The sequence below is a fragment of the Amblyomma mixtum genome, chromosome 9, assembly GCF_055824585.1.
Source record: "Amblyomma mixtum isolate Tamu chromosome 9, ASM5582458v1, whole genome shotgun sequence".
NCBI classification, from domain to species: domain Eukaryota; kingdom Metazoa; phylum Arthropoda; class Arachnida; order Ixodida; family Ixodidae; genus Amblyomma; species Amblyomma mixtum.
Window position 1 is genome coordinate 39,272,891 of NC_143020.1, and position 72,089 is coordinate 39,344,979.

Genomic DNA, 72,089 nt, shown 5'->3' on the forward strand with positions numbered 1-72,089 from the left:
CGTCTAAACAAGACCATCGCAGACATGATCTCCATGTACATCGACGCCGAACACAAGACGTGGGACTACATTCTGCCCTCCGTGATCGTCGCCTATAAAACTGCCGTCCAGGAGACAACCAGGTTTACCCCATTCCAGCTGGTATACGGCAGGAAGTACACGACAACACTCGACGCTCTGCTCCCGCATGTTTCCGACGAAGACAACCTCGACGTCGCCGCCTACATTCATCGCGCCGAGGAAGCCCGAAGACTTGCACGGCTTCGCATTCAAGACCTGCTGCACACCGACGCCCGACGCTACAATCTGCGCCGACGAGACACGCATTACAAGCCAAGTGATCGTGTTTGGATATGGACGCCAGTTCGCCGCCGTGGATTGAGTTAAAAGTTGCTGCAACGCTGCTTTGGCCCGTACAGGATTTTCCCTCACATCGGTGACCTCGACTATGAAGTCATCCCCGACGGCACGACAGCATCTCAGCGACGCCGCACACGCCCGGAAGTCGTACATGCCGTACGCCTGAAGCCATATTATGAACACTAGAGGACTCAAAGTTTGCATTCTCCACGTTTATTTTCATTTTAAAGCATCGAGACGATGCTTATTTGGGAGGGGGGTAATGCCATGTATCATTCTAGTGTCCGTTCGATCGCGCAAAGCCGCAGGAAAGGGGTGTTATCATTTTTGATTCGTGACGCGACAAGCGACCGGGCTAATCTCGGTTGATCACAGCCACGAAGAGCTGCATCTACGTGTTTCCAGATTAGTCTAGATGATCTCGACCTGTTATCTCGAAGCTTCCTTTCCGGCTTTAAATTGAATGACGCTGCGAGCAGCAAGCATTCGTAGTTCCACGACTGACGAGCACGTTTGTTGCTTACGCCGGCGCCGAGAAATTCAGTTCTTTTGCGGGCGCAAGTAAGCGCAAATGAAGAGCTTCGTTTCCAAGACTGGCTGATGTCTTCCTGACCGCTGAACTGCCGTCACTACAACGTGACATTAGTGACCTTGGTAATTTTAAACTTGATTATTGTCAGATGTCTTCACATTATTCATGTTGGCATTTGCCCCCGGGGTTGCTCAGCGGGTATGGCGCTACGTTGCTGACCTGAAAAAGGAGGGTTCGATCCCCGCCGGGCGGTCGACTTTCTATGAAGGCGAAATTCTAGTTGTTAAATCCCCATAAACCGCTGCTGGAATTTCAAATCTTTTGTATTTTGTTATCGACAGCGATAAATTTTAGCAGCCATCCTTGCCCCTAAGAAGCACCACAACGTCCAGTACCAATGATGGTTGTGTGCTTACGCACTGTCTGACAAGCTGTCCTCCACTTTGAAAGATTATTTTTTATAGAGTTGCATGATCACCCCGATGTTAGGAAAACAAGCCCAGCCGTTCCTCCGCCCGTTTTTAGCATATGATTGAAAGTTGCAAATTGAAGGTGTATCCCACCTTTCATTTTCAGATGGCAGCTCAAGGGGAGGACGATGGGAGCGGGAAGGCAATGAGTGGATGGGAGAATTTGGGTGGCGTCTTCTTCATAAAATTGAGTCCATGCACCCTGGATGGAGTGATTTCCGAGCTCAGACTATAGCAAAAATGTAAGATATAGCTACCTGGTGCCCAGACAAGACTGGCAAACATAACACTAGCAAAAGTGAACAAGAGCATTATATCTGACCCTTTGAAAGCGAAAGCCAGGAACAAACCAAATAATACGTAGGTGTACAGCAGATTAGTTTACAGATTTAAAAAAATTTGCAGGATTGCACTTAGGTCTGGTTAAGAGCGGAAAGGCGAAAGACTTAACCTCTCCTCTCGTTCTGCATACATTTTTATTTTTTATTATTTTCGTTTTTTCGCTGTTTAGTGATTTTTTTCTATTTTTTTCTTTGATTTCTACGTTTCTTTTTTGATTTGAATGTTTTCTTGCTTTTATTCCTCATTTTTTATTTCATTGCATATATGTTGCTTATGAACTGTTGGTTATTCAACTTTTACGTCTTATTTTATTTAGAATACAATTTATCATTGACAATTCGTGCGGACATTTTTCGTACACAAACTTCCGTCTGCAACTTCCGTGCACACTTATCAGCTAAGAGAGGCTTACGTCTTAGAACACTCCCTCAAGAACTCAATGTAACGCAGCTCACATTCAATATATTGGCCTATTTTTGGTAACGGTTTCTAAGAAGGTAGAGTAACTTCGCTTCAGCCGTTCCTTAGTATTGTAATGTTACATTTCTTAGAAAAGAAGTAAATTAATTTTTTATAAAATACTACATGTTGTCCATGGAATAGGAACCCTTTGCTTATAATGTGTAAAGTATGTAGTGAAATTTCTAATTTCTCTGAGAACTCTTAGGACGGTTTTCACAAAAACGCAGCGGTTGTTATGTTAAACATTATTGTTACATCGGTAACCCTCCTTTCTAACTAACAAGAACATCAGGAGTTGATTTGAGGTCATCATCATCATCATTATCAGCCGGACAACACTCTCTGAAGGACAAAGACCTCTCACATGTCTCTCCAATTAATCCTCTCCGTTGCCAGCTGCGGTCACCGTATCCCGCAAATATCTTAATCTCATTAGCCCCCCAAATTTCTGCCGGCCACTGCTGCGCTTGCCTTCTCTTAGAATCCACTCCGCTAGCACTAGCGGTTATCTTGTCCCAGCGGTTCTGTCCCATAGGTGAGTACTGGTAAGGTAAAACTGTTGTATACTTTTCTCTTGAGGGATATTTGTAAGCTATCTTTCGTGATCAGAGACCCCGACATATGTGCTCCACCCTATTCTTAATCTTCTTGGTATTTTCCCGCTCATTATGCGAATCAGTGGTCACTGCCTGCCCTAAGTAGGCGTATTCCCTTACCACTTCCAGCACCTCGCTACCTATTGTGAACTGCTGTTCAATTTTGCGAGTGTTGAACATAACTTTGGTTTTTTGAATGTCAAGCTTTGACCTACCATTCAGATCATCCTCTCTAACTCATTAATCATGCGTTGCAGCTCATCTCCTGATTCACTTATCAAGCCAATATCATTCGCGGATCGCAAATTACTCAAGTATTAGCCACTAACTCTTCTCCCAAACGGTTGTTAATGCACCCGCCTGAACAGCACGTGTAAAAAGGCGGTGAATAGGATTGATGACATCGTGTCTCCCTGCCTAACACTGCTCCTTATCCTAAATTTATTGCTGACATTAAAAAGTACTATTATAACTTTGCATTTATAAATATATCTCCAAGTATCTTCACATAGCACTTTTCTGCACCATGATTCCGCAATGTTCCTATGTCTAGCAGAGTGGTTTGTTGGGCGAGTTGGTTTGCCATATTGAAATATACCTGCGCTTAAAAGACACGGACTGAAAGATAGAGACACACACACATAGCGCTGGACTTACAACTGTATCTTTATTCGGGAAACACTGCTCTTTATGCACACCAGCAGCTGATAAAAATGGAAGATGGTAACACCCGGATGATAAAAAATCAACAAACTGTCTCGTCACATGTCCAGTCCTACCTTCCTTTTTGCAAAAATGCCCTTTCCTTTGATAGTAGTGAAAGGGACGTGCTACTCACGCATGCATCCCCACTGTCCGCTATGCTCATGGCTTCAATTATTTCACGCGCCGTTTGGTCACGGTTCCTGCTTACTATCTTCGTCTCGTTATAGGAAGGTACACATTTACACTCTTGACAATGAACCACCAAATTCCCATCGCTTTTCCGTTCCAAGTTCTTCCGATGTTCCCGGAGCCGCTCATTCAAACATCGCCCCGTTTGGCCTACATATGCTTTGCCACATGTAAGCGGCAACCTGTATACCACTCCTTCTGCGCATGCGACCATGGGGACTTGGTGTTTCTTTTTACACCCCTTAGTTTTTCTTTCTGGGTACGTTACTATTTTGCATAAGTTTTCCAATTTGTCCGGGGCTGAAAAAACGACCCTAGTTTTTACCTTCGAACCAATTCTTTTAAGATTATGGGACACCCCATGAATGTACGGAATCACCACCGTTTTCTCCTTTTGTTTTTCTCCCTCCTTGCTAGGCACCGTACCCTTTTTGCCAAATTTCTTGAGCATGCTTTTTGCCACCGACACTAAAACCTGATCCGGATAGCCTGCTTCCCTTAGCCTCACCACCTGCTGCTCAAAACTTTCTTTGACTAATTCCGGGCAAGATTTCTTCAACGCATTTTGAAAACATAACCTCACGATTGCCCTCTTCACTAATTTTGAATGTGCAGAGCTGAACGAAATTTTGAGCAATTTTCTGGAAATGTTGTCCTTCTATTTGGCTGCCACGTGCGTCACTTGGAATGATGCGGTTTATCGGCAGAAGAAAGGTGTTTGCATCGGGTCGTGTATCGCGCCAGTTCTAAGTAACATTTTCCTTGCCCAGTGTGACAGAAAGTTGGCTATCCTGTTGCGAGATCAAAGCAAAGTTGTTGGCGTTAAAGTGTTCCGGTTTGTGGATGACTTTTTAGTGGTCTTTAATCACCTTGACGGTATTTATGACTTTGCTGTGCAAGAGCTACTTGCTGTTTTTAGTAAAACCCTTAACCCACTAATAATCACATATGAAGAAATGAACGAAGGCACGATACGCTTCCTCGATATCAAGCTGTCACTGGCGTCTGATGGGACATTTTGGATGTACCAGCCTAGAGGTAACAAAGGTTTGCTTCCGTTCAGCTCTGCACATTCAAAATTAGTGAAGAGGGCAATCGTGAGGTTATGTTTTCAAAATGCGTTGAAGAAATCTTGCCCGGAATTAGTCAAAGAAAGTTTTGAGCAGCAGGTGGTGAGGCTAAGGGAAGCAGGCTATCCGGATCAGGTTTTAGTGTCGGTGGCAAAAAGCATGCTCAAGAAATTTGGCAAAAAGGGTACGGTGCCTAGCAAGGAGGGAGAAAAACAAAAGGAGAAAACGGTGGTGATTCCGTACATTCATGGGGTGTCCCATAATCTTAAAAGAATTGGTTCGAAGGTAAAAACTAGGGTCGTTTTTTCAGCCCCGGACAAATTGGAAAACTTATGCAAAATAGTAACGTACCCAGAAAGAAAAACTAAGGGGTGTAAAAAGAAACACCAAGTCCCCATGGTCGCATGCGCAGAAGGAGTGGTATACAGGTTGCCGCTTACATGTGGCAAAGCATATGTAGGCCAAACGGGGCGATGTTTGAATGAGCGGCTCCGGGAACATCGGAAGAACTTGGAACGGAAAAGCGATGGGAATTTGGTGGTTCATTGTCAAGAGTGTAAATGTGTACCTTCCTATAACGAGACGAAGATAGTAAGCAGGAACCGTGACCAAACGGCGCGTGAAATAATTGAAGCCATGAGCATAGCGGACAGTGGGGATGCATGCGTGAGTAGCACGTCCCTTTCACTACTATCAAAGGAAAGGGCATTTTTGCAAAAAGGAAGGTAGGACTGGACATGTGACGAGACAGTTTGTTGATTTTTTATCATCCGGGTGTTACCATCTTCCATTTTTATCAGCTGCTGGTGTGCATAAAGAGCAGTGTTTCCCGAATAAAGATACAGTTGTAAGTCCAGCGCTATGTGTGTGTGTCTCTATCTTTCAGTCCGTGTCTTTTAAGCGCAGGTATATTTCCTATGTCTGCTCAGGTTTCCACAGAATGAAATGCTTTTTCGAAATCAATGAAGGATACATATATATAGCAGTGGGGTATATTCTGCGTATTTATCAATAGCAAAGCAGACATTTGCGCTAGTTGGTGTGAATTCATGGTGGAAAAAACAGCGCAAACTAAGACAGAAAACACAGAAAAGAGGGGAGACACTACAAGCGCTGACTCGCAACTCATTGACTCGCAGAGAGTTGCGAGTCAGCGCTTGTAGTGTCTCCCCTCTTTTCTGTGTTTTCTGTATTAGTTTGCGCTGTTTTTTCCACCATGTATTTATCAATCACCTGCCTTATGATTTGAATATTGTCTATTGTACAGTATCGTTTACGAAAGATCTCCTGATTATTAGGTTGATTGAAGTCTGAGGTTGTCCTGAATGTAATAGCCATTACCTTAGCAAATCCATTGTTGCCAAACGAACGGTAACATAATTGGAGTGTAGCTTTTCAGGTCTTTGACGTCTTCTTATGAATTAAGATAACGTTACCGTTTTCCCAAGCGCTCTCCCGGAACAGCATGACGGCAGATTGTGAACAAAGCATATCAGATGGCCAACACTCTTGATAATCGAAACTTCGCACTCGTACACATGAGCATCGTTGTCTCCTGTAGGCCCGGCAGTTTCACTGCAGCAACGCTAGGGAATCCCCTCATTGATTTTCCTCGGAAGAGGAAACGTCGAAACGGCGGATCCACAAAAACTTTTATTGCAACCTCTCTATATTGCGTTTTTTCGTCCGGTGTTGTTCGTACCCTTGGGTAGAGCAGCGAAAACAACACATGCTTTCCACAAGACATGCCTGGTTAGAGAAGTAATAAAGCACATGAAGAGTATACTACGTGCTTTTACCGTAGCGCAAGAAAAATTTAGAGAAGTAAATAAGCTATTCTATCGGAGCATCTACGGAGTACTAATACAGAAAAATAGCAAGTGCGCAGCCGCAGTGAGTAACGCGAGAGTTAGGTGGAAGCCAAAAACGTTTTCTGGTTCTCGCTCTTATCATTTCCAGACAGTTTCAAGAAGGCCAAACCAGGCCAACATCCCATACTTTTAAGCCGATAAGGAAGGGATCGTGATAATCGCGGTGATGTGACAAGAAAATAGATAACATATAAAATGGGACACATTGGCAGCCCCAGAGGGTATTTCCTTGAGCGCCGAGTGGCAGCGAGCGTAGGGCGGAGAACAATGGCTGTGTCCGGTACGCGATGCACACTCGTCGGTTTTTCGGAGGCTCTGGACTGGAGGCCTCTACTTTTCGTGCAGCAAGCTCCATCTAGCATAATATGCGGGGCCTGCGGACTCATACGGCCTGTGACCGCCCGTTTTTCCTGCCAGCACGTCCTGTGCGGGTCCTGTTACGAGCTGTCCAACCTGGGCGATCATGTTCGCGTCTGTCCCCTTCACTGCGAGAAGTATCCAGAAGAGAATGTCGTCATTCAAGTGACTGCTGCCGACGAGCTTCTCAAAATGGAGGTAAGCGCAGGAGAAGCTTTCAATTTTTAACTCAGGCTTCGCTTTGAAATCATAATAAAACATTGTAGACAGGTCCCAAATGCATTGCAGTGCCTAATGTTTGAATAAAAACTGCTACTATTCCAACGTGTGTTGAGCAATACAGGAAGCCTGACGAGTTAGTTGCCTGGTTGGTTTGTTTCGCGAAAACCCCATAAATCCGTAGAGTTCGCCGTTTAAATCGAGCAGAACTTTTATTGTGGCCTTTGCTAACCGCGCACTGAAATCGGCTTCCATTAGACAGCTTTAGTTGCACGTGCGGAGCAAGCTTGCATGCGCAGCACCCGTGGCGTTGCGAACTGAGAACAGTGCAACAAGGACTCGTTTAGTTGGCCACTGTGCATCGTCCATCAAGTGACGCGCACGCATTGGCGAATGTAGCGAGGATATTTCAGAATACCATGTGTCCCATCTGATTGCAACCAAGATTTTAAAAAACGAGGGTACTAGACGAGTGAAACAAATTTAGTAGTGTTAATAGTGCTACGGCCTAGTAAGCAGTACTTGTTCTTTCCGGAAGCATAGATCATTAGCAGAAATTAATAAGCTAACTTTTCATTTTTTTTTGCCAGGAATAAAATGCCAGTGTAGAAGTTACAATGTTTCAAAAATGAAAACACCGGGGTGAAATGTTTGCACGGAGCTGCCATTTACGCAATCATGATTGAAAAGCAGAAGTGCGAAAGCCGAAATTACCTGTCATGAATTGATTACGTGTCAGGAACAACGCAAATTCTGCAAAATACGCCCATAGGCTGTCAACAGCACTAAATTGGTTTCACTTGGATAGAACAATCCGTCTTTGCTTAAAAACTTGCTCACTAGTATTGGCTGAGATGCCTGGCATACCGGAGCTGGGCCGACGCATTTATTCAGCAAATATTGATGAGTGCATGACTAGCCTAAGCTTTCTCAGAGAGTAAAGCTATGAAAATAGAAGATTCCTATAGTGAAGAAGCTGCAGAATGATTCGGCTGACGCCGTTTGTGACAATCTACCGCCGCCAGCAGCCTTAAATCAAGCGCTTGAGCGCCTCCCTTGGGCTGATATTAACAACTCTGAGCATTGGCCGCTAGGTCAGAGATCACGGCGCAAGGTGTGTTCGCCGCAGCTGTTGTTTTCTGGTAGCTTGAATCCGCCCTGAAATGGTCTCGGTCCGACGGAGTAACGCTCAGCGGCGATGTCAGTAGATGACCCACGTCCGAGCATTCGGGTGTAGACTTCTGGTCTTTGGGCGGGAGTACAGCCTTAAAATGTTTCAAAAGTATGAGATCAATGTAAACATTTTGCTCGATGAAGGTTTTACCAAGGAGCGAACCTGAAAATCCGGTGATAGTGGACGCATGTGCATAAGGCACACACCAAAGCGACCATCGTCCTTTCCTAAAGTGGCGCGAGGGCCCCGTAGTCTGTCACCGTTATTGCGGTCCATATTATGCCCGCCCCGACAACCGAAGAGAGCCAGTGAACCTGTCAAATATCACCAAGCTCGGTAATCCGCGATCGAGACCCAATGTGTTTGGCTTTTCGTCAGTGTAAAAGTTGACAAGTGCTGTTATGCTTGCAAGGGAATAAACTGAGCGCTGCAATAAAATCGGACCTTTCCAAATGGGCAATCGCAAGCTGGTTTTCCTCGATCTTTTTTTCTCAATCTATTGCTAACGAGGCTCATCACCATAAGCCTGGCCGAGCCCACTGCAGGGCAAAGACATCTCCCATGTCTCTCCAATTAAACCTGTTCTTTGCCAGCTACGGCCACCGTGACCCCGTTAACTTGTTAATTTCATCCGTCCACCAAACTTTCGCCGCCCTCTCCTGCGCTTGCCATCTCTTGGAATCCACTACTTTCCCATTAAGAACCACCTGTTATCTTCCATTCGCAATACATGTCCTGCTATATGCCCATTTCTTCTTCTTGATTTCAACTAGGATGTCATTAATCCGCTCAGAACGAGTCTCATAACTGTTCACTAAAACAAGATGTGATGTGGTGATTGCGAGAGAACTTAATGTAACTGTGAGCTTGCCGCTGGCAGTTGTTGCCATGCGGCTTGCCCTGAAGATCCTTGACGTTTATTCCAAGGAATGAGACAGCAGAAAAACAAAAATCTGGCTGCGAATAGCATTAGAAGCAGCCAAGCTGATTACTGTCGAAGTGGTCTGTGTTTTGCACGTGCGCAGCAAATCCGCCCAGTGTGCCATTTGGTTCCGCCACCGGCCACTGATGAAGCAAAAGACGAACACTCGGGTCACATATTTACGAAAATGAAAGGGCGTACACCGCAAGTAGTCAGAGGTGACCGTTCTGAAAATTGGCTGTTTATCTGAAACACAAGGGCTGTTTGTCGGTTAGACATTTATGTGTAGCTCATACTGTGCGACGTAAAAGAAAATGTAGTCATTTAAGGCAGGCTATCTTCCTGACGAACGCAGTGGCGGCGCAGCGTTTGGTCGGAAGCAGCGGGCGCCGCATTGCCATGTTGCCAACGCAACCATTAACGTTCTCCTTAACGTGCGCGCATAATGGTGTCTAGCGTTCCAATACCGGCAGAAAACTGACACCTAGCGTTCCGCGCATGCGCATTCGTTACTTCAGTGGCACTGCGTATGCCTGACAAAATGCGTAGCTTTGAAGCATGGCGTGTTCCTCGAGAGTGATTCGTTTCCGAGGGTACCAGCAGCAGTTTCGGAAAGGTACGTTTGCACTTGCACTTGTTCTCTCACAGTTCGATAGGCATGCGCTTTTGGCGCCTCGAGGAAGCGTGGCTTGACAGAGGATAACACACTGTTCTTTCTTTATTTATTGTGTCCTCGCATAGCGTCATTCTGTTCATTGACCAAAAGGTTTACGGCTTTGCCATACGGCTTTGTGCGTTTACGGCAAAAGGTTTACGGTAAAGCCATGCGGCTTTGTAGCCGTATGGCTGCGCTCGGGTGGACGTCAATGAGTAATTACTCCCTTATTACATTCTGTTCATTGTGGCGTACAAAACTCACTAAACCCACTAAAAAAATACTAAAACTGCCTTCTAATTCAATAACTGATGGCTGATGGTTCACCGTCCGAAAGCCAATAAAAAGTTTGCTTCACTGGAGTAAAATGGAGGCGCTTCATAGTTTTACAAGAAAAGAGAACAAGCAGATGCATCCGCTTAATCTGCGATGTAAGACCAGACGATAGGTTTGATTGCTCAGCAGCATGCTCGATCAGTTATTGTACACGCGCCCCAACATGAACTGCGGGAAAATATTTTGGCGATCTAATGTTTCTATCACGACTATGCATTCGAAAAAGTTTGCTGAATTGTATTTGACAGCCTCAAAGCGGACCAGACGAAGCGTTTCCGAATACAACCTGAGGTACTTTAACTTCCCTTTTGTAATAAAGGGATTCTTCATTCGTTATCCTTTGCGTTTCATTTTTATTCACGACAACAGTAAACCTTGAGTTGGTAGTGTGCGCCTAACCATGGTGATTGCCCTCCCTGGCTTTTTTTGCTTCCATGTATAGCTATGAAGCACCTGCACTTTACTCTGTTGTTAAATAACCAACTATCCCGAAGGCAGGTTACACTTAGTTCTATTGCTCGTGTGGCTTTATGTTTTGCGATAGACGTGACCATGAAACCACCCAGAAAGAACCACACGTATCTGGAGGCCGTCCGTAGGTTTTGTTGCCTTCTTCAGCAGCCGTCTTTGCCGCCCATCTTTTTTTTTTTTTTTGCATCTAGTAAGTTGCGCTTTGTTACATCCCATGTTGGTGAGGCAGTCTAAAAAGTCAGCAAGAAAATGCTCTGTAGCGAGTGGAAAGATGGTGGTTTTTCCTTTACTCTGTGAAGCGTCTAAAAAGACGTCAATGCTGCGTTAGCCAAGAAACTAGGTCTCGGAAATCGCAAGCTTGTTTAGTTTCTGCAGCTTTGCCCCTATCACTCATTCCATAGTTCCGTGGTTCACGCATGGAAGACTGGCTTTCTTTATAATTATATCTCCTACAGAAACGTGCATAGGAGATTTCTTACGGCCTCTTGACCCAACTGATCGCCTCAATGGTTTCAGGATCCATGATCCGCGGCTTGCATGTAGGAGATGCCTTATAATCGACCGCGTGAGGAGGCTTACTCGCCGTCGGCGCGAGACTCACGTAATGACGGGCGGAAGGTCGGTTTTCGCTTGTCACAGGGGCCGCAACTGCCTATCGACACCACGAGTTTGCCCGCGGCGAAAGGCTTGATGACACAACTACAAATTTAAAATAAAGGATGCCCATGTGCAATTTACAAATATATAGAAAAGGCCTGGCGTAACGAGGTAACACTGCTTTTCCTGTTAGTGCACTGCATGCCAGCTTACAAGTCTGCGGAAGCCTGCTTGCTGGCTGTCAAGGATAGTGGACCCTTTCAATTTCTTTTACTGTGCACTGTCGTTAGTTATCCTCGTCCTTGCCCCATTTATTCCATTTCCTCATCGAAAAGGGCAACTGAGCGCACGGTGAAGTTTGCCTGTGTCCACCGATTATAGCATTTGGGCTATAAAGACACCACTCACTTAAAAAGGGTCTATATATTTTCTGTGTACTTCTTACGACTATGTTACCTTCCTGTAGGCTGTTTCTTACTTTTAGTCATACTCTGCAGGATGTGTGCAGAAAGAGTAATAAAAGTGTATGACCATAAATCCAGACACTGTACAACCTTCGTGTAGGCATTTACTATCTTTTATTCATAGTCTGTAGACCACGTGTAAAAAAGTAGTAAAAGTGTAAGGCCATAAACCGAGTTTGTCTACCGAGTGTCCTTAGGATTTGCATTTTTTATGGACAAGTCATTTTTCCACAGGAAGTTTATAGCGGTTTCAGGCTAAATTGTCTATATACTATCTAAAACAAATTTAGTACCTTAAACGAGGTTTTTATAAACTACAAAATACCTGTGAAAGATGAATAGCTTTCACCGTCTCACAGAGTTCGCAAATAAACTGCATAGCTTCAGCAGTTTTTCTTTTTAATTTTTGGCGAATCTCACAGGCTGTGCTACGCTAGCCCTGATTTTAAAACGAAGACCACAGATCAGTTTTCGGTGAAGAAGACAGAAATGTTGATATAGTGGTGTGAAAACATTTAACACCTTTTTTATAGGGAACAATGCGTATTTTACTGCTACATAGGTGTAAACACATGCAGAAACGCCAAAGTCGATTTTAACGCAGAACAAAAACAGGGTGAAATTTCCTGGATTTTTATTTAATAAAATTATGAATTCCTCAGACACATGGCGTGATTTTCACTTTGCAGTGCGAGAAGTAAATATGTTTAAATTTTTTATTTGCGAATTATCTAATAATGCACAGTATGTAGTATTTTTTGTAACCCAAATTTTGTACACGTGTATAGCAACTGGTACACGCGTATACCAACAGGATTTTGTTTTCAATTTCATTCTTGCCCTACGCTTCCGTTGTACTAACGGGCTAACTCGCTTTATCTCAGTTTCAAACTTTATCGCTTGTGCTCGTGCGGTTGACAGGGAAACATAGCAAGATGTTGGTAAGCGGAACGTCACTTGGATACTGCATGCGCGCAGCTGATGTCAAACGATAGAGCAGCAAAGAAGTCGACCATAAGCGAATAAATAAGGACGTTCACTTCTTCGCAAATAGCGATTAATAAAGAATGGCGTTGACGGATATTATTATGTATGTTAATTTAACATATAACACAATGAACGCTTGCACATAATTCTGCATGCGTCGACGCACAATTCGCCTTCTGTCATTTCTTGCAGTCAACACTGAGCCTTGAAAACTATAAACTGGTGGGGCGCTGTACTCAGGAAATCATACCACGAATGTGCTGCGCGTCTTCATACGTAATTGTTATAATGAAACCTGCACATCTCGCCTCGCCGTCTGTTGTAGACACTGCTAGCGTAGTTCTTGTAGTTCGCTGTAGCGGAAAGTTCCATGTGCCTTTGTAGGCTGGTAAGAATCGAAATAGACCGAAGACCTTGAGGTAGCATTCTTGACAACGTAACACACGATGAACAATGAGGGGAGAGTGAGCTTCAGTCTGCAGGTATTAGAGTGAGGCTGCCTCTCGACTTTTTGTTCTTTTTGTTTTCTTTTCAGTATATTATTAGGTTACCTTCTGCCAAAAAAGCCATAAAAGAGGGAATAAACTCTCTACAGGTTATTTCTGGGGACGTGAAGGCTAGCTTTGAAATAGGGTTCTCATTTTGATGGCATGTGGTAAAGGCAATATTGGCACTTCTTCCCGCGAAATGTGACTGAGTATGGAATTAGGTTGGCAAAGGATGTGTTTAGTGTAGCAATTGCCCTGCACAAACCATTGGCCTCTTTGTGGCTCTCTGCTCTGATTTCATGATTGCCCACAAATATCATTAATTGTGAGGATAGGTCGGTGCCTCTTCGAACTGTGGGATACGTTTTGTAGCAAGCCAAACGTTGTTTGTTTAAGTTGGATGAGAGAACGTGTCCCACAAGACACCGATGCTCATATTATATCACATCTGTTATATTCACATCACTTTATGCAATGTAATGTTGTTTCCTGCGCAGGTCAGATGCTGGAACGCGCAAGCTGGCTGCAAAGCCGTCATGGCTGCTTCAGACCTGAGCAAACATTTCCATGGTTACTGTTGCTATCACTCAACCTCATGTTCCAAGTGCTCGGCGTCTGTTCTCTGCGCCCAAATCTGGTCCCACCTGATCCGCGATTGCAGCGACCATGTCCTGACCGCATCATCTTCGGATCACCATGACTCGTACAACAGAAATGAGCCGATGGAGTTAAAAGGTTTCAGAGAGCTGCTCCACCAATGCACTGCTGACATAAAAGCTGGTGTGCAGCAAACACTCAATGATCACATTGTCCAGAACCAGACACTCGGTGAAGTCCGAAGCTGCGTAGAAGCACTCAAGGAAGAAACAAGGAGAGCGATCGCCGAAACGTCATCACACAGGCGTGATAGTTCCGTAAGAAGTGCAGCTTACCCCGCCGGTGCTGTTGAAATGGACGTGGGCGAGCCCTCAAACCCACCCAGTGGAGAGCTCAAGGAAGTTTCTGGGACGATGCACAATCTACAGGAAGCACTCAGACATGAAATGAAATCAGCCGTGGACCGAATTTGTAGTGACGTAGCGCAAAACGCTGCAAAAAGTATGATGATGCACTCTAAATTGATAAAAGCCAGTCGAGAATCACTGTCCCGCCTCGAGGCCGTGATAGCACAACCACCGCTTGAAAGGGATCTTTACACATTCTCTGTGGAAGGAATCGGACGTCTGCGGGACGAGGCAACCAGACACGGGTCGTCCCACTTTCTCGCCCACCGTATTTACCTGCGAGGCTACTTTATGTCACCTGGTGTTCGCCTCCTGGGACACGGGGAAACCGTGTCGTTGTATCCATGGATTCTTGTGCACCAAGGCAATCCCGACGAATCTCTCGAATGGCCCTTGATGATGGCTATCAATTTCAGTGTCATACACCCGGACACGAGAATAGAGCGGGCGGATGGCCTGATACACGTTTCAAGCGAAATTGTTTCGGGATTTCCGATAACACACAATGAACCTCAATTGCGCACGTTACCGCCAGCTTTCCTCTTGAGCGATCTTGAGCGGGACGGGTTCGTGAAAGGCGACCGTATTCTTCTGAAGTATGATCTGACTTCGTAAAGACGAGTGAGCTAAACGTTCACTTCCTTTCTCTGTTATTTAGCAATGTTGAGTCCTGTCCAGGTTTAAAAGAAATTCGTCTTGACATGCACGGAACATACTGTGTGCAAGAAATAGTTCAACTTTATTCGCCGGGCTAAAATTTTTACTTATGTTGTATTGCTCTGTATAGATGTACCGAGAAAGATGTTTTAGTAAACAAAAAAGTTAACGACGCTTGCATAGTGCTGCGTCCGCTTTGCTCTGTGCGAATGCTGCTTTCAGCCCTATCCGCCTGTAAGACTGTTTCTGGGACACTGCACGTTCTATCTTACGCTTCTCAAAGCGCTTTGCTAAGGAAGCTCATTCATTTAGCTCATTTAAGTTTGATTCATTTCAAGCATCGTTTGGAGTGGTGGCCACGGAAAAAGCCGTTCAACAAAGGTCTGAAGCTTCCTACGAGCAAAACCAGTGCCATTGCAGCGAGCAGTGGAAAAAAATAGTGCCAGAAAAAGCAATTCTCCAACAGCTCCTTTGTTGTTTCAACGCCAGCCACACGCACACATCCGACTTATCGGGGCCGTCTGCTATCTTTCTTTCGTACTTCACCTCGTTGCTGGCCTTCGCGCCGGCTACAAGGCCTCGAGTGATAGAATTGCATTGGTGTCACTCTACGATGAAATGCGGCACAACAGAAGATGCCGGTCAGGTTAGTTCAAGCAGCCATTCCACAAGACTAGTACTGTGTCGCGGCGGCTAACTCAATTCGACTGTCCATAGCCTCCCAACTGGAAGCCAGTGATGAAGCTGGTATTATAAAGAAATACATGCGCGCATACACAGTTTATCTATTTGCACCGCATTCTGTTCGAATAAAAGCATCTTCTTTTGTACACGCGCATGCCAATAATATTGCTGCCCTCAAGACAAAGAAATAGCTGAATGAATCGCTCAATCTCGGGCGATGGAAACATAGCTCTTTCGCACCGAAATATAAACTCATCGGGTACGAATATCTGCATTCGTCCTGTTCAGGTACACCTTGAACTCGTGTTAACCCCATCACCTTTTCTGGCTTATATTACTGGTACGGTTAATTCAAGCTTGCTGCGCGCAGCCGATTTTAAGAATGCGTCATGTTCGTTCACGTGGTAAAGGCTCCTGCTTTCGCCCAATCAATTTACCAATATACATCTTCCCATTGACGATCGCGTTTAGGGCGCGTGATATTTACGGCACGGTGCAAGCAATCATTCTACTTCCGAACGCGATAGCGGACGGTCACGGAATCATGGGCTCCCACGGAGCGGCGATAGCGGCCGTTGCCGGCCGCGGAAGCAGGTTTGCCAGCGACGCTGATAAGGACTACGTTCTGCCTACCCTACCCACCATACGTGTTGTTTTAGACAAGGTTTTTCTGCACGATGACGTGCGTGTGCGACCCTACCGGGTCGAAGACTTCAGAGACGCCCTCGCAAACGTTGGTGCGCTCCCCGACGTCATGGCGTTGAGGGCGTACCAGATAAACCACGTGTGGGCGGTGACCTTCAGCAGCGCTGACGCCGCAAAGAAACTGGCCGCCATGAAGGAGCTGGAGGTCAAGGGACGCCGCTGCATCGTCTTTGACCCAGAAGACCACCAGGTGAAGTTGCGCCTGCACTGGGTGCTACACGGCGTCGCCGACGAGGACATCTGGACAGCTTTCGCGGCGTTCGGCAACTTGACCGAGGTCACCCGGGAGCGTTGGCGCGTCGCCGGCATGAAGAAGGGGTCCACCACAAGGACCGTGCTGCTAAAGATGAAGCCTGGCATGAAGGTGGACGGCCTGCCCCACCAGGTTCTTATCTCTGGCGAGTTGGCTCTAGTGGTGGTGCCAGGTCGGCCGATGCAGTGCCTGCGCTGCGGCGGCACGGGGCACGTGCGCCGTGATTGCAAGGTGCTCGAAGTGCCGACGCTATGGACACTCCGAGGCTGACTGCGTGCGCACCTACGCGTCGGCTACCGGGCGTGTAGCGTCGAGCGACTCCGCAGAGCTCATGGACGTCGTCGAAGCGGAGGAAGCAGACAGCGGAATCGATGACACGGGCAAAACGGCGGGGGTTGAGCCTGCTGTTTCGAACAGCAACACCGACGCTGCTGGCGCACAGGAGAGCGGGTCGCCAACTACAGACGCATCTACGACGCCTGTGGAGACGCCCGAAGTTGGAGCAAGCCCGCCAGCGCACGTGGACGCGGAAACAAAGGCGGCCAGCGATAACCACGACGAGAAGGCCCACGCCCGCATGAACACCGGCGTGACTACCCCTGCTAAGCGTCCGCACGCCGAGACCAAGGCCGACGGGGAGAAGGCAGCAGAGCCCGGCGTCGAGGAACCGCCTGCAGAGACGCCGCAAGCACGACGGGCCCAGTCGGCGGCCGCGGCCAAAGGTTCGGGCTGAGAAGTTTGGCGGCGACAAGGCGCCTCCTGACCAGGAGCACGTGCTCGCGCCGGATGACACCGGCGGCGACGGCATCGTCTAGCGACATGCTAGGCGCGGGAGGTAAGCACCATGCTTTCGGTCTCTTCTTTCTAAGTTAAAATGGCTTCTGCGACTCCGTTTAAAGTCGCCACCCTAAACGTCAGAAGCCTGGCAGGTAAAAGAAAACAAAGCCACCTGTACCGACTTATAACGGAGCAAGATATTGATATACTCGCAGTGCAGGAGACTAAAGTCGACGGTGAGGAAGAGACCGGGAGCATGGTGCGACGTTTCACGTAGATATTTTGCTGTTGTTAGCCATGCGGGCACATCGGCTGGTAGTATTCGGTTTAAGGAGTTGCCGGGGCTAGTGGTACACGGTCATCATTCATGCTTGTCGGGTCGATACGTTTCGATAGCTTTTTCGCTGTGCAACACTGACTGGCGCATTGTTTGCCTGTACGCACCTAATGCGGTTGATGGCCGAGCCGCGTTTTTTGAAAGTGTCGAAGAACGGCTTCGCACGGACGAACAGCTCATTGTTATGGGCGATTACAGCTGTGTCCTTAGTGCGCGCGACAGGTCAAGCGTCCGAAGTTTCCGAGATAAGAGCACTCAAGTGTTGTTACGAATGATTGTTAACTGCAACCTCGAGGATGTGGCCGAGTGTCTTGAAGGAGCGCGTGCTGTAAAGTAAACACGATTGGAGGGCTCAAGTCATGCACGGCTAGACCGCATTTATGCATCCGCGGATACTGTACCTAAATGCAATAGTTATGTAGTACTGCCGGTTTCTTTTTCTGACCACTGTTTGGCTCAATGCTGCATAGGAATCGTTAAGAAGGGGAATGGTTTTTCGTGGGAAATGTGGAAGTTAAACGACAAGCTACTTCAAGACGAATTTTATAACCGAGCTGTAAGGGAAGAAATAGCAAAAATAGAACCAAGTAGCAACATGAGGATTTGGCAGCAGTGGGAGCTCACTAAAGAAACTTCAAAATTAGATGCCATAGAAAGAGCCACCTGTATACGTCATGAGGAAAAAAAACAGGAAATGGAGCTAAAGGCACTGCTTCAGAAGATGATAAAACAGGAATGCCGAGCGCCTGGTAAATGGATAGAAGACATAAGAAAAACCAAACAAAAGTTAAAGCTTATCGAAGAAGAACGTTATCGGGGAGCATTGGTGAGGGCAAGGGCAGAAGACATGGCTGCAGGGGAAGCGCCAATGAAACCAGCGCTTGGTTTAGAAAAGGCCCGTGCCGAAAGAAATCACATCAACGAAATAGAATGGGGAGGTGTTTTAAAAACGGACATCGACCACATCAAAGCAGCTTTTTTCGAGCATTACCAGGCGCTCTTCGCATCGCATCCGGTAGATGCTATCACATTTAAGGAGGCGTTTTTAGCCGAGATGCCGCGTCTGGACGACGAAACTAAAAGATTAGAGCAGGAGATAACTGAAGGGGAAGTTGCGCAAGCAATAGACAGTTTGAACCCAGGTAAGTCGCCTGGACACGACGGGTTCAGCGCGGCATTCTACAAAGAATTTAAACTTGTAATTTCCCCGGTCTTGAAGGTTATCTTTAATGAAGCCTTCAGAATAAAAGCACTGCCTCCATCCTATGGTTCGTCCTATATTGTGCTCATTCCGAAAACGGACGACATAGGCAGATTACGATTCGTAACAGCATACCGACCGATAGCACTCACGAACGTCGAGTACAAAATTTACATGAAGGTTCTGGCGCGAAGGTTGCAGACCGTGATTCATTGCTTAGTTGGCCCGCATCAGACCTGCGGGATTAAAGGGTGGTCTATTTTTACAAATATTCACGCTGCTCGCAGTGTCTTAGAATGCTGTGATGACACTAGTGGCCAGGTGGCAATTCTCCAGATCGATTTAGAAAAGGCATTTGACAGCGCCACCCACGAACTTTTGTTTGCTGTATTGGGCCATGTTAATGTTGGTTCTGTTATTCGCGGGGATGTGGCCCTGGCGTACCGGCACTGCACGACGAGACTGATCGTTAACAAGAGTCTGGGGGCCCCCATTAGCGTGAAGCGTTCGGTGCGCCAGGGCTGTCCCCTCAGCCCCCTTTTATTTTGTATATATGTGGAGACCCTTTGTTTGAAGATACTGAAAAACAGGAGTATAAACGGATTCAGCTTGCAAGCAGCCGAAGTTAAGCTCTTAGTGTACGCTGATGACATTGCAGTGTTTGCGGTGGACGAGGGAGGCATAAGCGAGGCAGTTAAATGTGTACGCGATTTGAGCCAAGCTACGGGAAGCGGGGTTAACTGGTCGAAGTGCCTCGGGCTATGGCATGGCGGGTGGGCGTCTACGCTAGAGCGGTTCGCCAGTGCGCCTTGGACGACGACACCAGATAAGTACTTGGGCGTTCCGCTCGATGCGTACCGTGACAGCGAACAGTATTGGACAGGGTAGGTCAAAGAGATTCGGGAGAGAGCGGATAAGTGGAAAGGGAAGACCCTGTCAATTTTTGCCAGAACCACTTTTTGCAACCTGTTCTTCATCAGCAGGCTCTGGTACGACATGCTGGTGTTGCACTGTTCACGGTTAAGCATTCAAAAGCTGCACAGAATTTTCGCCGTCTTCATCTGCTCGTCTGACTGGGAGCGCTGCAGCCGGACCAACCTGTTCAGACGGGTACAGGAAGGTGGGCTGGGACTGGGCCATTTGTTTCTTCGGCAGCTGGTGAATCGTTTCCTGTTTTTTTCGTCACGCAAGAGACCCATTCTTGCGCACCGTATGCCAAGTTGGGCTGCGGCGCCTGCTGCCGGAGTACATAGTCGGAACTGCTGAGGTTTACAGTAGGGTCAGCGGTTTTTACCGGGAAATCGTTGCAGTGTAAGGTTTCTTTCCGCGCGGTTTTCGAATGACTTTCTGCCCACTGTGAAACGAAAGAAACTGTACCGTGCTTTCTGCGATGTAGTTTTCCCTGTGCCCTTGTACAGGGCCTTGTACAGTGGAGGCCCAGGCAAAGATGTTTTAAAGAGTGAAAACAATGCAGGTGCCGCCAGGAACAAGAACCTTCTTTTTTAAGCTGCACACCGGAACCATACCGGTTAAAAAATTTTTAGAGGGAAAGGAATTCTTTTTCCCTTGGGGGTCTCACTGTTTGGTTTGCAGGAAGCCGGAAACACTGTTGGGAAGGGGTTTATTTTTAGGATGTGTTGCAGCGAACCTTAAAGAATTTCCGCCAGACCCGTACGGAATTCGGTACTTATCTGTTGAAAATGAGGATAGGGTGCCTTTCGACTTAATAATGCTGACAGGCCTCCACTGTATGTGGCGCTCCAGAATGGCAGGCTACCATTGTGACCGAGACGCAAGACCTGCCAGGATTTACTTTCCCGAAAATATGGACATGTTTCTGGCCATTCAGAAGGCCGCTGCGGACCTTCCGGAGTGGCTCTCAAAACTAGAGCCGCTCTGTACATTGCCTGAATTTTAATTAGTCGAAGCCAGATTCATGCTGGCTGACCACGAGTCGTATGTACATAGCGTTTATTGTGTTTTGTTGATTGTTTGTTTTGTCCAATTTTCTTTGCAAAATCCAGGCAATAAAGAAAAAAAAAGCACGGTGCCATCGTTCGAAGACGATGAGACCACAAAGGCATATCGTTAGACGAACCACAAAATTCGTTTGTGTATTAAAGTATTCACAGTTCACTCCCATATTACGCAATGCCTTAAAGGCTCGCTAGGTTCGTTTGAGTGTGACCTGGCGCACCCTTTTGCAGCCACCGACACGCCTGTTGCCGTCGCTTATGCTTTATTACACAACGTAGTCCATATTATTTTGTAACGGTAATTATTTTACCTAATTAACTAATTGTTCCTCAATTTTTTGTCTACTGTGCGCTGCAAGGTGCTCGCACGAGGCCTCAATGTATCGAACTGAACGAGCTCCCTCATTGGAGCAGAGGTGTCGTGCCCGGCTGAAACAGAATTCGCGCCAGTTGCGATTTTTCCCAGCGGCGGTTGAGCCCGGCGGCGGGGACTCCGTCCAAAGCATCCCCACGCGGACACCCCCCCCCCCCCCCCCCCCCGCCTCCCCTCACGCACACACTTCCCGCTGTCTTGCCTCCGACGGTGAGAAATCAGTTGTCTGGCCAGGGACCTCTTGTACGCGGAATTCCGGCTCGGGCGTCAGCGGGGCCAGCCGTGGCTCGGCGCGGGCCGTTTCGGCGCGATAGTTTACGATTCGTCGCCACCTCTGATTCGTCGGTGCCGGGCCCCGGGCTGTCTGCGGATGTTGAGGGAGAGAGGGGGGCACTACGGGGGGACTGCGGAATGTAGCTGAGAGCAGTCGAGGTGGAGATCTTGGATGTGGCGGTGTGCTGGCTAACCGCGCGTGTGTGTGAAGTGTCAGCCGAGAGGTGGTCGGCTCGTAGCGAAGTGTCTGGCCAGTAAGTAGCGACTCCGGGGACCCGACATGGACAGTCCGACGCCTGTCTCGAAACGAACCTCAAACACCCGAACAGCTAAGCCCCCGCCACTCCCACCTTTACGAACTATACCCTAAATTCTTTCCTTGCATTTGTATTTCCTCTCGCCTGTCATATTTGATACTGTGTGTCAAAGCTAAAATTTGTTCCGTCTGTCCTGTGTTTACGCTGTGCTATTCTTGATGAATTGGTGAAAGTGTGGTTCTCTGTGCTAAATAAATTCTATTCACTCTTATTTCCGACTCCTGTGTCGTGCCTCAGGTCAGCGGCTGGTCAAGCGTGGACCTATCGCCGGTTAGCCACTCGGTCCTGCTTAAGATCTGGCACCTGGGTGGAGGTGTTTGTCTCTCCTCCCCTAGAATTGGTAACAGAGGATGTGGAGCTTATTGGAGGCGTGCTCCCGCTTCGTGGCAACGGCTCCTGACCCAAGAGACAGCGGTTCCATTACACTTTTCTACCTTTTCTTTTCAGCGAAACTTGTTTTCTACGTCACTAACCTTCCGACGAATCATGATTTTCCAGCTTGACAACGCGGACGTCGGGTTTTCTGCCGAAAGGGATACCGTTGCTACTTACGCCTTAAAATGAAATTAGCGACTCCAAATGTGCTAGATTCATCTCGAAAGGCCGCAAGTTGTCACAGTGCACACCTTTTTCCTTGTTCAAATAGTGGCACAGAAAGCGTTCTCTCGAAGCAGATGGTATAGGATGGCCAAGGCCTGGAATCCATCCAGGTGAGGACGTGCGCGAAATGGCTCCCAGCCATGCAGGTGCTCTGGTAGATTTCAGGAAGCTATTTTTCAGCCAAAACCACCCTCATGAGAACTTGTGCGTGTAGGAAAGAGGTGGTCGCGCCGAATAACGAAAAGGGGCAGAAACTAGGCTCTGCTACCGGCTGTCAGGAAGACCTTCGTCAGCGTGGTCTTCGTAGATCGAATCTTAATGCCTGCTTGTCTCTAGAAGGGACTTGCGACCCTGTCAACTTCCTACTTAATGGGTTACAGCAGAAAGGAGGAAACTAATTGCCTGAGCGGATGCGGCGACTTTTTCCGGACGACGTTTTGCTATCGTATACGACTTGTCGGTCTCCGAACAGGCGCCCCAGCAGTCGTTTCACATGTTTATAAAAATTGCCTGTTAGGACGGCCCTCACACCAACAAGGCTTTACAAAGTTGTCGCAGCTGATCGCTGTACCACGAGTGGTCGTCATTGTCCCATTCCGTATTATTAACTAGTGAGGTAGGGCGACCTGCAGAGCTTCTAATGTTCCTCGAAACTGTGCATTACCCGTAGAGAAAGACATTGGCAAAGATCAGACAACTCCCATATGGCACAGCGGCCTATTTTACTAGCGCACCAAGCGGCTGAATGAGAAACTTCCGATTTCTCTTTATAGGCGCGCGCAATTTGGAATGCCAACATGAGCTGCGGCGTTCCGCCCCCTCATGAAGCAATATTTCGGGTCTGTATGGTCTGCTATGGTTGGATATTTATGTCGGAGGAGAAAAATTACCATTCGAGCGCTCTTTGAACGGCCATCAACACTGCTGCGCCACAGCTTTTGACAAAGAGCGCCAATCCGTACAAGACAGCAGGTGCTTTGTCAAATGAACTTCTATTTTGTTCCATATAAACAGAAACGAAAACGGCACAGTTTCCGTCGCTATTTGGCACAGCACTAAGCACGTTCCCTGCTGCTTGTGCGTCTGTTGTTTCGGCAACACTGCTCAGAGCAGTGCTTATCTTTCTCCCCGAGCAGCATCATCTGAAGAGTATATATTACGAGCAGGTGTCATTCTGATGAACCTTATGAAAAAGCTGTGCGAACAGGCGACACGGGCAAAAGCTGTGAAATTATGAACAAGGACAACATGCTTTTGCGAGCCTCGCATGCGGAACATTGATGCACCACATAAAATATGACATCTCGCAGTGATTTACGAGCATTGCTCCAATCCCCAACGTTATTCTCTGCCTCTAAAAGCTGTTAGTTCTATTCCATGGTGAACTCTGCGCTGTGGTCGAGAAATATTTGGCACCGTGACGGCTACAACACGGGCTCTCAACCAATCGCTGACTGCGTTTTAGGAGTACTGAACAGAAATAAGCGCGTGTAATTCAGAAGCGTAGAAGAGAATTTTCGATGCACCACCACCTCCAGGTTTTCAAACTTTTTGAAAGTTCTTCAGTTTAGTTTTTGTTTTCCTGTCGTTCTGAACTGTGCTATTCATGCTGTCAGAACAGATGATAGCCTTCGACTCACAAGTTTCTAGTTTCTGATCATTTAATGCGTTGCCTTTTTTCCTGGCAGCTTTCAAAATTACACTCGCGTACTAATGACGCGAGAACGGTTTTTTTCGACAGGATTGCCCATTTTTCCCAAGTTGGCCACATTTTACCCTACCATCAACGAATATCACTCAAAAGAAGTTGTGCATTGTTGAGGGCCGTAGAAAACATTACCTCCCCGTAAAGCTTAACGCGCAGCTATGAGAAACAAGAAGTGGAAACACCCTTTGCTAACTGCGTAAATGGAGGCACGAGCCGGCGGACTCCGGTTAAACTAGTTGAAAAGCAGTAATGCTGGGCAAAAAGAAAACATTGCTCAACTTGCCATGGTCAGAAAAACGCCCGATGTTCCTCGCCGAAGACCTAGAGAGGCGCAAAATCATGCCGTCTGCTCGCGAACAAATACGACGCGCAGTCAAAGCAGCAGCTGCGCAGAGGACCGTATCCTGGATTCGGTCTGCCTCGTCTGCCCCGTCGCGAGTCGCCCTCGCTGCCCGCGTGAACGCCGGTGGCGCCACTTAACGGATGGGGGAAAAACTAAGCCATTACAAAGTCCCCGGGGCCAGATTTAGCCGAGTGTCCGCTCTTTATCAAATTTGTTTCTGTATGCATTAGCGTTGTAATATGTATTAAGCCCATACCTCTAGCAGGGAAACGCACGGTTAACCTCAGAGAAATAACGGCGGTTAGGACCAGAAGCACAACTGCACTACACAGCCCTTATTTAAAATGCTTGATTCCTTCAAACAGCGCTATAAACAACGACACATAAAGAAGAGACGCGCATAGCGCTGTCTTTTCTTTCTGTGTCTTGTGTCTTTGCTTTCTCTATACTTGTCATTCGCGCTGTTTGAAGGAATCTTGGTTCACCTACTTGCCTGCACGTCCACGCTTGTAAGCTTCAAATGCTTGTGTCCATATCTGGCTTGGCGCAAACAGCACAGCTCGTTTTTCTCTTTTGAAACAGAAGGCGATCGCTTCTGAGTCTTTTAACTATCTCTTTAGCGGTTTGAGGCGTGCACCTGCAGACTGACAGTGAGCGCGCTTTTCGGGATCACACTATGTGCGCTAGTCTCTGCACTCCGCTGCTTTCTAAGATGAACCCCATAAGTAGCGGATCAAAGCTATCCTAGAAACGAAAAACACTAGACGAACAGAACTTTTCACTCAGCCAAACGCTCTGGCTGTTCAAGAAGAAGATGCACTAATATGAGCAGAGATGACCTCTCGGCTGGAAGTACTTAGTTGTTTGTATACAGCTCAGTGTTTTTTATAGTATGGTTTGGATACTGCACGTAATGAAAGCAAAGAGAAGACTACTAAAACATTTTAGTGCCCATTTCAATACGAGTGATAGAATTAGCGCCGGCCTCTTTTCCGATATGATTGAATTACTTTTGGCCAAACTCTCACAGCTGGGTCTCTGGCTGATCAAGGAAGGAGAGTTTTTTGAAGGCGAATAATAATAACTAACAAGCTTTAGGCATGGTGTGCTGGCTTGAATAGATACCCAAAAGGCTTTTTCAAATAAAATATTTTGCCAATCCTCAGCGACAGAAATAACCCAAAGTGTCATTGATTTCCTCAGATCGGTTTTGGACGTGATAATTTATGAGCACAGTTTTTTCACATACTGTATGCTTTCACTGTTACAATCAATATATCCGCAGATCTCCCGTCGGAAGGATTGCATTTTTTTCCCATTAACGTTTTTTGCTATCGTCAAAAACGTTCCCCATTGGTTTCCTAAGCAGAGTTAACAGCTCGATGCGAGCTACAGAAGCTGTATAAAAGAATGATTTTCTACATATGGCAAGAATATACCATTACCTTCAACGTTTCGGTGCCAGTACCATAAGCTTTTCGAATATTCAAAATAATTTGACCAAGAACGTTGGACATGATATCGCAGCTTAACTCAATAGCAAGGGTAATTAAGACCTGCCCAAGAACTACCCAGGTGCTTATTTTAAATAGATTACTGATTAATGAATCTTTTGTACACTATTCGTTAGGAGCGTAAAGCAGCATTCTATTTAGTCACTTCAGCCAAGTGATAGGATTTTGCTCTCATTAAGTCTCGTCCCATCTGCTCAAATCTGCGAGTAGTAAACAAATATTCATCCGCTCTCCAGGCTTGCGTCATGTACGCAATTTCGCGGGCGGCCTGATATTAGATTATGTTGTGGTGCATGACGCTACGGTACTCAATGGTATAAATTTAAAAAGGGCAGGCAGCCATCACTTTGCGTAATTCGTTTTCTGTGCCAGCAAGCTTTCCTTAAGTACAGAAGAATCGATTGGTGTGCTACTTGGTACATTACTAGATGATACCTGACTGCTTAAGTACTTGACTGAAGCAGTACAATACTTGAAATTCAAGTTCGGAATAAAAGCATCAGCGCCGGTAATCATCAGAGCGTAGTGCCTCTCAACTTTTCGTACTCGATGAAGTGTTTCTTAGGTAGCAGTGCTTTCCTTGCGCGCTTTACATGCGAAACACGGCTCACTGGCCATATTTTGTTTACAATGCTCAGTAGCTCTTCAAACATTATTTTAGTGAAATTTTCAAGACCGGCCATGGCAATTAAACATGTTTAAATCCCGAGCTAAGGGCCATCACTGATCTTTGAGAGCTTCCTGATGCTGCTCCCTTTGGCTGCAACAGCGTCGTTTTCACCATTATGTCTCCTTGGCTCTCATACGCTCTTGCAGTCCAGAAGTCGTTCAATCAATGTCTTCCCCTTTCGTTTCACCAAGTTATCCCTTCATCCTTCCTGCATCCGCTTGCTTGCGGACCCGACTCCTTTTTCAGCTGGAAACGGGGGGCTTGCTGCTGTTCTTCTAGCACAATGCTAGTGGCATGGAAGTCCCCGGTCTTGATAACGGGATTTTTTCTGCCGTGGTGCTCAGCTGCGATCCCTGTCTTTTGTGGATATTGATAGCCAGCGCAATTGGCCTCCCCGATGGAAAGCAGTGCGCTGTGTTAAATAAAAAGGCAAAGGTGGCTTAGCCAGAGCTACAGGCACGACTAACCTAGCTTAGCTTTGGCAGTTTTCATGTTTGTGAGTTTTGGAATGATCGTTTAAACTGCACACAGCTATGCGAGGAATAAAAGCAGCAGCACAGGAGGAGTTATATAGGAGCTGCACAGCGACAAAAATAATAGTCGACAAAATGATGGATGACACAAATATACCAAGATTCTCTTCGATGCCATGCCTTTTTCTTTGTAGGACTCCAGTATCAAGCGCTCAGTACGTGAAACGTGCTTGTACTGTCTGGTGTCACGCAGAGTTCTGCTGTGTGCTTTCTGCTTTTAGTATTGTGTATAAATGACTGTTTCCCATACAACAATCCGAATTCAATTGAAAGTTGATAGCACTAGCATTTTCCACCAATTCGCGTGTTTTGCAGACTGCGCATGGTACTCATCGGTCGCGCCTTTTCAAGCGCTGTCAGACGTACCAGATGGCTGTTACCCTGTCCAAATGTAATCTCTTGCATTTTACAACCAACAAATATTGCCACGTGTCATTGTAGAGTTTTTTCGTTCACGCTCTAGGCTGCAGGAAAGGGGTGTTATCATTTTTTTTCGTGACGCGAGAAGCGACCAGTCTAATCTCGATTGATCCAGCCATGAAAGGCTGCATCTAGGTTTTTCCAGATTACTGCAGATGACCTTGTCCTGCTATTTGGAAGTTTCCTTGCTGGCTTTAAATTGAGCGATGCGGCGAGCGGCGGATATTCGTAGTTCGACGAGTGACGAGCACCTTTGTTGCTTACGCCGCCGCCGAGGTATTCAGGTCTTTTGTGGGCGCAAGTCAGCCCAAATAAAGAGCTTCGTTTCCAAGTGTTCTTGGTGCCTTCCTGACCGCAGGACTGCCGTCACTACAACGTGACATCTGGTGGAGGTGCTGGGTAGCCTTCTACGTTTCGGACAACCCCTGCAAGTCGTGACGCCAGCCCTCTGAGTCATTCACCGCAAGACCTGACCCCAGTCCACTGCGCAAGCCGACGCCTGCTAGCGGACGCACCTGAGTTCTGGATTCGGCCAGACCCTACCCGCAAGCGAAAACCAGTAGCAACGTCCACCATGAGCTTGCCCCAGTCGACGACTCCAATCATTCTTCACCAGCCCCGGGTACAACCAACATTCGACGCTTCGCCTGGCGCCGACCCCGAAGAATTGCTGGAACAGTTCGACCGTGTGGCAGTCTTCAACAACTGGGATGATGCTACGAAGCTTAGGTACGTCTTCTTCGCCTTGGAGGGATCAGCAAGAATCTGGTTTGATAATGAGGAAGCTAGCCTCACGAACTGCGAGACCTTCAAGGAGCAGCTTCTGAAGATCTTCACGAACGTCGTGCGAAAAGAGAGAGCCCAGCAGCTGCTACAGTCTCGCATACAAGATCCAAACGAGACCGTTGCAATGTACACTGAGGAGAGTAAGCGTCTCTTCCGGCGTGCCGACGCAGACATAAAAGAAGAAGAAAAAGTAAAGCTTCTTATGCGACGAGTCAAAGAGCAAATCTTTGCGGGCCTCAAACGAAACCCACCCAAAACCGTCGCGGTGTTCGTCGAAGAGGCATCCACCATGGATAAAACTCTTGATGCCAGAGCCCCCCAGTATGACCGGCGGCGGCGCTTTTTGTCAGCAAGCTTCACGGACACCGCTAACAACGACAACCTCCGGGAGGTTATACGTGAAATTGTGCGAGAAGAGCTCCGAGGATTGCTTCTAACGGGAACGCGTCCGCAGCTTTCATCGCTCACAGCCGTCATCCGGGATGAGGTTCAGCAGTCCTTGGGTGTGACGCCGACAACCACGCAGCCTCTGCAGCCCACAGCCATGACTTACGCCGCAGCTGTGCGCCGTCCTGCACCTCGACGACGGGACCCAAGCCCCTATCGCCTTCAGCCAGCTGCGTTAGACCGCCGCCCTCTCGCCCCAACCCGCCCGTCCTACGAGCGTCGCACACAGCCGAGGAAATGCGACGAGTGGAGAACTCCTGACCAGCGCCGCCCACTATGCTTCCACTGTGGCGACGCCGGTCACGTCCTCCGGCACTGCCCCTACTGAAGACTGGGCATCCGAGGGTTCGCTTACGATGCTCCACGACCACGACCCGGCCAGCGACCAGCCGAAATCGAAGAGTTCTTGCGTCGGGAAGAATACTCAACGCCCAGCCGCCTATCACGTTCCCTGTCGCCATCGTCACCGCGCTTCGTATCTCCTAGATGAGGCTACGCGATGCGTGGACGCTCCCCCAGCCCCCGAAGGTTAAACTGAATAAAGCAGCCTCTGGAGGCGAGGTTGCTTCTAAGCGCAATAACAAAGATCCTCCATCGACGAAAACGCAAGACCATGCCTCAACAACGACAACACCGACTTCGACAACACCGACGACGACGACGCCGACGACGACGCGGCCAGACTTGAAGCTTTTACCGCTGCCCATTGAAGTAACGTCGGAGTACGCCCCCTCCGCAGCCTCACTGCCCGACGAAGCCGAGATCGGACACCGAAGACAACGTACAATGCGAGAACGCGAACAAGTGACATTGAAGTTACGGTCGACGGTCACGCGGTCACTGCCTTGGTCGACACGGTGTGAGGATCGTGGGAGATTGCCGGTTGTATTTTACACAAACACAAAAGTACAAACAATAAACGGGGCGGCTTTTATAGGAAAGGAAACCAATTTCAGTATGGGCGTGAAAAAAGGAAAGGAACAAGAGAGCAACGCAACAACACACGGGAGAAACAAGCGGGGGAACAGAACAAAGTGCTTACGAAAAATACAGGAGAAAGAAAGTCAAAAAGGGTAGTCACACTCAAGGGCGTCCGCAGAATTTTTTGCAGGGGGGGTCCCCATTAGTAGTTGGCGCCGGAGGGGGGGGGGGTATGTTCGTAGCAAAAAGGCACTATTTGCGGAGTAAATTTATTTATTTATATATAAATAAAAAATAAGTTAAATACACACATGAAAGAAAAATTACAAACAGCAAATTAAAGCGTGGCTAGGAGAGATACATTGGAGTTTATCAACGAAGAAACAATCAAAATTAATAAAAAAAATGCAAAAAGATACTGTCACTTCGTGGAGCAGAGTGCTCAGTCTTGCTGCATACGGGTTCTCGACTCACCCGGATTGATGACCAGCTCACAGCACAATATGGTCACAAACACGCAACTACAGTCACTCAGTCAGTCTTCCTTGAACAGCAACTGTAGGCGCCTCGGATTTTTCTGGGCGAATTGCGTGATTACGCGGGTGATAAAATCATTTCTGTGCTTCATTACACGCTCTCGGTGCACACTCATCATACACATTGATTGGAAAAACGGTTGAACGCGTCCGTTGAAAACAAAAGATGACTATATATATAACGAAAAGTTATTTAAAAGAAAAATGCACGCTCGCAGCTTCATACACCTCGCTCCATCTTGCTCGCCCATCCGCACAGTCGAGCAACCGCACACCCACTGTTCGCCGCTCGTCGTTTTCTCGTCCGCTGTCTTGGTTGTTTTCAGCTTCGTTGATAACCGGCCACTAAAAACACCGAAGCACAAACACAGCGGCGCGCACACGTGCAAGGGCTTACTTCCGCGCGACTTCCGAGGGGAAGGGATACTCGCCACTCCGGTAGGAAAATTTGTTTTGGTGTTTTTATGGGGATCAGAGCCCCAAAACGACTCAGGCTATGAGGGACGGAGTAGTACAGAGTTCCGGATAATGTCGACCACCTGGGTCTCTTTACCATGCACTGACATCGCACAGTACATGGGCGCTGTTGTGATTTGAGACCCAGCCAGAGGTGACAGGCGAGCCAGGCAGGCGCCATCGGGCTGCGCTGACCAAAGGCGCTGGTTTTCGGAGAAGACGCAAGGAACGCTGGCGTGGGGGCGCCTCTAGAGACTGCGTCGCCGTGGACAAAAGCAGCTAATCCCCTTTGCCGAAGATTCTGAAAGCGGCGCTTCTACCGAACTGCGCTCTGCCGTGGATCGGAGGAGACAGCGAGCGGCGGCGCCAACTCATCGCCCGCTTGCCCCTGAGCAGTCCGACAAAGCGGAGTGGACACGGCTGATTTGTCCTTCCCTCCTGAAGAATTCATCGGTGGCCGGCGTAACGAAGGCGAGAACAAGATGCCCTGTGCACTGTCTGCCTCCGTGTCGCTATCTGTCTAGATCAAAGAAACAGACACCCATCTCAAGGCGACACGAAACACATGCTCGCCGGTGCCGCTGTATGTCTGCAACAGGTCGCCCTTCAACAGAGCTAACGATGGTGTGGTTTGAAAACGGCGTAAAGACGCGCGCCCGGACGCGGCATTTCGCAGATGTGACCCAAAGCGTGAAAGCGGGGCTGCTTTTACCCTTTTGGCTGAGCGCACCACCTCCCCTGGCGTGCGGCCATCACTCACCGTTCGAGTGAGTGATTTTCCAGAGGAGTGCAGCCGCCCCCCCTTGCCCCCCCCCCCCCCCCCTCCGGACGCCCATGGTCACACTACTTGTCTCTTATTCGAGCAACGAGCGGGGAGGACTGGCTGGGTGTCGGGCAGTCAAGGAGTCTCTTGGCGTTCGAGTGTCGATGCACTGTTGCCGGCGTTTCTCCGTTGGCATTCAACGCTACCGCCGCGTCAGCGTCCGTGGGCTCCCGGCACGGTTCCCAGGTCTGGCATCCCGGAAAGGTCACGTAGGCGTCAGAGGCGGCCTGTGTGGAGCAGCTGACGGATGGACGGAGAAGAGTGGCGCCTGGGCCTGGTGGTTGAGGCTCTCGACGATGGATGTCCAGGTCTGGTAGCCCGGACGTCTGCGGCTAAGGCCCAAGCCCGGAACTCGGGGAGCCAGCAGAACTCGTCCACGTCTGTCGCCCACCGCGCTCTTCTCTTCTCTGCCCCGTAATCCTCTTCCACCTGTCCCGGCGTACCCCTCCGCACGCACTCCTCGTGCTTCTCTTCTGCCACACAATTGACGCTGGGTGGCGCTATCTCCTTACAGAAGGCCCCCTCTTCGGAAGTTTTTTCCAAGGGAAAGAACTCAACTTCAGGAGAGCGACCCCAGACGCGTTCGACGATCGCACCACAGAACACCACACCACAGCGCGCACACTACACGCCACACATAATACGATGGTTGTCAATGCTCGAAGCGTCCACAGACATTCGCACACACAGCACAGAGAGTATATGAAATGTCAACGTAAAGTGTCCATAGAGGGCGAAGAAACACGGAAGGCATAAAAAGTAGATAGCCGACACTCAAAACAAACATGAACAAACAAAAACAATTCCAAAAGAACAGGTGTGGGCTCCATTCTTCCGTATTCCATTCTTCACATCAAACCACTTCACCCTCGCGAGAACTCTTTCAGCTAGTACTTCCGTTTTCTTTTGTGAAACCGTTTTCTCCAAACCGACCTCGGTCTCCACCATGATTTTACATGTTCCCGTCCTACGATGTTATTCACTCTGTTCTCCCTTGCATTCGACACAGTCCGTTGACACATATCACACGATCTGACATAACTCTTAATGTCAGCCTGTACACCGGGCCAGTAAAACTCACTGAGCACCCTAGCTATTGTTTGCCGTATTCCTTGATGGCCGGATAATGCACTCTTATGCGCCAACTTAAGAACTTGCTTGCGTAAGCCCTTCGGTACCACCGCTTGCTCAACGACTCGGCCAGGACACACTTGGTATGACCGGAAAAGAACACCGTCATCTGTGTCAAAAGAGTGGGCGCTCTGTCCCTTGCCACGAAATATTTGCCCCAACTTCCGGCGACACACCTCTAAGGTCGGGTCTTCTTCCTGTTTGAGGCGAAACTCCGGCCGTGACAAGTGGAGGGTGTTCAGAGTGCGGCTTTTACTACTCTCTGAAACCTTTGCTGTCACCGTAAGGGAAGGAACATCGACCGAACTCGTCATGGCAAGGGAAACTGCCTGATCAGTTAGAACTGGCGGGCCGACCGAGAATGGAGCTTTAGCGCCAGGGACATTGCCTATTATGATGTCGTACAAGGGTGTAGACAAGCACCGCGCGATGGCCTTACCCGAGAAGTATGGTGAAGAAATCACCACCTCCGCTTCCGGAACTTCTACACGGCTCCCACTGGCCAAGAATAATGTAGCCTTTTTCCCTGTAAGTGCCGCTGCCGGTACAAGGGACTCACGCACAACAATGCCGGTGCTGCCCGTATCCCGTAATACCGAACCAGGCTGGCCGAACACCTCACCGTGCCCCACGGGCATAGCAGTTTCCACCGGGTTGGAAGGACAGACCATCTCCCCTAACTGGCCCTCTACGCGCGTTACCTCTGCAGGGTTATCGGGATGTGAATATCGAGGTGTCATGCAACAGGCGGACTCCTCACGGTCTCCTGGTCTCTTAGCTTTGCATGACTGGGCATCATGTCCTACCTCGTGGCACCAGGTGCAATACAATTGCTTCGGCTTTGTCCGACAATCCGACGCCTTGTGCCCAGTCTTCTCGCAAAGAAAACACCGAAGGCGGGACTGTGGACCTGAAATCTCGTCTTTGGCTTTACCTATCGTGTGCTGCCCCTTTTCTTTAAAGACCAACAAGTTATTTTGCCGTTGTGCTTCGAGAAAATGATCGGCAGTCTCCGCCAGCTTGCAAACTGTCTTGCCACCCGCTCACGTAAGAAAAGGGCTAAACGGGAATGACAGTTGTTCAGGAATTGCTCGCTCACGACCATCTCGCGAACCACTTCAAAAGTGCGGCCTTCTCCCCGCATCTCGACCCAACGGTCTAAGAAACTAAACAACCTGGCAGCATATTGCGAGGCCGTTTCACCATCCTGGGGCTTGCTCTGGCGAAACTTCTCTCGGTACCCTTCCGCGGTGAACCTAAACCTCTGAAGCCAGGCAAGCTTCGCTTTGTCATAATCCACGGAATCCTCAGGCGAGAGCCGACCGAAGACCCTAAGTGCTTCGCCGCCAAGGCACAAGCTTAACGCCGTTGCCCACTTTTCTTTTGGCCAACCCTGCCCCGTGGCCACATGCTCAAACCTCTTTAAGTAGGCATCGAGGTCATCCCGTGCCTCATTATACTGTGGTATGAGTGCGTGCGGGTCAATGGAGCTGGCTGGTGCAACGCTACGCTCTCCACGGTCACTTGGAGGATTTGCGCCACCCTCCATGAATGAGCCTTATTTGTAGCTGCAAGTTCCGCGCCTCTAACTCCAATTTCTGTTTCTCCGTATCTAAATTCCGTGCCTCTAACTCCAATTTCTGCTTCGCAGCTTCACGCTCAGCGGCTCTCTCTTCCCGTGCCTTACGAAGCTTGTCCTCCACCCACGCTCCTAACTCCGCGCCGCACAAGCCCATGCGCTCGCCTAAAGCAACCAACTCTGACGCGCTCATACTGTGCCTAAATTAACACACCAGGCAAAGAAATACAAACCGACCTCGTCCTGTCGTAGTGGACGCCAAATTTGTGAGGATCGTGGGAGATTGCAGGTTGTATTTTACACACACACAAAAGTACAAACAATAAACGAGGCGGCTTTTATAGGAAAGGAAACCAATTTCAGTATGGGCGTGAAAAAAGGAAAGGAACAAGAGAGCAACGCAACAACACACGGGAGAAACACACGGGGGAACAGAACAAAGTGCTTACGAAAAATACAGGAGAAAGAAAGTCAAAAAGAAAAGTCGCACTACTTGTCTCTTATTCGAGCAACGAGCGGGGAGGACTGGCTGGGTGTCGGGCAGTCAAGGAGTCTCTTGGCGTTCCAGTGTCGATGCACTGTTGCCGGCGTTTCCCCGTTGGCCTTCAACGCTACCGCCGCGTCAGCGTCCGTGGGCTCCCGGCACGGTTCCCAGGTCTGGTATCCCGGGAGCGTGTTTATTTTTCAGCGCAAGCCCAGCCAGGCCACTGCTCATTGGCTCGCTGTACTGTGCACGTCACTTCCGCTCCGATCAGTACGCAAGCATTAAAAGTAAATGGCTGTTCTAGAAAACTATCTACACAAACGTTTCGTATGCGTACAAAATATAATATATCTTTGAGAAACTAGATTTCAACGTTTAGTTTGGTCACGTGACTAGGCGCACACGAGCAGACGACGCCCAAGAGAGCGATCACGTGATATGACGTCACTTTTTGTCAACAGTCAAAATGGCCGCTCGGTGTCTCGGTGTTTTCGGCGTGGTTTTCGGGCAGTTGTAAGCAAGTAGTTCCAAGGCTAGTGCAAGCCGCCTAGTTGAATCCAGGATACTTGCCTCTGAATGGTTAAAGTGCGTCGATTCCAAAGTGCTATGTAAGCCGCGCGGTTAGATGCTAGATATGCGTATCTTCAAACCGACGTAGGACCTACGCAGTGGCGATGTCACGAAGCGTTTGTGGCCGTGTTGCAAGCGTTTCTAATTCCTATGAGTATCACCACGGACAGCGACGAGTAACAGCTGCTCACCTTGGAGAAAGGAGGCTGCTCATAGTGAATTTCCTGTGCGTACATAAGCTACACAGCACAGTGACAGTGTCCGAGAAGTGAAAGTGGTTGCGGTCGGAGCAAGTGCTTCTCCGCCGAGGCAGAGAAGTGCGCACGTGCGAAGGCTCACTACGCATGCAGTGTGTTCCGAATGCTGAAATGAATTTGGCGTTGTGCAGCTAGTCGTACTGGTTGCAGTGATTGCAACCGAAGCGAGCGTTGTTATACGACGTTGTTTCTGTTACGTATCCATCACCGATTTTGATCGCGCTTCGTGTAGGTACTGTGCTTCGAAACTGCTGTGTGTGCGACGTGACGCGATCCTGGCTGCGCGGCCGTCGAACTGTTTTCTTCCGCGACAACAACAGCGTCGCCATTCTTCGGCGTGTTGCTGCTTCATACAGTACATTTTGTGATTATGGATGCTCGGGTTACGACGTGCGAAAACATCGGTGTGTAGTGCAGTGGTCTCTTGTGGAGCGTCGTTTTTTTTTTATTTCCTGCCTGCTGTGTGGACCTATGTCTGCAAAAATATTTGCATGAAGAATTGGTGACAACACAAACTTCTCTGCATGATGGTGGGCTGAGCCAGAGGAGTAGTTCTCGGTTTAGGTTGTGACATGGTGCACTCCGTTTAAAAAGTGCTATAGCATTGTGGGTTGCGGAGAGGCATCTGTGAGCCTATAATGTAAGCTTGCGACTCTGTTCTTTATTGTTAAGCAGCTTAATTTATTTTGTGCAATGAGTAATCTGAGCCAGGATGTGAGTCGCCGAGCACTGACAATGCTTTTGACACCAGAAAAAGAAGTGCTTTGGCATCCAGAAAGTGTTTGAGCAGGAGGAGTCGCTGGGCCTGGCAGTTCATGGGTTAACACAAAACTCTCTGCACACAGTGCGACAAGCAGTATGATGGCAATTGTGTGTAAAAAAGCATATGATTCAGGCTGTGCTTGACTTATCTACTCAAATTCAAGAAGTCTTAACAGTCTTTGCACTCTGCACAATTATGCGACAAAGAGCTGTATTTATTTTCAGTCTGTCCACTGTGTTATGAGCGAGTTTTCATGTTATTGAGATGTGAGTGCATTGAAAAAGTTTTGCCCCCAGAAATACTGTCCATAATTTGAATCCATAATGGGGTCTGTATTAACGAGGCATGACTGTATAAATGAAATTATAGTTATTTTTAGTCCTGATGATGACACAAGTTATTCAGCTGTGTTATTTGCCTAGACGACTTATGAAGTAAATTTGCCATTGCAAATTATGAAAGCTGATTAAAGTATGGCACAGCAGTTTGGTGGTTGTAGAGTAACAATTGGCTTTACCTGACACCACTTTGAAACAGCGGATAGGAAAACAAGGCCTGTGGAGCTAGTGAAACTACAAAGAACAAAGACGACAGGAAAGAACATCACCACCACCGCACCCAGTAGCCATTCTTGTTCTGTCATTCTCATCCTTAGTACATCGTCGACATGCCGTCTTTCCAGCAGTTTACCCGACAGCACACTTAAGCCCTGTGAATCTTGGAGAATGCAACAGCTGGACAGGACACAGTGTGCACATATATCTTGTGCATGCCATGAAGATAGCCTCCTGTCTCATCATAGCTTAGCCCCTGTATGTGTCTTGCCAATCATCGCCCAGCACCTATGACCCAATTTGTGCCGTTGGCATGTGCGCCCAATTGTAAACATAATTTATACTCTTGTAGTGCTATAATGTTAAGACCAATTAAGTTGTTTCATCCAAATTGGCAAGGCTTTAGAAAGCATTCCTGCGATAGCCAACTTGCTCTTATTCTCCCTCAGCGGCAACATCCCCCTTAATGCTTTTCTTTCTGGGCTTTGAAAGAGCGTGTTATAAAATCCCTCATTTATATAAATTAGGCGTAATTTCTCATGCTATAACTTGAATCCAGTTGCTATAAACTGATTCCAAGCTTTAACAGCCAGCCGTCAACAGAATTCCCATACTAATTCTTACGCGTCCTGCTTTTTTCCTGTAATCTCGGGTGTCCCCAAGGCATTGCCCTTGGGCCCGAGGTTTTATTAAATGCAATATGAGCTTCCTATCAGTGTTTCCTAACGTGCCTTTATTGACGACTATGGAGTCTGCCCTCTGCAATCAATAACAGTATTTCAGTTCTCAGAACAATATTTCGGATGCTCTCGACTAGCCTGTTTGCTAATGTTATTAAGAATGCACTAACGTTTTTTTACTTTCAGGATAACTACATCTTGCCTACTTAAGGCCTTACTGAGAAAGGCATATTCACTGCATACTGAAAAAAAATTGGTTTTTGAGGAAAGGAAATGACGTAGTAACTGTCACATATCTCGGTGGATACCCGAACTGGCTGACAATGTAACATGGTCTCACCTAACAATCCTTCATCATCATCATCATCATTTATTGACCCTTAAAGCCCCCTGGAGGGGTATTACATAGGGGGGGGGGGCAACATCGAAACAAGTAATGACATTATTAGGTCAAAAAAATATACAGTGAAACAGTGAAAAAAACAGTGATAAAAAAGAATACAGTGAAACATTCGTTGCTTGGGGAAGAGAAAAAAAGAAATACACGTTTATAAATCAGGCAGGCAGGTGCAGTAGTAGATCAAACAATCATAACATCAAAATAAAACGCAAAGGCAACAAAGGAAACCCACATTGGGATTTCAAGTGAAATGACAGCAATTGGTGGAATTTAAGAGCATCGCGTTCAGTGACAATACATTCGAGTAGTGAATTCCATTCTTCAATGGCAAGAGGCAGAAATGACTTGTTAAATGCGTTTGAGGAGCCATGGAGTCTTAGGATGCTCATGGAGTTGAAAAGACGGCGTGATGTTCGGAGGGGAGGGAGCAGAAGGGAGTCTCGAAGTGAGGGAAAACAATAGTACAATTTATGCAATAATGATAAACGGGCAATTTTACGCCTATGCGCGAGAGGCTCGATGTTGGCAGATAATTTTATTTTGGTAATGCTAGAGCGGGTGTCATAGTTGGAGGAAATAAAGCGGGCTGCACGGTTTTGGACGGCTTCTAGGCTGGCTATTAAGTAGGCTTGATGTAGGTTCCATATTGGGGATGCAAATTCAAGTTTGCTACGGATGAAAGTTTTGTAGGCTTGGCTGCGAATGGAAGAAGGGGAGAAACTGAGGTGACGTCTGATAAAGCCGAGTGTTTTCGATGCATCAGCAGCAATCTTCGTGATGTGCTCGGACCAAGTGAGGTTGCTCGTGATATGGATTCCAAGATACCAGTATGATTCGGCTTTAGTGAGGATGGTTGAACTGAGTGAATACGTGTAGTCGATATTAGTGCACTTGCGTGATACCTGCATGTATTTGCATTTTGTTACATTGAGCATCATTAGCCATGTGGAACACCGGCTTTCAATCCTGTTTAGGTCGCTTTGGAGCAATTCCTGATACAACTACCTTATACAACTTATACAACTACCCACAGCCCAGGATATTTACACCATAGCATGTCCTTATCACCGTCTTCCATGTTGCTTGCATTCAAAACTCCTGTGTGGCATCAGCAGAATATTGTTATGCCACATGGCATAAATCTAATTCTTCTCAGATCCTGGGATGAATTCAGAACTGAGCTGCTTGTTTTATTCTCTCAGACTATTGTAGAAGCTCCAGCGTCACAGCACTAAAGATGAATCTTCTAATTTCTTCATCTCATGTAGAAACTGCAGGTTTTTTTTTTGCTCTTTACTGTCACATAACCAACTAATCTTTTCCTGCTCATGGTTCCTTCTGCACTAGCTGCACAAGCACTGTCCCTTCCTTAGCTTATGTCATTGCATTTCAAGATTCAATTTTGTTTTTGCCACGAAAGGCTAGAATGGTCTTCCATCTCGCAAGGCTATGCTTGCTAACCTCTTGTCCTTCGCACTGGTCACTGTAGAAATCCATGCAGTTAATGACAATGCAAGTCCAATATTTTTGAGGAATCCCCCAGTGTGGAGAACGTTTGTAATAAGGGAGTAATTCATTATCACACACCCAAGCGTAGCCATACGGCTACAAAAGAAAGCTACTCAGGTTCCACAGAAACTTTGTAGTTAGAGGAAAAGTTACCCTAGTCTGGGGTTCGAACCCGGGACTACTGCCTCACTGGGGCAGTTGCCCTACCAAGTGCGCGAACCGGGATGGCTAGCATATGATGGGGCGAGCTCGAAATGGGAGCGGTGTTGGTCCAATATTTTAGACGAATCCCTCAAGGTTGAAATGATTTCTAATAAGGCAGTCATTACTCATTGGCATCCACCCAAGCACGGCCATACGGCTACAAAAAGAGCTACAAAGCTTTTCTTTGCAGCTATATGGCTGCGCTTGGATGCTAATGAGTAATTATTCCCTTATTAGTACATTGCAAACTCATCAAGCTCCTACTTGCCTCACCATGTCAAAGTTCACCATTCAGGTATTGCCACTTAGGACCGTCGAGGTATAATAAATATTAAAATAAATTGATCTAATAAAGTGCCTACTGACTCGTTCACTCGGGCAAACGAATAAAATGCTCTATTATGCATAATGTGGTCATCGAGAACTTTCCTCTATTTCAGGTAATATCACGGCATATAAATATGTCCTTTGCACAGCTGCTTTTTGAAATGTTATCCTTTACTATGATACATGTAATGCCCCGCTGCTAAAGTTTTAACCAGAGGCTGGCAGTGTTCCAAATAAATAAATATATGCGCACAGTAGTTGCATTCAGGCTAACTTGCACACTGCACACGAATCCTCTATCAAGTCGAACACACTGAGTGGAACAAGCCAGGCTGCAGTACAAGCTGCTAACAACCGTCATAATTACTAAATCACATTTTTCAAATAGCTAAGGTTATATATTTTAAATTATTAGTGAGTTATTCAAAATAGCACACAGCAGTTGTTTTACATTTGTGATAGAAAAAAATTTGGCCAGGGGAAGGCGCAAAAAAGGACGATCACGAGAGAAGAGACAGGATGGGACGAGCGTTTCCCTAGCAGTGCACAGTAGTTGTCACTGTAATATGTAAACAGGCTTCCTCCCTGCAGACAGTTATTGCAAAAGAGATATGCGTATAACAACGGTCGCTTCGGTCGCGATCACTGCAAACAGTACGACTAGCTGCACAGCGCCAAATTCATTTCAGCATTCGGAACACACTGCATGCGTAGTGAGCCTTCGCACGTGCGCACTTCTCTGCCTCGGCGGAGAAGCACTTGCTCCGACCGCAACCACTTTCACTTCTCGGACACTGTCACTGTGCTGTGTAGCTTATGCTGCACGCACAGGAAATTCACCATGAGCAGCCTCCTTTCTCCAAGGTGAGCAGCTGTTACTCGGCGCTGTCCGTGGTGATCCTCACAGGAATTAGAAACGCTTGCAACACGGCCACAAACGCTTCGTTACATCGCCACCGCGTACGTCCTACGAATGCAATACGCATATCTAGCATCCAACCGCGCGGCTTGCAAAGCACCTTGGAATCGGCGCACTTTAACCATTCAGAGGCAAGTATCCTGGATCCAGCTAGGCGGCTTGCACTGGTCTTGGAACCACTTGCGTACAACTGCCCGAAAACACCGTGACACAGTGCTCTAGAACCTGTAACCATGGCACTCTACCGTGACTTGCCGCGACGACCTTTAAAGGGGCCATTTTGACTGTTGACAAAAGTCACGTCATGTCACGTGATTGCAATATAGTCACGTTACCAAACTAAACGTTCAAATCTAGTTTCTCAAAGATTCATTATATTTTGTATGCATATGAAACGTTTGTGTAGATAGTTCTTTAGAACAGCCATTTACTTTTAATGCTTGCTTTACTAATTGGAGCGGAAGCGACGTGCACAGTACAGCGAGCCAATGAGCAGTGGCCTGGCTGGGCTTGCGCTGAAAAATAAACACGCATCCCGGAAAGGTCACGTAGGCGCCAGAGGCGGCCTGTGTGGAGCAGCTGACGGATGGACGGAGAAGAGTGGCGCCTGGGCCTGGTGGTTGAGGCTCTCGACAATGAATGTCCAGGTCTGGTAGCCCGGAAGTCTGCGGCTAAGGCCCAAGCCAGGAACTCGGGGAGCCAGCAGAACTCGTCCACGTCCGTCGCCCACCGCGCTCTTCTCTTATCTGCCCCGTAATCCTCTTCCACCTGTCCCGGCGTACCCCTCCGCACGCGCTCCTCGTGCTTCTCTTCTGCCACACATTTGACGCTGGGTGGCGCTATCTCCTTACACACGGGAGCTGACTTCTCTGTCATGAGCGGCCCACTCGCTGTCCGACTCAGGAAAGTGACAACAACTTGGCATGGCCCGCTGATCCGCACCGCAGGTGGTAACCTTATTACGCCGTCAGGATGCTGCACCGCTAGAGTTATAGTAAATGGGCGAACCTATGCTACAACCTTCCTGGTCCTACAGAAATGCTCGCGAGACGTGATTTTGGGAATGGACTTCCTGAATGAACGTCGAGTGATCATCGATCTTCGATCTAAGTCGATGAAGCTTTCCACGGACAAAGCCATACCTGTTGCGACGAGCGCGACTCATCACGTTGCCGTAAACGTCCTCGACGAAGCATTGTGCCTGCCGTCCAGATCAAGTGTCCTCGCCCGCAAAGGTACTGGAGACATCGAAACTGCTGAAGGCGCCGTCGAGGGGAACACCCAGTTACTCCTGGATCGAGGACTGGGTGTCGCAAGGGGAGTCGCCCAAATCCGAAATGGCTAAGCCCAGGTGTTGCTAACCAACTTCACCGAAGAATACCGGCATCTAAACAAAGTTGCGATGATCGCTTTCCTCGACGAGCAGGCAGATATCAGAGAAATATTTTTGAACCGACCAACCCGTAGAACCACCTGACCAAGGCCATCAACCAATGTTTGATATCAACCCAGCATTACCACGGAGCAGATACGGCCAAATACGCAGTCTTCTTCAAAAGTACAGAGGCTGCTTCTCATCAGCATCGGATGTGCGACGAACCGGACTTGCCAAGCACCGATGTCACAGACGAACACGCCCGACCACTGCGACAGAGCCCCTACCGCGTATTGCCGCTAGAACGCCAAGCTATCCGCGAGCAAGTTGACGAAATGCTTCGTGACGACGTCATGCAGCCGTCGAGGAGCCCCTGGGCAGCACCAGTCGTCCTAGTGAAAAAGACGGCACCCTAACCATTCGCTTTTGAGTCGATTACCGCCGCCTGAACAGCATTACGAAGAAGTATGCCTACCCCCTCCCCCCGCATCGACGACAGATTGGATCGGCTGTGCAACGCTAAGTACTTCTCATCGATGGACCTGAAGAGCGGCTACTGGCAAATTGAAGTCTACGAAAGAGATCGTGAGAAGACTGCGTTCATCACACCAGACGGACTCTTCGAGTTCAAGGTGATGCCATTCGGCCTCTGATCTGCCCCAGCGACGTTCCACCGTGTAATGGATACGGTGCTCGCAGACTTGAAGTGGCAAATTTGCCTAGTCTACTTAGATGACGTTGTTGTCTTCTCCTCAAGCTTTGAACACCACCTCAGAAGGCTTCGGATAGTGCTGGAAACAATCAAGTCTTCAGGCCTAACACTGAAAGCAGAGAAGTGCCACTTCCCCTACACGGAGCTGCTGTTCCTTGGTCACGTCGTAAGCAAGGATGGAGTTCGCCCAGACACCCAGAAGACGGCTGCGATCGCAGAGTTTCCACAGCCTAATGACAAGAAAGCTATACGCAGATTCCTTGGATTGTGCGCTTATTACCGGCGATTTGTCAAGAACTTTTCGTGCATCGCTGAACCTTTGACCCAACTCACCAAGGCTTACGTACCTTTTAAATGGAAAAGGCCGCAAGAAGAAGCTTTCAAAGAGTTGAAGCGCCGCTTACAGTCCCCTCCTGTGCTCGGACACCTTGGTGAAAACGGCGAAACCGAAATCCATGCCGATGCAAGCAGTGTGGGCTTAAGAGCGGTCCTCGTTCAGAAAAATGGAAGACCGGAGAAAGTTGTCGCGTACGCTAGCCGTTCCCTGTCGAAAGCCGAGGTCAACTATTCGAGCACGGAGAAAGAATGTCTCGCCATTATTTGGGCCACGTCGAAATTTCGCCCTTACCTGTACAAATCTGGCCGCAAGCATTCCGACGCAGACTGCTTGTCACGAGCCCCCGTCGACGCAGCACCGGAAGAGGAAGACGGCGACGCTTTCTTAGGACAGAAAGCGCCAGCAGTTTCGGGCAGCAGCAGCGCTCGGATCCTGAGTTGCAAAGCCTTGTTGATTATCTGAAAGGCAAGATCGCATCGCCTCCCCGAAGGTTCATGCGGCAACTATCGTCCTTCACAATAATGTCCTCCTGAAGAAGAACTTCGCGCCCAACAGGACAGTGCATCTTCTTGTCGTTCCCAAAAATCTGAGGCAAGAAATTATGCAGGCATGTCAAGATGAGCTGACTGCAGGGCATCTCGGGATTTCTCGCACGTTGGACCGCATCCAGGAAAGGTATTATTGGCCGCGGCTAGCTACTGACGTTTCCCATTACGTGAAAATGTGCCGTGAGTGTCAGCGACGCAAAACTCCTACTAGACCAGCCGGACTCCAGAACCCAATACCACCACCAACTAAGCCCTTTCAGCAAATAAGGATGGACCTCCTCGGCCCCTTTCCGACTTCATCATCAGGTAACAAGTGGATCATCATGGCCACCGACTACATGACCCGCTACGCCGAGGCAAAAGCGTTTCGTAGTGGTACCGCCATAAAAGTCGCAAACTTTTTTGTCGAACAAATTCTCCTGTGAGACGGCGCCCCCGAAGTGCTCATCACAGACAGAGGAACGGCGTTTACAGCGAAGCTGACGCAAGCCATTTTAAACTACAGCCAGACAAGCCATCGGAGGACAATTCCATATCATCCGCAAACCAACGGACACACAGAGCGTCTGAACAAGACCATCGCAGACATGATCTCCATGTACATCGACGCCGAACACAAGATGTGGGACTCCATTCTGCTCTAAGTGATCTTCGCCTATAATACTGCCGTCCAGGAGACAACCAGGTTCACCCCATTCCAGCTGGTATACGGCAGGAAGTACACGACAACACTCAGCGCACTGCTCCCGCACGTTTCCGACGGAGGCAACCTCGACGTCGCCGCCTACATTCATCGCGCCGAGGAAGCCCGAAGACTTGCGCGGCTTCGCATTGAAGACCAGCCGCACAGCGACGCCCGACGCTACAATCTGCGCCGACAAGCCAGGTGATCGTGTTTGGATATGGACACCAAATCGCCGCCGTGGACTGAGTGAAAAGTTCCTGCGACGCTACTTTGGCCCGTACAGGGTTCTCCGCCGCATCGGTGACCTAGACTACGAAGTCATCCCTGACGGCACGACAGCCTCTCAGCGACGACGCACACGCCCGGAAGTCGTACATGTCGTACGCCTTAAACCCTATTATGAACGCTTAATGACTCGGAGTTTGCATTCGCCGTGTTTATTTTCATTTTAAAGCAACGAGACGATGCTTCTTTTGGAGGGGGGTAATGCCACGTATCATTGCAGTGTCCGTTCGTTCGCGCAAGGCCGCAGGAGAGGGGTGTTATCATTTTTTTTTCGTGACGCGAGAAGCGACCGGACTAATCTCGATTGATCACAGCCGTGAAAAGCTGCATGTACGTGTTTCCAGATTACTCTAGAAGATCTCGACCTGTTATTTCGAAGCTTGCTTTCCGGCTTTAAATTGAACGATGCCGCGAGCAGCGGGCATTCTTAGTTCGACGACTGACGAGAGCGTTTGTTGCTTTTGCCGCCGCCGAGTGATTCAGTTCTTTTGCGGGCGCAAGTCAGCCCAAATAAAGAGCTTTTGCTTCCAAGACGGGTTGATGTCTTCCTGACAGCTGGACTGCCGTCACTACAACGAGACATTAGTGACCTCGGTAATTTTAAACTTAATTATTCTCAGATGTCTTTACATTATTCATGCTGGCGTTTGCCCCCGGGGTGGCTCAGCGTGTATGGCGCTATGTTGCTGACCGGAAAAAGGCGGGTTCGATCCAAGCCGTGGCGGCCGATTTTCTATGAAGGCGAAATTCTAGTTGTTAAATCCCCATAAATCGCTGCTGGAATTTCAATGATTTTGTATTTCGTCATCGAGAGCGATAAATTTTAGCAGCCATCCTTGCCCCTAAGAACTACCACTACGTCCAGTACAAATGATGGTTGTGTGCTTACGCACTGTCTGACATGCAGTCCTCCACTTTGAAAGATTATTTTTTATAGAGTTGCATGATCATCCCGATGTTAGGAAAACAAGCCCAGCCGTTACTCCGCCCTTTTTTAGCATATGATTGAACGTTGCAAATTGAAGGTGTATCCTTCCTTTCACTTTCAGAGGGCAGCTCAAGGGGAGGACGATGGGAGCGGGAAGGCAACGAGTGGATGGGAGAATTTGGGTGGCGTCTTCTTCATGAAATTCAGTCCATGCACCCTGGATGGAGTGATTTCCGAGCTCAGACTATTGCAAAATGTAAGATATAGCTACTTGGTGCCCAGACAAAACTGGCAAACATAGCACTAGCAAAAGTGAACAAGAGCATTATAACTGACCCTTTGAAAGCGAAAGTCAGGAACAAACCAAATAATACTTAGGTGTACAGCAGATTAGTTTAAAGGTTTAAAAAATTTGCAGGATTGCACTCAGGTCTTGTTAATAGCGGAAATGCGAAAGACTTAACCTCTCCTCTCGCTCTGCATACATTATAATTTTTTATTATTTTCGTTTTTTCGCTATTTAGTGATTTTTTCTATTTTCTGCTTTGATTGCTACGTTTCTTTTTTATTTGAGTGTTTTCTTGCTTTTATTCCTCATTTTTTATTTAATTGCATATATGTTGTTATGAACTGTTGGTTATTCAACATTTACATTTTATTTTATGTAGAATACAATTTATCATTGACAGTTCGTGCGGACATTTTCCGTACACAAATTTCCGTCTGCAACTTCCGTGCACACTTATCAGCTAAGAAAGGCTTACGTCTTAGAACACTCCCTCAAGAACTCAATGTAACGCAGCTCACATTCGATATAGTGGCCTATTTCTGGTAACGTTTTCTAATAATGTAGAGTAACTTTGCTTCAGGCGTTCCTTAGTATTGTAGTGTTACATTTCTTAGCCAAGAGGGAAATGATTTTTTTATAAAATACTACATGTAGTCCATGGAATAGGAACCCTTTGCTTATAATGTGTGAAGTATGTAGTGGAATTTGTAATTTCTCTGAGAACTCTTAGGGCGGTTTTCACAAAAACGCAGCGGTTGTTATGTTAAACATTATTGTTAAATCGGTAACCCTCCTTTATAACTAACAAAAACATCAGGAGTTCAATTGAGGTCATCATCATCATCATTATCTGCCTGACTACACTTTCTGAAGGACAAAGACCTCTCCCATGTCTCTCCAATTAATCCTGTCCGTTGCCAGCTGTGGTCACCGTATCCCGTAAATATCTTAATCTCATTCGCCCACCCAACTATCTGTAGGCCACTGCTAGGCTTGCCTTCTCTTAGAATCCACTCCGTTAACCTTAAGCACCAGCGGTTATCTTGTCCCCAGCTGGTCTGTCCCATAGGTGAGTACTGGTAAGGTAAAGCCGTTGTATACTTTTCTCTTTAGGGATATTGGTAAGTTATCATTCGCGATCTGAGAGAACCCGACATATGTGCTCCACCCTATTCTTATTCTTCTTGTTAGTTTCACTCTCATCATGCGAATCAGAGGTCACTGGCTGCCCTAAGTAGGCGTATTCCACTTCCAGCACCTCGATACCTATTGTGAACTGCTGTTCAATTTTGCGAGTGTTGAACATTACTTTGGTTTTTTGAATGTCATGTTTTGACCTACCATTCAAATCATCCTCTCTAACTCATTAATCATGCTTTGCAGCTCATCTCCTGATTCACTTATCAAGCCAATATCATTCGCGGATCGCAAATTACTGAAGTATTCGCCACTAAATGTTCTCCCAAACGGTTGTTAATGCACCCGCCTGAACAGCACCTGTAAAAAGGCGGTGAATAGGATTGATGACATCGTGTCTCCCTGCCTAACACTGCTCATTATCCTAAATTTATTGCTGTCATTAAAAATAACTATTATAACTTTGCATTCATAAATATATCTCCAAGTATCTTCACATAGCAGTTTTCTGCACCATGATTCCGCAATGTTCCTGTCTGCTCAGGTTTCCATAGAATGAAATGCTTTTTCGAAATCAATGAAGGATACATATATATAGCAGTGGGGTATATTCTGCGTATTTATCAATAGCAAAGCAGACATTTGCGCTAGTTGGTGTAAATTCATGGTGGAAGAAACAGCGCAAACTAAGACAGAAAACACAGAAAAGAGGAGAGACACTACAAGCGCTGACTCGCAACTCATTGACTCGCAGAGAGTTGCGAGTCAGCGCTTGTAGTGTCTCCCCTCTTTTCTGTGTTTTTTGGCTAAGTTTGCGTTGTTTTTTCCACCATGTATTTATCAATCACCTGCCTTATGATTTGAATAACTATTGTACTGTATCGTTTACGAAAGATCTCCTGATTATTAGGTTGATTGAAGTCTGAGGTTGTCCTGAATGTAATAGCCATTACCTTAGCAAATTCCTTGTTGCCAAACGGACGGTAACATAATTGGAGTGTAGCTTTTCAGGTCTTTGACGTCTTATTATGAATTAAGATAACGTTACCGTTTTCCCAAGCGCTCTCCCGGAACAGCATGACGGCAGATTGTGAACAAAGCATATCAGATGGCCAGCACTCTTGATAACCGAAACTTCGCACTCGTACACAAGAGCATCGTTGTCTCCTGTAGGCCCGGCAGTTTCACTGCAGCAACGCTAGGGAATCCCCTCATTGATTTTCCTCGGAAGAGGAAACGTCGAAACGGCGGATCCACAAAAACTTTTATTGCAACCTCTCTATATTTGCGTTTTTTCGTCCGGTGTTGTTCGTACCCTTGGGTAGAGCAGCGACAACAACACATGCTTTACACAAGACATGCCTGGTTAGAGAACTAATAAAGCACATGAAGAGTATACTACGTGCTTTTACCGTAGCGCAAGAAAAATTTAGAGAAGTAATTAAGCTATTCTATCGGAGCATCTACGGAGTACTAATACAGAAAAATAGCAAGTGCGCAGCCGCAGTGAGTAACGCGAGAGTTAGGTGGAAGCGAAAAACGTTTTCTGGTTCTCGCTCTTATCATTTCCAGACAGTTTCAAGAAGGCCAAACCAGCCCAACATCCCATACATTTAAGCCGATAAGGTAGGGATCATGATAATCGCGGTGATGTGACAAGAAAATAGATAACATATAAAATGGGACACATTGGCAGCCCCAGAGGGTGTTTCCTTGAGCGCCGAGTGGCAGCGAGCGTAGGGCGGAGAACTATGGCTGTGTCTGGTACGCGGTACACACTCGTCGGTTTTTCGGAGGCTCTGGACTGGAGGCCTCTACTTTTCGTGCAGCAAGCTCAATCTAGCATAATATGTGGGGCCTGCGGACTCATACGGCCTGTGACCGCCCGTTTTCCCTGCCAGCACGTCCTGTGCGGGTACTGTTACGAGCTGTCCAACCTGGGCGATCATGTTCGCGCCTGTCCCCTTCACTGCGAGAAGTATCCAGAGGAGGAAGTCGTCATTCAAGCGACTGCTGCCGACGAGCTTCTCAAAATGGAGGTAAGCGCAGGAGAAGCTTTCAATTTCTAACTCAGGCTTGGCTTTGAAATCATAGTAAAACATTGTAGACAGGTCCCAAATGTATTGCAGTGCCTAATGTTTGAATAAAAACTGCTACTATTCCAACGTGTGTTGAGCAATACAGGAAGCCTGACGAGATAGTTGCCTGGTTGCTTTGTTTCGCTAAAACCCCATAAATCCGTAGTGTTCACCGTTGATATCGAGCAGAACTTTTATTGTGGCCTTTGCTAACCGCGCAATGAAAACGGGTTCCATTAGACAGCTTTAGTTGCACGTGCGGAGCAAGCTTGCATGTGCAGCACCCGTGGCGTTGCGAACTGTGAACAGTGCAACAAGGACTCGTTTAGTTGACCACTGTGCATCGTCCATCAAGTGACGCGCACGCATTGGCGAATGTAGCGACGATATTTCAGAATACCATGTGTCCCATTGATTGCAACCAAGATTTTAAAAAACGAGGGTACTAGACGAGTGAAACAAACTTAGTAGCGTTAATAGTGCTACGGCCTAGTAAGCAGCACTTGTTCTTTCCGGAAGCATAGATCATTACAAGAAATTAATAAGCTAACTTTTCATTTTTTGCCCAGAATAAAATGCCAGTGTAGAAGTTACAATGTTTCAAAAATGAAAACAGCCCGGTGAAATGTTTGCACGGAGCTACCATTTACGCAATCATGATTCAAAAGCAGAAGTGCGAAAGCACAAATTTCTACAGTTCTCGACGATTGATTTAGTTTTTTCGTTTGTTTTGACTAAACTAAAAGAAACTCCGCGAAATACTGAAAGCTAACACGTTGCAACGGTGCTACTTGAGGGTTCCAAGACACGTCTCAGGGAACGAAATCCGCTATTCTCCGGAGCGCTGTGCCCGAAGGGGCTTTCGGTATACACTGCGCGATTGATATGAGCCACACGTTAGAACTTATTACGTTTTGTAGTTTACAAGCTTTCGTTTAAAACCAGTAAATAAACCTGCAGACATTACCTGATTACCTGTCGTGAATTGATTACCTTTCAGGAACAACGCAAATTCTGCAAAATACGCCCATAGGCTGTCAACAGCACTAAATTGCTTTCACTTGGATGGAACAATCCGTCTTTGCTTAAAAACTTGCTCACTAGTATTGGCTGAGATGCCTGGCATACCAGAGCTGGGCCGACGCTTCTATTCAGCAAATATTGATGAGTGCACGACTAGCCTAAGCTTTCTCAGAGAGTAAAGCTATGAAAATAGGAGATTCCTATAGTGACGAAGCTGCAGAATGATTCGGCTGACGCCGTTTGTGACAATCTACCGCCGCCAGCAGCCTTAAATCAAGCGCTTGAGCGCCTCCCTTGGGCTGATATTAACAACTCTGAGCATTGGCCGCTAGGTCAGAGATCACGGCGCAAGGTGTGTTCGCCGCAGCTGTTGTTTTCTGTTAGCTTGAAGCCGCCCTGAAATGGTCTCGGTCCGACGGACTAACGCTCAGCGGCGATTTCAGTAGATGACCCACGCCCGAGCATTCGGGTGTAGACTTCTGGTCTTTGGGCGGGAGTACAGCCTTCCAATGTTTCAAAAGTATGACATCAGTGTAAACATTTTCCTCGATGAAGGTTTTACCAAGGAGCGAACCCGAAAATCCGGTGATTATGGACGCATGTGCATAAGGCACACGCCAAAGCGACCATCGTCCTTTCCTAAAGCAGCGCGAGGGCCCCGTAGTCTTTCTCACCGTTATTGCAGTCCTTATTATGCCCGCCCCGACAACCGAAGAGAGCCAGTGAACCTGTAAAATATCACCAAGCTCGGTAATCCGCGATCGATCCCCAATGTGTTTGGCTTTTCGTCGGTGTAAAAGTTGACAAGTGCTGTTATGCTTGCAAGGGAATAAACTGAGCGCTGCAAAAAAATCGAACCTTTCCAAATGGGCAATCACAAGCTGGTTTTCCTCGAGCTTTTTTTTTCTCAATCTATTGCTAACGAGGCTCATCACCATAAGCCTGGCCGAGCCCACTGCAGGGCAAAGTCATCTGCCATGTCTCTCCAATTAAACCTGTTCGTTGCCAGCTACGGCCACCGTGACCCCGTTAACTTCTTAAATTCATCCGTCCACCAAACTTTCTGCCGCCCTCTCCTGCGCTTGTCATCTCTTGGAATCCACTACTTTACCGTTAAGAACCAGCTGTTATCTTCCATTCGCAATACATGTCCTGCTATATGCCCATTTCTTCTTCTTGATTTCAGGATGTCATTAATCCGCTCATATCCAGTCTCATAACTGTTTACTAAAACAAGATGTGATGTGGTGATTGCGAGAGAACTTAATGTAACTGTGAGCATGCCGCTGGCAGTTGTTGCCATGCGGCTTGCTCTGAAGATCGTTGACGTTTATGCCAAGGAATGAGACAGCAGAAAAACAAAAATCTGGCTGCGAATAGCTTTAGAAGCAGCCAAGCTGATTACTGTCGAAGGGGTCTGTGTTTTCTACGTGCGCTGCAAATCCCCCCAGTGTGCCATTTGGTTCCGCCACAGGCCACTGATGAAGCAAAAGACTAACACTCGGGTGACATCGTTACAAAAACGAAAGGGCGTACACCGCAAGTAGTCAGGGATGACCGTTCTGAAAATTGGCAGTTTGTCTGAAACAGAAGGGCTGTTTGTCGGTTAGAAATTTATGTGTACCTCATACTGTGCGACGTAAAAGAAACTGTAGTCACTTAAAGCGGGCTATCTTCCTGACGAACGCAGTGGTGGCGCAGCGTTTGGTCGGAAGCAGCGAGCGCCGCGTTGCCATGTTGACAACGCAACCGTTAACGTTCTCCTTAACGTGCGCGCATAATGGTGTCTAGCGTTCCAATGCCGGCAGAAAACAGACACCTAGCGTTCCGCGCATGCGCATTCGTTACTTCAGTGGCACTGCGTATGCCTGACAAAATGCGTACCATTGAAGCATGGCGTGTTCCTCGAGAGTGATTCGTTTCCGAGGGTACCAGCAGCACTTTCGGAAAGGTACGTGTGCACTTGCACTGGTTCTCTCACAGTTCGCTGGGCATGCGCTTTTGGCGCCTCGAGGACGCGTGGTGTGATAGAGGATAACACACTGTTCTTTCTTTATTTATTCTGTCCTCGCATAGCATCATTCTGTTGATTGTGGCGTACAAAACTCACTAAACTCACTAAAAAAATACTAAAACTGCGTTGTAATTCAATAAATGATGGCTGATGGTTCACCCTCCGGAAGCCAATAAAAAGTTTGCTTCACTGGAGTAAAGTGCAGGCGCTTGATAGTTTTACAAGAAAAGAGAACAACCAGATGCATCTGCTTAATCTGCGATGTAAGACCAGCCGATAGGTTTGTATAAGTTACTGTACACGTGCCCAAACATGAACTGGGGAAAAATATTTTGGCGATTTAATGTTTCTATCACGACTATGCATTCGAAAAAGTGTGCTGAATTGTATTTGACAGCCTCAAAGTGGACCAGACGAAGCGTTTCCGAATACAACCTGAGGTACTTTAACTTCCCTTTTGTAATAAAGGGATTCTTCATTCGTTATCCTTTGCGTTTTATTTTTATTCACGACAACAGTAAACCTTCAGTTGGTAGTGTGCGCGTAACCATGGTGATTGCCCTCCCTGGCTTTTCTTGTTTCCATGTATAGCTATGCAGCACCTGCACTTTACTCTGTTGTTAAATAACCAACTACCCCGAACGCAGATTACACTTAGTTCTATTGCTCGTGTGCCTTTGTGTTTTGCGACAGACGTGACCATGAAACCGCCCAGAAAGAACCACACGTATCTGGAGGCCGTCCGTAGGTTTTGTTGCCTTCTTCAGCAGCCGTCTTTGCCGCCCGTCTTTTTTTTTGCATCTAGTCAGTTGCGCTTTGTTACATCTCTTGTTGGTGAGGCAGTCTAAAAAGTCAGCAAGAAAATGCTCTGTAGCGAGTGGAAAGATGGTGCTTTTTCCTCTACTCTGCGAAGCGTCTAAAAAAGACGTCAATGTTGCGTTAGCCGCGAAACTAGGTCTCGGAAATCGCAAGCTTGTTTAGTTTTTGAAGCTTTGCCCCTATCACTCATTCCATAGTTCCGTAGTTCACGCATGGAAGACTGGCTTTCTTTATAATTATATCTCCTACAGAAACGCGCATAGATTTCTTACGGCCTCTTGTCCCAATTGATCGCCTCAATGGTTTCAGGATCCATGATCCGCGGCTTGCATGTACGACATGCCTTACAATCGACCGCGTGAGCAGGCCTACTTGCCGTCGGCGCGAGACTCACGTAATGACGGGCGGAAGGTCGGTTTTCGCTTGTCACAGGCGCCGCAACTGCCTTACGACACCACGAGTTTGTCCGCGGCGAAAGGCTCGATGACACAACTACAAATTTAAAATAAAAGATGCCCGTGTGCAATTTACAAATATCTAGACAAGGCCAGGCGTAACGAGGTAATACTGCTTTTCCTGTTAGTGCACTGCATGCCAGCTTACAAGTCTGCGGAAGCCTGCTTGCTGGCTGTCAAGGCTAGTGGACCCTTTCAATTTCTTTGACTGTGCACTGTCGTTAGTTATCCTCGTCCTTGCCCCATTTATTCCATTTCCTCAACGAAAACGGCAACTGAGCAGAAAGTGAGGTTTGCCTGTGTCCACCGATTATAGCATTTTGGCTATAAAGACACCTCTCTTAAAAGGGGTCTATAGATTTTCTGTGTACTTCTTACTACTATGTTACCTTCCTGTAGGCTGTTTCTTACTTTTAGTCATACTCTGCAGGATGTGTGCAGAAAGAGTAATAAGTGTATGACCATAAATCCAGACACTGTACAACCTTCGTGTAGGCAGTTACTGTCTTTTATTCATAGTCCGTAGACCACGTGTAAAAAGTACTAAAAGTGTATGGCCATCAACAGAGTTTGTCTACCGAGTGTCCTTAGGGTTTGCATTTGTTATGGACAAGTCCTTTTAAGCATGAAATGCTTTTAGCCCCCGTTGTCGGCAGTGTGGTGACGTCACGCCGAGACCGAGAGCCATCATCCGGGCACTGAAATCCAGTCATCCGGGCACTGAAATCCAGTCATCCGGGCACTGAAATCCAGTCATCCGGGCACTGAAATCCAGTCATCCGGGCACTGAAATCCAGTCATCCGGGCACTGAAATCCAGTCATCCGGGCACTGAAACCCAGTCATCCGGGCACTGAAATCCAGTCATCCGGGCACTGAAATCCAGTCATCCGGGCTCTGAAACGAGAACATCCGGGCACCGTACGAGACTTAGCGAGATTTAACGAGACTCTGTAAGCCCTCCTACGCGACCGGCATGCAAGCGCCGGTTGGTCTCCAAACGAGACAAAAAAATAACTGCTGCCATTGCCTTCTTAATGTTTATCAAGATATCAGTGGAGCTGTGGGTTTGATAATGCACGGAATTATAATTTCCGATTTCTAATAAGGCGTGCAAAAAGCACATAAATGCCACGTTACACTTCGTTGTCATACGTGATCCGGGGGAGAAGCGCTGCGTTCAAAGGGCAAGGCATCGCGCCGAACAGGTGGTGGCGTTCCTCCCTTCCTTTATGGTGCGGTTCGGGTGTCCACCGAGATGGCAGAGAATTACTGCGCCATTTCCTTTCATCAAAAAACCTTGCGTTCAAATGGCAAGGCATCGCGCTGAACGGGTGGTGGCGTTCCTCCCTTCCTGTACGGTGCGGTTCGGGTGTCCACCGAGATGACATTAGGCCCGTAAACATTTCATGCTTACTCTACTCTCGTTTACGGGAGAGGCAGAGATTTTTTTCCACAGGAAGTTTATAGCGTTTTCAGGCTAAATTGTCTGGAAGTCTATATACTGCCTAAAACAAATTTAGTACCTTAAACGAGGTTTTTATAAACTACAAAATAGCTGTGAAAGATGAATAGCTTTCACCGTCACACACAGTTCGCAAGTAAACTCCACAGCGTCCGCAGTTTTTTTAATTATTGCCGAATCTCGCAGGCTGTGCTACGCAAGCCCTGATTTTAAAACGAAGACCACAGGTCAGTTTTCGGTGATGAAGAGAGAAATGTTGAAATTTCACCCTATTTTTATTCTCCGTTAAAATCGACTTTGGCGTTTCTGCATGTGTTTACACCTTTGTAGCAATAAAATACGCATTGTTCCCTATAAAAAAGGTGTTAAATGTTTTCACACCACTATAAACACCTTTTTTATAGGGAACAATGCGTATTTTACTGCTACAAAGGTGTAAACACATGCAGAAACGCCAAAGTCGATTTTAACGGAGAACAGAAATAGGGTGAAATTTCCTGGGCTTTTGATTTAATAAAAGAAAGAATTCCTGAGACACATGGCGTGATTTTCACTTCGCAGTGCGAGAAGTAAATGTGTTCAAATTTTCTATTTGCGCATTATCTAAGAAATCATAGTATGTAGTATTTTTGTAACCCAAATATTGTACACGTGTATACCAACGGGTACACGTGTATACAAACAGGATATTGTTTTCAATTTCATTCTTGCCCTACGCTTCCGTTGAACCAACGGGCTAACTCGCTTTATCTCAGTTTCAAACTTTATCGCTTGTGCTCGTGCTGTTGAGAGGGAAATGAAGCAAGATGTTGGTAAGCGGAACGTCACTTGGATATTGCATGCACGCAGCTGAAGTCAAACGATAGAGCAGCAAAGAAGTCGACCATAAGCGAATAAATAAGGACGTTCACTTCTTCGCGAATAGCTATTAGTAAAGAATGACGTTGACGGATATTATTATGTATGTTAATTTAACATATAACACAATGAACGCTTGCACATAATTCTGCATGCGTCGACGCACAATTCGCCTTCTGACATTTTTTGCAGTCAAAACTGACCCTTGAAAACTATAAACTGGTGGGGCGCTGTACTCAGGAAATGATACTACGAAAGTGCTGTGCGTCGTCATTCATAATTTTTACAATGAAACGAGCACATCTCGCCGTCTGTTGTAGACACGGCTAACGTAGCCCTTGTAGTTCGCTGTAGCGGAAAGTTCCATGTGCGTTTGTAGGCTGGTAAGAATCGAAATAGACCGAAGACCTTCAGGTGCCATTCTTGACAATGTGACACACGATGAACAATGAGGGGAGGGTGAGCTTCAGTCTGCAGGTATTAGTGTGAGGCTGCCTCTCGACCTTTTTTTCTTTTTTTCTTTTCAGTGTATTATTAGGTTACCTTCTGCCAAAAAAGCCATAAAAGAGGGAATAAACTCTTTACAGGTTATTTCTGGGGACGTGAAGGCTAGCTTTGAAATAGGGTTATCATTTTGATGGCATGTGGTAAAGGCAATATTGGCACTTGGCGCGTGGTGTACCTGAGTGTGGAATTTGGTTGGCAAAGGATGAGTTTAGTGTAGCAATTGCCCTGCACAAACCATTGGCCTCTATGTGGCGCTCTGCTTTGATTTCATCATTGCTCACAAATATCATTAATTGTGAGGACAGGTCGGTGCCTCTTCGAACTGTGGGATACGTTTTGTAACAAGCCAAACGTTGTTTATGTTTAAGATGGATGAGAGAACGTGTCCCACAATACACCGATACTCATATTATATCACATCTGTTATATTCACATCGCTTTATGCAATGCAATGCTGTTTCATGCGCAGGTCAGATGCTGGAACGCGCAAGCTGGCTGCAAAGCCGTCATGGCTGCTTCAGACCTGAGCAAACATTTCCACGGTGACTGTTGCCATCACTCGACCTCATGTTCCAAGTGCTCGGCGTCTGTTCTCTGCGCCGCCATCTCGGCACACCTAGTCAGCGATTGCAGCGACCATGTCCTGACCGCATCATCTTCGGATCACCATGACTCGTACAACAGAAATGAGCCGATGGAGTTAAAAGGTTTCAGAGAGCTGCTCCACCAATGCACTGCTGACATAAAAGCTGGTGTGCAGCAAACACTCAGTGATCACATTGTCCAGAACCAGACACTTGGTGAAGTCCGAAGCTGCATAGAAGCACTCAAGGAAGAAACAAGGACAGCGATCGCCGAAACGTCATCACACAGGCGCGACAGTTCCGCAAGAAGTGTAGCTTACTCCGCCGGTGCTGTTGAAATGAACGTGGGTGAGTCCTCAAACCCATCGAGTGGAGAGCTCAAGGAAGTTTCTGAGACGATGCACAATCTACAGGAAACACTAAGACATGAAATGAAATCAGCCTTGGATCGAATTTGCAGCGACGTAGCTCAAAACGCTGCAAAAAGTATGATGATGCACTCTGAATTGATAGAAGCCAGTCGAGAAGCACTGTCCCGCCTCGAGGCCGTGATAGCGCAAACATCGCTTGAAAGGGATCTTTACAGATTCTCTGTGGAAGGAATCGGACGTCTGCGGGACGAGGCATGCAGACACGGGTCGTCCCATTTTCTCGCCCACCGTGTTTACCTGCGAGGCTACTCTATGTCACCTGGTGTTCGCCTCGTGAAACACGGAGAAACGGTGTCGTTGCATCCATGGATTTTTGTGCACAAAGGCAATCACGACGAATCTCTCGAATGGCCCTTGACGATGACTATCAAGTTCAGTGTCATACAACCAGACACGGGAATAGAGCGGGCGGATGGCCTGATACACTTTGCAAGCGAAATTGTTTCGGGATTTCAGATAGCGCAGAATGAACCTCAATTGCGCAGGTTACCGCCATCTTTTCTTTTGAGCGAGCTTGTGCGGGACGGGTTCGTGGAATGCGACCGTCTTGTTCTGAAGTACGATCTGCCTTCGCGAAGACGAGTGAGCTAAACGCTCATTTCCTTTCTCTTTTATTTATCGATGTTCAATCCTGTCCAGGTTTAAAAGAAATTAGTCTTGACATGCACGGAACATACTGTGTGCAAGAAGTAGTTGAATTTTATTTTCCGGGGGTGAAATTTTTAATGATGTTTTATTGCTTTGTATAGATGTTCCAGAAAAGATGTTTTAGTAAAAAAAAGTTAACGACGCTTGCAAAGTGCTGCGTATATTTTGCTGTGTGGAATGCTGCTTGCAGCACTGTCAGCCTGTAAGATTTTGTTTCTGGGCCACTGCACGTTCTATCTTACGTTGCTCGGAGCTCTTTGCCTAAGGAGGCTCATTCATTTCACTCATTTAATCATGATTCTTTTCAAGCATCGTTTGGAGAAGTGGCCCCGGAAAAAGCCGTTCAACAAAGTTCTGAAGCTTCCTACGAGCAAAAGCAGTGCCATTGCAGCGAGCAGTTAAAAAAAAATGAGAGCCAGACAGAGCACTTGTCCAACGGCTCCTCAGCTTTTTCAACGCCAGCCACACGCACACTAAGCTGGACCCTCTGCTATTTTGCTTTCTTTGCTGGCCTTCGCGCCGGCTTCAAGGCTTCGAGGGACAGAATTGTATTGGTGTCACTCTACGACGAAATGCGGCTCAACAGAAGATGCCGGCTCATGTTAGTTCAAGCAGCCATTCCACAAGAATAGCGCTTTGTCACGGCAGCTAACTCAATTCGATTGTCCAAAGCCTTCCAACGGGAAGCCAGAGATGCAGCTGGCATTAAAAAGAAATACACAAACACGCACAGTTGATCTATTTGCACCCCGTTCTGTACGAATAAAAGCATCTTCTTTTGTACACGCGCCTGCCAATTATATTGGTGCCCTCAAGAACAAGAAATAGCTCAATGCAGCGCTTATTTTTGAGCGGCGGAAACGTACCTCTTTGGCACCTAAAGATAAATTCATCGGGTACGAATATCTGCACATTAGTCCTGTTCAGGTACACCTTGAACTTGTGTTGATCCCTTCACCTTTTCTGGCTTATATTACTGGTACGATGAATTCAAGCTTGCTGCGCGCAGCCGATTTTAAGGATGCGTGATGTTCGTTCACGTGATAAAGGCTCCTGCTTTCGCCCAATATACCAGTACACATCTTGCCATTGACGATCATGTTTAGGGCGCGTGATATTTACGGCACGGTGTGGGGGGGTCGAAGACGACGAGACCACTCAGGCGTATCGTTAGACGAACCACAAAATTCGTTTATGTATTAAAGTATTCACCGTTCACTCCCGTATTACGCAATGCCTTAGGGGGTCGCTAGGTTCGTTTGAGTGTCATCTGGCGCACCGTTTTGCAGCCACCGACACGCCTGTTGCCATCCCATACTGCTGTGTTACACAACGTAGTCCACATTATTTTGTGACTGTAATTATTTGTCCTAATTAACTAATTGTTCCTCAAATTTATTTAGCCTAATATGTGGTGTAAGGTGCTTGTAAAAGGCCTGAATTGATCGAACTGAACGAGCTCCCTCAGTGGCGCAGAGGTGTCGTGCCGGGCTCCTGACCCAAGGGACAGCGGTTTGATTGCGCTTTTCCACCTTTTCTTTTCAGCGAAACTTGTTTTCTATGTCACTAACCTTACAACAAATCATGATTTTCCAGCTTGGCAACGGGGACGCAGGGTTTTCTTCCTAAAGGAACCGTAGCAACTCACGCCTTGAAATGAAAAAAAGCGACTGGAAATGTCCTAGATGCTTCTCGAAAGGCTGCAAGTTGTCACAGTGCACACCTTTTCCCTTGTTAAAATAGTGCCACAGAAAGGGTTCTCTCGAAGCAGATGGTATAGGATGGCCAAGGCTTTAAATCCATCTAGGTGAGGACGTGCGCGAAATGGCCCCCAACCAGAGAAGTGCTCTGGTCGATTTCAGGAAGCTATTTTCCAGCCAAAGCCACCCTCATGGGAACTTGTGCGTGTAGGAAAGAGGTGGTCGCGCCGAATAACGAAAAGGGGCAGAAACTAGCCTCCGCTACCGGCTGTCAGGAAGACCATCGTCGGCTTGGTGTTCGAATGTCGAATCTTTATTCCTGTTTGTCTCTGGAAAGGATGTGCGGCTGTGTCAACTCCCTGCTTAACTCATTCCCGCAGAAAGGAGGAAACTAATTTCGTGAGCGGAAGCGGCGATTTTTTGCGGTCAACGTTTTGCTATGGTATGCGACTTCTCGATCTCCGAACAGGCGCCCCTGCAGTCGTTCCATGTGTTTATAAAAAATTCCGGTTAAGACTGCTCGAACACCACTAAGACTCCACGAAGTTGTCGCAGCTGTTCCCTGTACCACGAGGGGTCATCAGTGTCCCATTCAGTATTATTAACTAGTGAGGTAGGACAACCTGCAGAGCTTGCAATGTTCCTCGAAACTGAGCATTACCCGTAGAGAAAGGAATTGGCAAAGAGTAGACACTGCTATAGGCCCAGCGGCCTATTTAACTAACGCACCAAGCGGATGTATGAGAAACTGCCGATTTCCCTTTATAGGAGCGCGCAATTTGGAATGCTAACATGAGCTGCGGCGTTCCGCCCCTCATGAAGCAATAGTTCGGGTCTCTATGGTCTGCTATGGTTGTATATTTATTTCGGAGGAACAAAATTACCATTCGGGCGCTCTTTGAACGGCCGTCAACACTGCGGCGCCACAGCTTTTGATAAAGCGTGCCAATCCATCCAAGACAACAGGTGCTTTGTCTTTGTGAAATGAACTTCTATTTTGTTCCATATGAACAGAAACAAACGACACAGTTTCCATCGCTGTTTGGCACAGCACTAAGCACGTTCCCCGCTTCTTGTGCGTCCGTTGTTTCGGGAACACTGCTGAGAGCAGTGGTTATCGTTCTCCCCGAGCACCATCACCTGAAAAATGTATATTACGAGTAGGCGTCATTCTGATAAACCTTACAAAAAAATCTGTGCGAACAGGCGACACGCGCGAAAGCTGTGAAATTGCAAACAAGGACAACATGCTTTTACGAGCCTCGCATGCGAAACATTCATGCACCACATAAAAGACAGCTCTCAGTGATTTACAAGCATTGCTCCATTCCCCAACAATACTCTCTGCATCTGAAAGCTGTTAGTTCCATTCCATGGTGAATTCTGCGCTTTGTTCGACAAATGTTTTGCACCATGACGGCTACTAGACGGGCTCTGAACCAATCGGTGACTGGGTTTTAGGAGCACTGAAGAGAAATACGCGCGTGCAATACAGAAGCGTAGAAGAGAATATTCGGTCCACCGCCAGCTCCAGGTTTTCAAGCTTTTTGAAAGTTCTTCAGTTTAGTTTGTTTCCCTGTCCTTCTGAAAAGTGCTATTCGGTGCTGTCAGAACAGATGATGGTGTCTTCGACGCACAAGTTTCTAGTTTCTGGTCTTTTCATGCGTTACCTTTTTTCCCGGCAGCTTTGAAAATTACACTCGCGTACTAATCACGCGAGAACGGTTGTTTTCGACAGGTTTGCCCATTTTTCTCAAGTTGGCCACATTTTACCGAAACATCAGCGAATATGACTCGAAAGAAGTTGTGCATTGTTGAGAGCCATAAAAAAACTTCATGTCCCCGTAGAGCTCAACGAGCAACCATGAGAAACAAGACGTGGGCAAACCCTTTGCCAACCTGCGTAAATGGAGGCACCGGCGGGCGGGCTCCGGCTAAACGGCTTGAAAAGCAGAGTTGTTGGGCAAAAGAAAAAAAAATCTTCCTCAACTTGCCATGGTCAGAAAAACGCCTCATGTTCCGCGTCGAAGACCAAGAGAGGCGCCAAAACATGGCCTCTGGGCACTAACAAATACGCCGTAAATAAAGCTGTGAAATTATGAACAAGGACAACATGCTTTTGCGAGCCTCGCATGCGCAACATTGATGCACCACATAAAATATGACATCTCTCAGTGATTTACGAGCATTGCAAAATCAAGGCGTCTATTGCTAACAAATACGACGCGCAGTCAAAGTAGCAGCCGCGCAGACGTCCCTATCCTGGCTTCGGTGTGCCTCGTCTGCCCCGTCGCGGGTCGCTCTCGCTGCCCGCGTCAACGCCGGTGGCGCCACTTGACGGATGGACGAAAAACTACGCATTTACGCAGTTCTTGGTTCCAGGTTTAGCCGAGTGACCGCTCTTTCTCAAATTTGTTTCGGTATGCGTTAGCGTTGGAATATATGCCAAGCCCATACCTCTAGCAGGGAAGCGCACGGCTAAAATCACAGAAATGCCTGCGGATAGGACAAGGAGGACCACTGCACTACACAGCCCTTATTTCAAATGCTTGATTCCTTCAAACTGCACGGAAAACAAGGACGCAGAAAGAAAAGACGCACACAGCACTGTAGTTCCTTTCTGCATCTTGTGTCTTTGGTTTCTGTATACATGTCATTCGCGCTGCTTGAAGGAATGTTGGTTCACCTACTCGCTTGCACGTCTACCCGTGTAAGCTTCAAATGTTTGTGTCCATATCCGGCTTGGCGCACCCTGCACAGCTCGTTTTTCTCTTTTCAAACGGAATCCATTCGCTTATTAGTCTTTAACTACCTCTTTAGCGGTTTGAGACATGCACCCGCAGTCTGATTGCGCGCTTTTAGGGATCACACTATGTCTGCTACTCTCTGCACTCCACTGCTTTCTAAGATGAACCACATAAATAGCCGATAAAAGCTCTCCTAGAAACGAAAAACACTACACGAACAGAACTTCTCGCACAGCCATACGCTCTGGCTGTTCAAGAGAAGGATGCACTCATATCCGCACAGATGACCTTTCGGCTGGAAGTACTTAGTTGTTTGTATACAGCTCAGTGTTTCTTATAGCATGATTTGGATACTGCACGTGATGTAAGCAAACAGAAGGCTACAAAAACATTTTAGTAGCCATTTCAATATGAGTGAAAGAACTAGCGCCGGCTTCTTATCCGATATGATTGGCTTACTTTTGGCCAAAAACTCAGAGCTGCGTGTCCGGCTCATCACGGAAACACAGCTTTTTGAAGGCGAATAGTAACTAACAAGCTTTGCGCATGATGTGCTGGCTTGAATGGATACCCAAAAGGCTTTTTCAAATAAAATATCTTGCCAATCCGTCAGTGATAGAAATAACCCAAAGTGTCAACGATTTCCCGAGATCGTTCATATCCAAGAATTCTGGCAGAAGTGGTTATGAACGGGATAATTTATGAGCACAATTTTTTCATATACTGCAATCTTTCACAGTTACAATCAAAATATCCGTAAGTCTCCCGTCGGAAGGCTTGCATTTTTTTGCTATTAACGTTTTTGCTATCGTCAAAAGCGTCCCCCATTGGTTTCCTATGCTCGATGGGAGCTACAGAAGCAGTATAAAAGAATGATTTCGCTACATATTGGAAGAATATGAAATTTCCTTCAATATTTCGGTTCCAGTGCCTTACACTTTTCAAATATTCAAAATATTTGTCAAAGAATGTTGGACATGATATCGCAGCTTAGCTCAATAGCAATGGTAATTAAGACCTGCCCAAGAACTACACAGGCATTAATTTTAAAAGCAGGGCTGGTTAATGAATGCCTTGTACACTATTCGTGAGGAGAGTGAAGCAGCATTCTCTTGAGTGACTTCAGGCAAGTGATGACATTTTAGTCTCAATAAGTCTCTCTCATCTGCTGAAATCTGCGAGTAGTAAAAGAATATTCATCCGCTCTCCACGCTTGCGTCATATACGGAATTTTTGCGGGCTGGCTGACATTGGATAATATTGTGGCGCAACGACGCTACGGTACTCAATGGTATAAATTTAAGGAGGGTAGGAGACTATCAGTTTGTGTAATTTGTCTTCTATGCGTGCAAGGTTTATTTAAGTACTTGACTGAAGCAGTAGAATACTTCAACTTCAATATTCTTTAACTTCAAAGCATCAGCGCCGGAAATCATTAGAGCTTCGTGCCTCTCAACATTTCGTACTCGATGAAGCGTTTCTTCTTTAGCAGTGCTTTCCTTGCGCGGTTTACGCGCGAAACACGGCTTAATGGCAATATTTTATTTACAATGCTCCGAAGCTCTTCGAGCATTATTTTATTGAAATTTTCAAAACAGGCCATGGCAATTAAACAAGTTTTTATCCCGAGCTAAGGGCCATCACTGATTTTTGAGAGCTGCCTGATGCTGCTGCCTTCGGCTTCAACAGCATCGTTTTCACCATTACGTCTCCTTGGCTCTTATACGTTCCTGCTCTCCAAAATTCGTTGAATCAATGTCTTCCCCTTTCATTCTATCAAGTTATCGCTTCATCCTTCCTGCTGCCGCTTGTTGCGGACCTGACTTCTTTTTCAGCCTGAAACGGGTACGCTTTCTTGTGGTTGTCTAGCGCAATGGTAGCGGCAAGGAAGTCACCGGTCTTGATAATTGTAGTTTCTGTGCCGTGGTGCTCACCTGCGATCCCTGTCTCTCGTGGATATTGATAGCCAGCGTAACTGGTCTCCCCTAAGGAAAGCAGCACGCTATGAAAAAAAAAATCCAACACGGCTTAGCCAGAGCTACAGGCACGACTAACCTAGCTTAGTTTTGCAGTTTTATTGTTTGTTATAGTGTTGAAGTGATCTTTGAAACCGCACAAAGCTATGCGAGAAATAAAACCAGTAGCACTGGAGGAGTTTTGTAGGAGCTTCTGAGCAACAAAAATCATAGTGCACAAAATGATGCATGACACAGATACACAAGATTGTCTTCGATGTCATGCCTTTTTCTTTGTATGACTCCAGTATCAAGCGCTCAGTAAGTGAAATGTGCCTGTACTGCCTGGTGTCACGCTGAGTTCTGCTCTGAGCTCTCTGCTTTTAGCATTGTGTATTAATGACTGTTTGCCATACAACAATTCGAATTCGATTGAAAGTTTATAGCACAAGCATTTTCCGCCAAATCGCTTGTATAGCAGACTGCCCGTAGTACTCATTGGTCGCGCCTTTTCAAGCGGTGTCAGGCGTACCAGATGGCTGTTACCCTGTCGAAATGCAATCAATTGCACTTGACGACCAACGAAAATTTTAAGCCTACCAATTTTGGTACATAGTACTTCCTTGGTGACCCAGTACACTAAAATTTATAGCAACTGTGTTCTCTCCCACTGCGTTTGCTGCGTGTTGGACTTGATATGTTATATTGAATGGAAGCCTGAAAGTTCATTTTTCTTTGAATATTATGGACGCTGTGCCATATTTTAAGCGATGCAACTTTCGCCCACGTTTGTGAACAATTCTTAAAATGTTTTGTTGATTTTCGCTTCAAGTTTTGTGACACTTCGTCATAATTTCCTTTTTAGTATGCTGAGAAATAGCGCACATTACACAGGTAAACGACAGACTATACTTTTAACCTTTTTGATGTTCATGCTGGAATTATCGTTAGATCCATATTGAAAGAGAAACAGCGGAAACAATGGCCTAGGAAAAAGAATAAGTGGACAACACAGGCGCTCTCTCTCAGCCAAAATTTCATTCAGAAGAAATCAACAAATATGAATTGGGGAATACGGGACACGTCCAGCAATCTTTAGGCAATTAACTAAGGACTGAACCATCAGAGTTTTTGAAATGATCTATGACACAACAGGAACTGCAAAGGAAACGAGCTTCTGTATCATAGAGTGAGGGAGAGCGTGCTGATACGCGTGTCTCTTTCTGATGATGCTGCGCCGGCGCGGTGGCTCAGTGGTTATGGTACTCGGCTGCTGACCCGAACGTCGCGGGTTCGATTCCGGCCGCGGTGGTTGAATTTCTTTGGAGGAAAATTTCTAGAGGCCCGTGTACTATACGTTGTCAGTGCACGTTAAAGAACCCCAGGTGGTCGAAATTTCCGCAGCCCTCCACTACGGAGTCTCTCATAGCCAGGTCGCTTTGGGACATTAAACCCCATAAAAAGCAAAAAATCTTTCTGATGAAGAAAGCTTTCACAATCTGTCTCGTGCGTTAGTTACGACGGTCGTATAGCACAACCGTTTCTTTAACTTTTGGCTTTCAATCTTTTTTATACACGTAGCGGATCCTCATCAGAAGAAAAACAAGCACCTTTATCAGCCGACCCTCCATCGCGCTGTGTGATGCCGAAGAACGTTTCCTGAGTCGCTCCTGATATTTTACAGGTCGCTTCAAGCGGCTTCATGGTTGAATAGTTTGTTGATTGCATATTGATAGCTGGACATGCGCCGCATTCTTAGGTTATATATGTTGGGCGCTTCAGAATAAAATTTCATTTCCGAGAGAGCGGCAGCATTCTGTAGTTCCCATTTCACATCCTGCGTTCTTGTTCGAGTTTGTTTTTTTCTCTTCCAACTAAACGTCACCCAACTAGCTCACCCTTCAATGCTCATTTAGAAAATTATCATGAGTTGGTTCTGTCCTTTCCCAATACCCTACATCAACGCCAGCGAGCTGTAGAAATAGAATTGCATTTTTTATTTGTAAATGGAAACCTTTAAAGAGCTTCAATTGGTACAATAATGCTTTTGTCTTAGGTTAGGTTTCTAAATGTTACATAATACGGTCGACCAGGGTAGAGGGAAACAGCAAAAAAAAATAGTTGCAGGAAAGTTGTACATGGCGGTGAAACTTCTTTTGTTGTTTCATGGTATTTAGTGACTACAAACTTTCCCATTTTATCCCACCTCATCGATCCAAGCTTCATATTCCGAAGAACACCCAGCAGGGGCTTCTGCTACATGCAGATGTTGGTGAGTTGCGACACCTCGGGTACCTGGGCATCCGTGGAGGCATCGCCGCAGGGCGATGATGGTGAACAGTGCCTCACCACGGACTCGAGCACCCGCGCTCAGCCGTGCGTGGCGTCGCCGTGTCCGGGGAAAAGAGAATCCTGGTGGTTCAGCCGAAGCCGAGCGTCTGGAACTTTGAGGCCCCTCGGTGGAGGCAAAAACACCACTTTGACTCCAGCTTCCCGTAGACGGCACCTCCGGCGTGGCGAGATTTAACCTTGTGGGGCCAACTACTCTGATTTGCGTCAGATATAGTTATAGTTGGGACGTACAGCTGGTGTCTGCAGGACTTGCCTGCAAGGTCTTGTCCTTTCCCCTAGTTGGACTTTGTGGTGGGTGTTTGGCACCATGACATAAAAACCCAATTTTTTTATTGGTGCCTTTTTTCCGAAAGGATCGCTCTATCAGGAGAGTTTGGAACGATGCAGATGGCTTTTTCCAAAACAGAAAAGTTTTCCCAAATAGCAAGCCATCCATAGAAGAGTACGATATAAACAAGCACGAGTACTATACCTCTTTCTTGTATCAATGTGCTTGACTGAAGCGTTGGGCAGAGGCTGTCACTTATTGCTCGAACTGTGCGACATCGTCCAGTACTCGAAATCGCAAACATTGCGTCCGATCTCTGAACAATGTCCGAGGCGCAATACCTGAAACTTGTTTTGTCCACATAACCGAAAAAGAAAGGTTCGAAGGGCTGAGCGACAAAGACGGCATAGATGTTTGCCGATTAAGTTCCGGAATGAAAACATGGATATAGACAGAAAATACTCTACCCTCACCTCCAACGCCAGCACACTTCCCGACCTAATCGAAGTAGGATATCTGCAAGTTAATGTAATACCAATCATACCCAACCCTCGCAGATGTTTTAGTTGTCAAAGGTTGGCCCGTGGCTCACAAAGTTGCTGAGGTCGCAAAAATTGCTCAAAATGCGCTTCTAAGGACCACTATTCTTATTAATGGGACCCTGCCTCTCGCTTCGCAAACCGCGAACAAGACCATACTGCATACTCCAGGGCTTGTCCATACTGGAAGAAAGTAGAAGAGATTATCACCATAGAGCGCAAGGAAACATTTCATTGAAGGAAGCGAGAAAGCGTTTTGAGCCCACCAACACATTCTCTTTCACAGCAAAAACAACTTCGGTGATGTGGTGCACTGGGACGGAGCACCACACAGCCCTCCGGTGCCTGCCGAGGCCACTCTCACCGAGCCTATGGCAGGGTCATCCACGCCCCAGGCGAGGTCAGTGAAAACGGCCCTGTCATCTCCCAAGAAGGTCGGCCGTCCCTCAAGATAGCGGACAAGTAGGCTACTTCCCTTCATTGGAGACCTGAAACGCGCGCACCCGCGGTTTCATCGCGGGCTTCGAGCACCTTGTCCGATGTGATGGATGTAACCCCTAGCACGCCCGTGCCGCTCGGGCGGCAGAGCTTACTCGAGCCTCGCAGCAAAGGAAGGGTTTGAGTAAAGGGACCTGCTAAGCCAGGAACTTAAGTTTTTGGTCGGCCTTGAAAAAAGAAGAAAAACAGCCAAAATGAAATGCTTAATCCAGGGAACTGTTGAGGACTGATGAAAAGCTACAGTGACTTAACCGAGTTTTTAAATTTACTTTCCCCGGTCGTTTTTTGTTTCGAGGAGATTACTTTAGGAGTGCTACACATGATGGTATTGTCATTTAGAGTCATATAACAGTCGCGATGTAAAACTGCCGAATAAATATGAACCTGTTGCAGTCACTGTTTTTCATTTTTAAGCCATCACAGTATGTTCAATCTATCTTGATACACAGATAACAGTAACACTTGAGGACATGGAAGCACTTTTAAAACAAAAACGAAATCCTTATCTTCTGGTCGGATATTTCAATGCCCAGTCGTCCTTTTCTCAAAGTGAACAAACTGACACCATACGTCGCATTTTAGGAAATTTTAGGAATTTTAGGAAGGAGCGGTAAAAGAAACCATGCTCGAACGACCATGAAGAAAGCATTTCCAACAACTTTATGAGCACGTTTCTCAGCACCCTAGGTTACACCTGGGGGAAAAAGCACTTGTGTTCAAATTTCCAACGTTTTACAATTCAAAAGGAAGCAGAGCTTCAGAAGTAATCATGAAGATATTAAATCACTTTAGTTCCTCCCCTCAGTAGAAACACAGAAACCTTGCGTTTGGTGCATGAAGGCCTTAGTTGCTTCTGTGCCATTGATCCCTAGAAAACGACAACAGTATCCCAAACAGAAGCTAAATTGAAGAGCACCGGCTCCTTGGACAAATTGGGTTCCGGAGATGGTGAAAAATTGACCCTGGTAATTTTAAACTTGATTATTGTCAGAGTTCTTGACATTATTCAACCTGGCATTTGCCCCCGCGGTGGCTCAATGGGTATGGCGCTAGGTTGCTAACCGGAAAGACGCGGATTCGATGCCAGCCGTGGTAGTCGAATTTCTATCAAGGCGAAATTCTAGTTGTGAAAGCCCCAAGAGCCGCTGCTGGAATTTCCATAATTTTGTGTTTTGTTATTGAGAGCGATAAAGTTTAGCAGCCAACTTTCTTATAAGCAGACCTCCATTTTGAAACATTATTTTTTTATAGGGTAGCATGATCACCCCGATGTTAGAAAAACAAGCCACTGCGGTCCTCCGCCCGTTTTTATCATATGACTGAACGTTGCAAAGTGGAGATGTATCCCCCCTTTAACTTTCAGAGGGCAGCTCGAGGGAGCGGAAGATGGGAGCGGGAAGGCAACGAGTAGATGGGAGAATTTGGGTGGCGTCGTCTTCACGAAGTTTAATCCGCGCACTCTGGATCGCGTGATTTCCGAGCTCAGAAAATTGCAAAAATAGAAGATATACCTACTTGGTGCCCATTAAAAACTGGCAAACATAGCACTGGCAAAAGTGAGCGAGAGCATTATAACCAACCCTTTGAAAGCGAAAGTAAGGAACAAACCAAATAATACCAAGGTGTACAGCCGTTTAGTTGACAGGTTTAAAAAAATTTACAGAATTGCACTTACGTCTGCTTAAGAGTGGAATTGCGAAAGACGTAACCTCTCCTTTCTTTCTGTATCCAATTTTATTGTTTATTATTTTCATTTATTCGCTACTTAGTGTTTTTTCTATTTTCTAGTCTCATTCATACGTTTCTTTCGTTTTTATTTGAATATTTTCTTTCTTTTATTCTTCATTTTTAGTTTTATATCATAAATGTTGCTTATTAAATGTTGGTTATTAAACTTTTACATTTTGTTTTGTTTAGTATAAAGTTATGATTGACAGTTCGTGCGGACAGTTTCCGTACACAAACTTTCGTCTGCAACTTCCGTGCGCAATTATGAGCTAAGAAAGGCTTACGTCTTAGAAGACTCCCTCGAGAACTCAGTGTAACGCCAGCTCACATTCGATACAGTGGCCTATTTTTTGTAACATTTTTTTAGAAGATACAGTAACTTTGCTTCAGGCGTTGCTTAGTATTGTAATGTTACATATCTTAGCCAGGAATCAAATGAATTTTTTAAAATTACTACATGTAGTCGATGGAATAGGAACCCTTTGCTTCTACTGTGTGAAGTACGTAGTGAAATTTGTTTTTTTTTTCTGAGAACTCTTGGTGCGGTTTTCACAAAAACGCAGCGGTTGTTGAGTTAAACGTTATTGTTACGTCGGTAACCCTGATTTCTAACTGGAGTTGAATTGAGGTCATCATCATCGTCATTATCAGCCTGACTACACCCTGTAAAGGACAAAGACCTTTCCCATGTCTCTCCAATTAATCCTGTCCGTTGCCAGCTGCGGCCACCGTATTCCCGCAAATATCTTAATCTCATTCGCCCACCCAACTTTCTCCCGGCCACTGCTACGCTTGCCTTCTCTTGAAATCCAGTACGTTACCCTTAAGCACCAGCAGTTATGCCGTCCTAGTGGTTCTGTCCCATAGGTGAGCACTGGTAAGGTGAAGCTGTTGTGTACTTTTCTCTTGAGGGATATTGGTAAGTTATCATTCGTGATCTGAGAGAACCAGACATATCTGCTCCGCCCTATTCTTATTCTTCTTGTTATTTTGCCTCTCATTATGCGAATCAGTGGTCACTGCCTTCCCTAAGTAAGCGTATTTCCTTGCCATTTCCAACACCTCTCTACCGATTGTGAACTGCAAGTGCAAGTGTTTGCAAGTGTTGAACATTATGTTGGTTTTCTGAATGTCAAATTTTGCCCTACCGGTCTGATCATCTTCTCAAACAGCCGCCGCGGTGGCTCAGTGGCTATGGTGCTCGGCTGCTGACCCAAAAGACGCGGGTTCGATCCCGGCCGCGGTGGCTAGAATTTCTTTGGAGGAGAAATTCTAGAGGCCCGTGTACTGTGCGATGTCAGTGCACGTTAAAGAACCTCAGGTGGTCGAAATTTCCGGAGCCCTTCACTACGGCGTCTCTCATAGCCTTAGTCGCTTTGGGACGTTAAACCCCACAAAACCAACCAAACCAACCATCTTCTCAAACTAACTGATCATGCATTGCAGCTCATCTCCTAATTGACTTATCAAATCAATATCATTAGCGGATCACAAATTACTGAGGTATTCGCCACTAACTGCAATCAAAAATGGTTGTTAATGCACCCGTCAGAACACCACCGGTAAAAAGGCGGTGAATACGATTGGTGGCATCGTGTCTACCTGCCTAATACCGCTCCTTATCCAGAATTTATTACTGACATTGAAAAAAACTATTATAGTTTTGCATTTATAAATATATCTCCAAGTATTTTCACCTAAGACTTTTCTACACCATGATTGCGCAATGCCCCTATGTCTGCTGAGGTTTGCACAGAGTGAAATATTTTTTCAAAACCAATCAAGTGTATATACATATGGCGGTGGGGTGTAATCTGCGTATTTATCAATCACCTGCCTTATGATCTGAATACGGTCTACTGTACTGTATCTTTCACGAAAGATCTCCTGATTATTTAGTTGATTGAAGTCTGAGGTTGACCTGAATATATTAGCGATTACCTTATTAAATACCCTTTTGCCAAACGGACGGTAAGCTAACTGCAGTGTAACTTTTCAGGTCCTTGACGTCTTCTTATGAATTAAGATAACGTTACCGTTTTCCCAAGCGCTTTCCCGGAACAGCATGACGGCAGATTGCGAACAAAGCTCAGTGGATGGCCAGCGCTCTTGATAATCGAAACTTCGCACTGGTACACAAGACCATTGTTGTCTCCTGTAGGACCGG

The 72,089-nt window shown here is 46.8% G+C and overlaps 1 protein-coding gene across 1 annotated transcript; it reads left to right on the top strand.

Moving 5' to 3' along the window:
• The first annotated feature begins 49,005 nt into the window (after window positions 1–49,005).
• LOC149328804 (RING finger protein 151-like) lies at window positions 49,006–57,092 on the top strand. Its single transcript, XM_089561655.1, is given in 3 exon segments — window positions 49,006–49,293; window positions 56,942–56,992; window positions 56,994–57,092. Coding segments are annotated over 3 exon segments (438 nt in total).
• The last annotated feature ends 14,997 nt before the right edge of the window (window positions 57,093–72,089 follow it).